We start from the raw sequence: 72089 nt of genomic DNA, 5'->3' as shown, positions 1-72089 counted from the left end.
TCACTCATTATCACTGCTGTAGTTAAATGTGCTGTGAAGAACCAAGGCAAATCCATTTGGGAGTACACACCTGACCTCCTCAACACTTCCCTGAAATACACATAAAGGGACAAATATGTTCATTGGGTCTGCCCTGCTACATGCCTCAGGTAATGTTAACATCATCTAAGTGACCCTCCCATCCAATTCTCCTTTTGTGCATTCTTTCATGAAATGACTTGACAAGCTTAATTTTCCCTGACCCATAACTTCTATAATGCAATTCTGTTACATTCTGGGATTTCAAAAACTATATCCATGCTTTCAATTTAAAGGTCATATCTCAAAGAGTCCAAATGTTTGATTTAATAAATCAAAGAGTATTTGTCATGTCTCATATCAAAAGTTTAGCTTTTGATAACACCACAGAGTGTACAAAGTGTACATTTAGCACTTAGTGTGTGGACAACCCAGAGATACAAATAACTCAAGATTAAGGAAAAAAATGAAAAGCACTTAAAATGGCTTTATTATGCAACTGAACATATAATAAGACAGAAAAGATGAAGTTGGTGTACTGTGTAGTTTTTATTTTCTTCATAAAAAATAATGCTAGAGCCCTTACTTTTTTAACAGCATATTCAATTCCCTTTCCTTCCATCAGAAACATAGGCTTTCAAAGAATCTTCACATAAAGATAGCTTGCAGAATACTGTTTATATGCCTCTACGTATTTTATCAATATTGGTAATAAGGGGAGAATTGCATGATGAAGTATCAAAGCGAAAGAAAGACAAAAGGAAGCTCATTTAAATTATAGATTAACAAAAACCATCATGAGTGATCTAAGAGTGAGCTTAGTAATGTGTCATTAGTATAAATGATTACAAAATATCCTCTATTTCCAAAGGCACAACTGGGAATTGAACTTACAAGGAAGTTTCCAGACCAGCCCAAATTACTTGCACAGGGCAATTATCCACAAGGAATTTCTCCTTTCATGTCTCCCCTTTCCCTTCTACTGTTCACTAATAAGGAGAATTTGCCTAGAGAAAAGCTATTCCTTAAGACAAAAACCTGGTAAGCCAGCCTTGCTTCCCATGCCTTCTGGGATATACTCTTGTCCACCAACATGAAAATCAAAGGTTTTCAAATACAAAAGCATAAAGCATTTGAAAAATTAAAGTTTTTTTTAAATTTGTATTGGTACATGTTCAGCAGCACATGACTGTGATATCAACATGTAGGAGGTAGAGGCAGGAGGATTTGTGAATTTAATGCAAGCCTGACACCATAATAAGACCCTGTATCAATTAATGTCCACCACCACCACCACCACCACCACCACCACCATCACCACCAGACATCTTACATTTGGAAAGCAATCTAGTTATTAGTCACTGAATGCTTAATATATGAGAGAAGATAAAATTCTAGAAAAACCTAAGGTGATCTTATTTTTATAATTTTGGCTTCTTTCTCAAAAATCAGGTGTCCATAGGTGTATAGATTCATGTCTGTATCTTTGATTCAATTTCATTGATCCACGTGTCTGTTCTTATGCCAAAATCATGTATTTTTATTACTATAGCTCTGTAGTAGAGCTTGAAATCAGGGATGGTGATACCTCCAGAAGTTCTTTTATTGTATAAGATCATTTTAGGTAGCCTGGGTTTTTGTTTTTCCATATGAAGTTGAGTAAGTTTCTTCCCAGGCCTGTAAATTGTTTTGAGATTTTAGTGGGAATTACATTCACTCTATAGATTGCTTTTGGTAAGATGGCCAGTTTTTTCTATGTTAATCCTACTGATCCATGAGCATGGGAAATCTTTCCATCTTCTGATATCTTCTCCAATTTCTTTCTGCAAAGCCTTCAAGTTCTTGTCATATGGGTCATTCCCTTGCTTTGTTAGAGTTACCCTGAAATATTTTACATTATTTGAGGCTATTGGAAATAGAGTGCAAACGTGTACAGTCACTTTGGAAGTCAGTGTGGCGGTTTCTCAGAAAAGTAGGAATCAATATATCACAAGACCCAGCTATACCATGTTTGGGCACATACCCTAAGGATGCTCAATCATACCACAAGGTCACTTGCTCAACTATCTTCATAGCAGCTTTATTTGTAATAGCCAGACCCTGGAAACAACCTAGCTGTTCCTCAGCCAAGGAATGGATCAAGAAAATGTGGCACATTTACACAATGGAGTATCACTCAGCTGCTAAAACAGGACACTAGAAAATTGGAAGGCAAGTGGACAGAACTAGAAAAAAAATCATCCTAAGTCAGGCAACCCTGACTAAGAAAGAAAAGCACGGTATGTACTCACTCTTAAGTACGGTATTAGTTGTGAAGTAAATGATAACTATTCTACAATGCACAGACCCAGAATGACTAGGTAGCAAGTAGGGTTCATGGGGCGGGGGTGGGGTGCCCAGATGATCCAGGGAAGGGGAAATAGGAGAGATTTTGGGAGGGGACTGAGGAAGGGTGGGGATGAACATGATTAATCAAGTTGGTGGAGAACAGAAGGGAAGAGTACTGGAAGACACTGCTGGGGGAGGGGTGCACTTCAGGGTCCGGCAAAAATCTAGTGCAAGGTAATCTCCCTGGAAGCTACAAGGATGAGCCCAGCTAAGACTCCTGGCAATAGCAGATATGGATAGCCTGAACTAGCCATCTCCTGTGACTATGCAAGACTTCAAGTGGAGGGAGTAGGAAACCAACTCAGCCACATATCCTTCGATCTGCAATTCATCCTGCCTATGGGATATGCTGGGATTGGTGCCTAGCCTAATTTTTATCAGAGAAGCTTCATCCAGCAACTAATGGAAACAGATGTAGACCCACAGCCAAACATTAAGTAGAGCTTGCGGAATCCTACAGAAGAGGGGTATAGAGGATTGTAGGAGCCAGAGGGGTCAAGGATAGCACAAGAAAAATCACAGCATTAGCTAATCTGGGTTCATAGTGGCTCACAATCTGAAACGACAACCAGGGAGACTGCATGGGATTGACCTAGGCACCCTGCATATATGTTAAGAGTTGTGTAGTTTGGTCCTCTTGTGGGACTCCTTTCACTGGGAACAGGGGCTATCGCCAACTCTTTTACTGGCTATTGGAGCCCTACTCCTCATACTGGGTCACTTTGCCCAGCCTTAATACATGGGGAAGTACTTAGTCTTACTGAAACTTGTTAGGCCATGTTTTGCTGATATTCATGGGAGACCTGACCTTTCCTAAACAGAAATGAAGGAGGAGTGGATTGGGGGGTGGGAACAGAGGGAGTTGGTAGGAGGGACTGGAGGAGAGGAGAGAGGGTAAACTGAGATAGGGGTATAAAATAAATAAATAAATTTAAATTTAAGAAGAAAAAAACCTTACTGTTGTATCACATTATTTGTATTTTCACCCCTCCTTTTTGCAAACTTATTTTTCAGATATATCAATGAGGCTAACTGTGAATAACCTGAGACAAATGCAATAATGGTTGTTCCAAATGTCTCAAATCAGAGCACATAATCCAGTTCTGATGAAGCTACTTGCCTATTGTTCTAGAATTCATTTGTGTGACCCCACATTTAGTACTTTATGGCAAAGCAGCCTATTAGTAACTGAGTAGAACTTCATATTGGCTGGTGCCTCAAATTCAATCCATTTTATTGCCTACAAGTGCCCAGGGTTACACCCTTGAGAGATGGAATCTTTTCAAGCAAGTAACATATTTGCTTTCAGTGGTGACCAGACTGTCTCTTAAAGTAGTTAAGAACTGTAAGCTTTTGTTACAGAGCTAAATGAAAAAGATGATTAAGATCTGTGGCTCAAATATGGGTACTCTGAAATGTTTCAGTGTGGCTTTAAACTATATTTATTTTATAAGATTTTTGGGACTTCTTTCATTTTTTCTTTCTTTTTTTGTAAGGATCACATGTAGCCAAGGTTGGTCTCAAACTCCCTATATAGTAGACGCTGACCTAGAACTGACCCCCTTGCTTCTTCCACATCCCCAGTACCAGGATAATAGGTGTGCATCATCTTGACTGCTTTATTAAGATGCTAGACATTAAACCAGAGCTTCCTATGTGCTAGGCAGGCATTATTATAACTGAATCACACCCCTTCCCTGGTTAGTAGGATTTCTTTTCCTTTTAACATTATACTCCAGAGAGCTCTAAGTACTAAGTGGCAGGCTGATTTAAATACTGTCAGGCTGTGATAAGAAAACAAATGGTCATGGTAGAACCTGTCTAGTTTCAGAACAAAAAAGGTTCATGGCTTTTTCTTCTGATGTCTTTGGAATTTGCAAGTAGAAAGGCAAAACTGTCCTTTTCAATCTGCTGACACTGACTTCTGGAATACCCAGTATTCTTGCAGACCCATACATCACAGTGACACTACTACTGGCCCATCTTTCTCACCTGCAACTCAAACTCCACATGAAGGGGAGAAACTCCACCCCAAAGTGTCCCCTTGTTCTTTCAAGATCCTTCATGGTTAAGGGCATGAATTCAAAGAACTCTCAATGGTTTTGCTTTTTTGGTTTGTTTTGGTTTGGTTTGGTTTGGTTTTTTTTTTTTTTTTCTAGTTTTCACATGAGAGTCACAGGTACATTGTTTAGCCTTTCTCTAGCATTGCACTTTCCTTTTGAAAGACTGATCATAACATAATTCCCTTCACTAAACTGTTGTCAGAAATCAGAGAAGTTCTTAAGTTGCTTAATACAGTTCTTGGAAGTATCCATAAATTTGATGAATATCACTTAGGAAGACCTAGGATTTTTATTTCAAGGCCAAATAAAACAAATCCATGTATTTGGTTTCTACAACCAATCTCAAATTCAACAAAATCATAGGTAGTAGGATCAGATTAAAATATAGACTTTATGCTCAATGCTTTAGAGTTTATATCTTTTCTGTTGCCTCATTGACTTTCTTCACTTGTAACTTACTTTTTTTCTTCTCAACAACCCATCTTGCAGTTTCAATCTTTCTCTCCCATTGACATGGTAGTCTCAACTCACAACTCCTGCCTCTTATATTTTTTCCCCACCCATACAATGAAGAACATCCAGACTGTCTCATCTGCTAATTAGGGAATACCAGGAAAAAATAAAATCTAGTCCTTTTAATATTTTGTCTCAAGTCCCACAGGTTCTAATTATCTGTAATATCACCATCCTGAAGCTCATATAAGAATCCATGTTCATTCTCTTTGAAATACCAGGTACTAAAACAAAGCTCTTTTTAAAGCTTATACTCAGGTGGGTTATTTATGAAAGTTCTATGGAATGCCAGCAAGCATTGATCAATTAAAGCTATTGATTATACCAGACACTTTTCATATACTGACCTCTTACAAACACATTTTCCTGGCTCTTATTAAGTAAACACATACACATGAAAGCATAAAAACACAGGACAACTTCACAAAGATGCTTGTTAGTATAGAAGGTAGAGGACACCATCACCTGCTCACACAACACATTACAATGTAAAATGTGTTCTAAAATTCATTCACTTGGAAAATTTATTAAGCTTCTACTAGTTTTCCACTTTCTGCATGTCATTCTCTAAAAACAATTCCAACCAAAAAAAAAAACTTTCATCTTTGAGTTTTACTGCCAAAGAAATATATCTAAACAAGAAGAAATCTGAAATGCACTGTATTATGTATCCTTTTCTACGCATTCTCTCTTCCTCTTCCTAACTCAATATGCTTTTATTACTACATTATTTTGCATATGGATGTTATGGTTAAAATGTGGCTTTCAGAGAACAACTTGTGAGAGTCAGTTCAATTCTTTCCTTCTACCATGTGGATTTTGGGAATCAAACTCAGATCATCAGATCTTGGCAAGAGGCATCATTTACTCAGGTCCTCTTCACAGTTCCAACCTCCTTTACAACCCATATAAAGGACTTAAGAACTGGAACCATGAGCACTGCTGTATTCTGTCTGTCTCTCCATGCATCTACTTGTTAGGACAGAGCAGATACCCCAACACTCTTGTACCTCTGGGTCTCTTGCCAGGAATTAGAGTTAGAAACACTGAGCAATTACAGGTTTTATACTGCACAAAGTTGCAGTTACAAATGCAACTTTATTTAGTGATTACAACATATATTTTTAGATTAGATAATATTTTTTCCTTTGGAATGTGTATAATAAAGGCATATTTATAGGCAAGAGGAATACATTTTCTGATTCCCCTTAAATCAGTCTCTCCTTTAATATCAGAGGCAAGCTAAGATATTGAGTTGTTCAAGTAATTTGTAGGTTAGGAAAAAAGTAAATGCATGTTTTTATTCCAAGTAAAGCATTTGTCATTACCTCAGCTGCTACCTAGATTATAAAATAATGAATCTACATTTTCCCCCATTAGAATTGATTAGACGGTTTCTAACAATGTGAACAGTATTTTCAAAATGTAATTGATCTTCCCTTTGACAAAAATAAATTACACAGAGGTAAAAACATGTTCAGTAATGCTAATGACCACCTCATCTGCTCAGCAGAAAGCAATACGATAACCAGGTATTTGCAGGACATTGCAGTTAACGATCAAGAAAATTAACCACACAATTCAAGCACAAGCAACATAAACAATACTTTGACCTGAAGAACCTAGCAGTTGATTCTGTCTTTAATGAATCACTTTTCATTAGGGGAAAAACCATATGGCTACAATTGTTACAAATACTTATATATATATATACATACATATACATATACATATATACATATATACATATATATACACATATATATAGTGTGTGTGTGTCTGTGTCTCTGTGTGTGTGTGTATTAATTTCATTCCTAATTTATTTATTTTTTTTTACTTTTTCCACTCCAATTTAATTTTACTGATTTTACTAAAACCCATACACCCACAGGAACATCTCTACTCTAACACACACACACACACATACAAGCCTAGGGTCAGCTAATTCAGAAAAAAATGACACCAGTTCAGACTTGGTGACCGATGCCTGTGAAGTCTGTAGTCCTAGCACTCAGGAATCAGAAGCAAGAGAATTAAGAGTTCAACATTAGCCTGATTTAGTCAAGAAGATCCTGGCTCCATAACAAAACAAAACAAAGTTGTTTCTAATGTGAGAGTTGCAAGGATCCGCTGTAAACTTGATAAACACTCGTGTGTGTGTGTGTGTGTGTGTGTGCGTGTGTGTGTGTGTGTGTGTGTGTGCGTGTGTGTGTGTGTGTGTGTGTGTATCCAACTGCTTTACTGATTGCTCTTCCTGCCATGGCTTCAGAGCATGGAATCTATCTTCCTGGCTTCTCTGTGAATCTTGGCATGTCGGTTACTTTTATCAGTAGTATACTAACAGAAGTAACAACGTACCAGTGCCAAGTATATGCTGTGTGAAATCTGATGTGTTTCCACTCATTGTTTCTTCCTCTACCACTATGATACGGAAAGCATGGCCCTGATGTCCTGCTGTTTCAAGAGCCAGAAGATATATGCGATGTCTCTTCCCCAGGTGCTGTTCAAATCTTCATTGAGAAGCCGAGTCACTTCAAACCACTTAAAGTGGTCTGACCACAAGCAAATCTTCTTCAGTCCCAGAGCAGCAAGCTTGATTCCACCTGAGCATTAATGAATGATCACTTAGTGTTAGTTAAATCACTGTGTTTTACAGATTTGTTCTATAGCAAAAGTGAGCTGAAATAATGGAAAATAAATTACTGCCTTACAGCCTTACTTACAAAACTTTTAACCCTCTTCCCATAGCTCTGAGAGATTCATGCTCTTTATTATGTCCATTTATTTAATGATTTTATAGTGTCATTAAGTGTCATGCACTGTACTATGTACTGAGGAAAGATTAATAAATAATATTAGCAGTGGCCATGTAACTTAATGAGAAATAGTTATAATAGAGTTTGGTAAACACTGAAGACAGGCATATAATTTCTATGAGATCATTGTATGTGCTGGCTAATTTTATCTCAGTTTGACACAGGCTAGAGTCATTTGAAAGGAGACAATTGAGAAATTGCTTCTATAAAATCTGGCTATAGGATATTTTCTTAATTAATAATTGATGTGGGAAATGACAGCCCACAGTGGTTGATGTCATCTTCTATCTGTGGGCTGGTGGTCCTCAATTCTATGAGAAAGCTATGAAGTATATGTAGTCAGAAGGTTTCTCTGACTGGCCCACAGTCCCACAGCCACTTATAAAGTAATGACTCAGAGTCTTATATTAATTATCAATTGCATGACATATGGCAGGCTTCTTGCTAGCTAGCTCTTACTACTTAAATTAACCCATTTCTATTCATTTATGTTTTGTCATGTGTTCTGTGTCTTACCAGTCTGCTGGCATGTTGTTTGTTGGGCAGGAGGCTGGCATCTCTCTGTCTCTCCTTTCTCTTCCTGTCTATCTGCTTGGATTTCCACCTGCCTCTAAGCAGCCTTGCCATAGACCAATGCAACTCTATGTATCAACCAATCAGAGCAACACATATTCACAGCATACAGGAAAAACATCCCACAGCACTTCCCCTTTTCTGTCTAATAAAAAGGAAGGTTTTAACTTTAACATAGTAAAATTACATATAATATAATGGTTATCAAGTAAGAATTACATTTACAATATCTAGTCTTTGTATTTAGCAAAATTAAGAAAAATATTCTATCATCTACCTTATCTCTGTGAGTCTAAATTTTCATATCTAATTTATCTTTATTATAACTAAGGAAAATTATAATTATAACTATCTAGTCTTCAACTATATCAAAGATCTCAGAAGGATATAAAATTACCTAAGTAAACAGGAAGTGCATTGTAAGCAATTTCCAAAAATCTAGAATGACAGAGACATCTGGCTGCCTAGACAGTCACCCAAAGTTCCTCTGCAATGTTGGGGCATCCATTTGTACCCTAAAGGCTTAGAAATTTTTAGTCATTTTTTTTCTATTTTCTGTAGAATGTCTGGCAGTTTCTTCTGCAAAGCAGGAACCTGAGTGACCATGTCACTTTGCAAAGTTCAGTTGTCACTTTTCAATGGGTCCTGCATGTCCAGTCAATACATTTTCTCAAGCAGTCTAGGAAAGAACAGATTCTTGTCCAAATGGCTAACTTTTGCCTTAAGGAAAGCAAACTCCATAAGGAGTTTCTTCAATGCCTATCATTGGTGCTGCCAGGAGAAGATGTGTCTCACTGTCCAGAAAGTCTAAGTTTTTAAAACATTTTAAATGCCATATTCTATAGGTCTTTGAAGTGTTTGAAGATTATTTACCTAATTGAAATATATGTATGTGTACCTAAAAGACAACTAATTTGATTATAAGTTTGATTATCATAGATGGTTAACTATTAATCTGTATTTCTTAATTATACATTACAAGTTCAAATGAGCTCCATAAACATACCTTAAAAGTAGAAACACACATACAATATAACAAAATCAACTTTCAACTTGTATCAATAAACAAAATCCATAGCAATGTAAAACATTTTAAGCAAGTTGTTGTTCTTTAAAGGCTCATCCAATAATTTGTCCTTTCATCCTATCATATCTATGTTATATCCCCCTTTTTTCCTTTAGAACGAGATTGCATTTATAATCAATCACCATGAAGTACAAACAAACATTTATAAACAATATTTGGGGAATTTGGGCATAGCCTTTCACACTATTCCCTGCTGGTTGAGGGCACTGGCAGTCTTAGGGGGATCCTGAGAAAATTAAGAATTATGGTCAAGTCTTGACTGGTGTATGCTATGAGGCTGCATTGTCTCAGCCAGTTGCTTTGAAGCTGATTTTGGATGTTGGATCATCTGGGCCGTAGTGCCATTGGAAACCTTTCAGGGGGTGTTGGCTGATCAAACTATTTGCCTGGAAGTAATCCACAGGTTCTCATCTTCTGTGGAAACAAAAGCAGAAATTCTTTTCCAAAGCATCAAATCCTTAGACACAAATTTTGAAGTCATGATACCTTTAAAATACATATTGATTTAACTCAGCACCCTTCATAATCAAATGTCTTTCTACAGTTAAAGATCCCAAAGACATAGCCAGGTGGTGATGATGCACATCTTTAATTCCAACACTACAAGAAAGCAACACTTCTCCATGGTCTTTGCATCAACTCATGCCTCCAAAAATATTTTAGTGGTGTCAGGTGTTTAGTGGTATCAAGATCAGGACAATTATAGTTTCCTCTCTGACATTCTGGAAACAGTGATCTTGGGTTCAGTTAAAACTCTCATTAACAGCATGCTCCAACTAGTTCTTGGTTTACTGGGCTTTAAGGCAAGAGTACAGAAATAAACAAATGAACATGCTTAACATTGGCACTGCCAAATTCCTGTGACTCTGAGCAAAGATTCTACATAATTTCACACTCATGACAGATGTGTTAAGTGCATGGAGAAACTGGGTTTTAGAAAGACATAGCTGCCACCTCAACCCATCATTTATGTCTTGTTCTTTGGACACATACTACAGAATACATACTTTGATCTCATACTTTCAGGTAGCTGCATCTCATGATTTGATACTAAGAACACTGCGAGTTCTGTAGCACCTGTTGAATTCCACTTATTGTGACTTAATGAGGTAAACTTAAAGGAATTCATTGAGCTAAACTTACGTGACAATGTGAATATGAGAAAAATCTCACTGTCAAGGCGTTTAAAGGTAGGATTACAGGGCCAGTAATAGCCCTTTCCAGTCAGAAGATGGTTTATGGTGGAAAAGTAAGGAAGCATGCTTCAAGATAGAGAGTGGGGAGATAAACAGAAGGAAAAGTGAGTTTGAAATCATTAATGGAGAAGATTGTTACCATTACCCAGAGGAAAACAAGTTCAGTATAGACAAATGGGCAAGGTTTAGGGGTGATGTACTGTGGGAATGGTAGGATTAATAAACAGAAATAAGCTACAAGCATACAAGAAATGATACCAGATTTTATTTTTTAGTCTGATTATTTAAAATTACATGCTTGATGAGCTTTAAATATGTACTACATATTTAATAATTCAATGTACATGCATATATACTTGGATAATTTACTTTAGAAAGAGTTCTTTTTTCTGGAATATGGCAGAGGAAAAGATGTTTGCAAAAACTATACATAATATTAGTGAGCAAGGCATTGTATGGTTCAGAAAAGAAAAAAATAGAAATTAACCTTAGATTGAATGAGGATTGATGGAAATAGCAGTGTTTATAGATTAGAAGAAAAATACATTATGAACCTTTTGGTGATCAATACACAAGGGGAGATCTGTTGGATATATTGGAATAAATAACATTAAACTTGAATTTCTGGTTTGTTTGTTCCTTAACTGGAATCACTGTTTTTTTCCATTGGCTCACATGTGGAGAATCAAGAAGAAAATGAGTTCCAACTTGCAACCTGTTTATCCAGTTTCTTGAGAATACTCAAATAGAAATAATACATAGACTATTAGCTAGATAAGAATTGCTGAGAGGTCAAATAAAATTAAAGCTTAAATAAAAAAAAAATCCCTATGCATCTATTAATGATATTTCATTGTTGTTGATGAAGCCAAAGCCAGATTCTAGGAATTGAGATGTGACAGGCACATGAGACATAAAGACCAAATGTATGTCATATCACCCATCTGTCTGTAACAGAAAAGCATGTGATATAAATGATGAGAACGTTGTCATTTCCAGCCATTTGATAATGGCATTCTTTTGCACAAGGACAAAGAAGAAATTTTCTGGTCAATTAAACATGAAATCTAAAAGATTCATTCTGAATAATGACATACATCAGAGAAATCTTTTTATCAATGTTTAATTGTTCCAGATGCTCTATATTTAACCCTTAAGCCCCCTAGGGTAGTGTTAGTAATCAAATATTGGGCACACTCAAAATCCAGTTTTCAGAGGGCCTGATCCAGCTGGGGGCTCCACAGGTTTGGTTCATAATTCATGCGCTTCCATTCGTTTGGGTATTTGTCCCTGTGCCTCTCCAATCTTGGTCTCAACAATTCACGCTCTTACAGTCCTTCTTCTTTCTCGAAAATTGGACTCCTGGAACTCCAAGGGCCTGGCTGAGGATCTCTGCATCCACTTCCATCAGTTATTGGATGAGAGTTCCAGCACAACCTTTAGGGTGTTTGGCCATCTGATCACCAGATTAGGTCAGATCAGGCTTTCTCTTGACCATAGCAAGTGAGACAATTGAATACCTTGAACTGCTTTGGAAACATCCAGGCTATGGGACTGGGACCTGTCCTTAGTGCATGAGCTGGCTATTTGGAACCTTGGGCTTACACAGGGACACTTTGCTCAGCCTGGAAAGAGGGGACTGGACCTGCCTGTACTGAATCCATCAGGTTTAAATGAATCCCCAGGGGAGTCTTGGCCCTGGAGGAGATGGGAAAGGAGGGGAAGGGATGGGGGTAAGGTTGGGGCAGGGGAGGGAGGGGGTAGGACAGGGGAACCAATGGCTGATGTATAAAATTAAAACACAAATATAATTTTTTTAAAAAGTTTTAAAAAATCCAGTTTTCATGAAAGAACTCCCAGTTTTCTTATCAGATGTAAATATATTTTGTTTTAAAATATTTGATACAGGGGCTAGAGAGAAGGCTCAGTGACTAAGAGTGGCTGCTACTCTTATAGAAGACTTGAGTTTGGTTCCCAGCACCCACATCAGGGGGCTCACCATCACCTGTAACTGGAGCTCTAGAGAAGCCAATACATTCTTCTGGCCTCTCCAGGCATACAAACATACACACACACACACACACACACACACACACACACACACACAGACAGACAGACAGACAGACAGATAGATAGATAGATAGATATAGATAGATAGATAGATAGATAAATGGCATTTTAAAATTTAAAGTTGTATTACTACTTATTCTTTCTTTAGAAATAGAAAACTAAACAGTTTTATTCAGACCCTTCATCATGTAGTGCCTTTTGCATTGTCCTTTAGCTCATTGTTTTAGACTCCAGTTAATCAAGGATCTATTGCTTATATTCTGACAATTACAAGAATTGGATTTCCTAATATATTGGGTATCAATAGCTAGGGCATGGGTTGCAATGCAGTATAATTGTCTTTCAGCCATTCCAAATGCCATCAAGTTTCTCAAAAAGTATTGTGCTGAATTAAAATCCTTCCAGAAACAGACTCTGGTCATCACCCTTCTGTCTTCCCCCATCAGCATTCTCCACACCATCTGCTGCTTTGCCACCAATTATTCCATCTGCTCCACGGCTGTGGTTATCCTTTATAGATCATTTCCACACGCTGCCTCCCACTCTGCTTCTCCGAGGAGCATGTCACTTGAAGTCCATCCCTTCGATTTTTCCCCTTGGGTCTGTCACCAACACAGTCACTATTTAAGGAAAGTAAAGAATAAATTAGTCCTCAGGACCACGTCATTTTGCTTACTTGTTCTTTAAAACTCTGTAAATCAATGTCTTATGTGAGAATAAGGAAAAATGTTTATATAGCGGTCCTTGGTTGATGGTAATTTCCTATAGACTTTGTAAAGTGATTGATTAAATCTTCCTTAGTTGTAAGAGTAGTTCATGAGCATCAAAAAAGATAATCCATCACAGCATATAATTTTAATTAAATATATTGTTTTAATTAAATATATCTTTTTTCCTATTCATTTTTAATTCTGAGAATAAATTACCCTTACCCCTTTTAATTCTTCCCATATTTAGCACACATTTTTATTTATTCTTCTCTCATACTCTGCATTCCAACCACAGCCTCTCCTCTCTCGACTCCTCCAAGTCCCTTCCCTATACCTCCTCTCTACTCCAGATCCACTCCTCCTCTATTTCCCTTCAGGAAACAGCAGGCCTCCCAGAAATACCAACAGAACACAGCATCACAAGTTACAATAAGACAAGGCACATATCATCATATCAAGGCTGGACATGGCAACCTAGTAGGAGGAAAAGGGTTCCAAAAGCAGTCAAAAGAGTTAGAGATATTCCCCAGTCCCACTGTTATGAGTCCCACAAGAACACCAAACTAACAACCATACCATGTATGCAGAGGACCTAGCTCAAACTCATACAGGATCTCTGATTGTCACTTTAGTCTCCAGAGAAGACTCCCAGTAATGGAGGACACAGAGCCTGAACTGACTACCTTCTGTAATAAGGCAAGGTTTTTAGTGGTGGAACAGGGACATCAAATCAAGCACAAAACAATGTGTCCTCCCTTCAAGATGTGCTAGGGAAATGGTGGCACAAGACATGTTGGAGTGGCCAACCAATGACTGGTCCAACTTGAGCCCACACAAGGATAAGGAGCTTATTTAAAAATAAAATCTGCCAGGTGGTGGTGGCACACACCTTTAATCCCAGCACTCAGGAGGCAGAGATAGGCGATCTCTGTGAGTTTGAGGCCAGCCTGGGCTACAGAGTGGGTTCTGAGAAAGGCCCCAAAACTATACAGAGAAGACCTGTCTCAAAAAATAAAAATAAAAATAAACTAAGGGGATGTTAAAATGACTTAGTGTGTGAAAGCACTTTGCATAGAAGTGTGTGTCCATAGTCCCCAGGAACCACATAAAAGCTACCCACAAAATGCAAGGTTCTGTAGTTCTAGGGCTGCTCTGCAGAGATGTGAGGCAAAAACAGGAGAATCCCTAAGGGTTAGCAAGCCTGGTCTTCCCAGTAGAAAACCAGCCAAGATATCCTTTCTCAGACAATGTGAGAAGTTAGCACTGACATCCAAAGTTGCCCTGTGAACTCTACATATATGGCATACCAATATCTACATTCACACATGAACATGGATAGACACAAACACACATATGCACCATACACACATACACATGCAATAAAAATAAAGTAAAACTGTAGATGTAACCGGCTTGTTAAATAAGAAACACAGAACCAATTGCAGAGTTAAAAACCACAAGGTCAGAGCAAGAGCGGAAAACCTTACCCTTCACTGCTTCTGCTGTTCTTCCTCTCCGCAAGAGACCTACTTCTGTGCATCCTGTCTATTTAAAGACTTTCTGTTCTATTTTCTCATTGGTTGTAAACCCAGCCACATGACCTCCTCGTCACTGCCTGTTCGTACAGACCTCCAGGTCTTCTATGGTTGGTATTGAGATTAAAGGCGTGTGTCTGCCATGCTGGCTGTGTCCTTGAACACAGAGATCTACCTAGCTCTGCCTCCCAAGTGCTGGGATTAAAGGCATGCCCCACTACTGCTCAGCTTCTGCTCTGGCTTGCTCTGACCTCATGGCAACTTTATTGACATACAAATAAAATCACATTTCAATACAAATAAAATATCACTATATAAAACAATAAAATTTAGTGTTTAGTCAGGACTTTCTCTTCCCATTATGAAAATGGTGTCAGTCCATGTAAGTGACTTGAGAATCATTTTTCTGCTTGTGCTGAGTTCATACTCCTCTTAGTTTACTTTTCTGAGGTTGCCATAAGAAGGTTCTCTAGTTTGAAAGGTCTAAATGACAGAAATATATTTTTTCACAGTTCTTAGGATAAAAAGACAAAGTTCAATGCTGGTTCCTTTCTGGCATTCAGTAATATTCAACCTTCAAGTATGATCCTGTTTAAGATTTTGTCCTAGATTCCTCTTATTATAAGAACATATTCATCTTAAATTATAGACTATCCCAGTGATCTCATGCAACTTATTACCCCTTTAAATACTTTGTCTCCAAGTAGAGTCCTATCTCAAGGTACTTTAGATTCATATTTTACTGTATGAATTTTAGAGATGAATTCAGTCCCATTATTACCAATTGATACTGCTACTACAAATTCAACTGATTTATTTAGGAAATTTTCTAGGGGCAAACTATTGAGGTCAACATATTGTTTCATAAAACTGTACTCATTCTGAGATGATCTAATAAACATTTTATTTTAATACTTGGTGTGTTTGTTAATTATTATGAGCATATTATTACTGAAATTATGTTCTCAGTTGAGTCTTTTGGATATGATGTCCAAAGACTTTTAGAAAGACATTGTTAAATATATTAGCTTTATATGAAACAATTCTCTTAAAGTTGATTTGTATCCACTTCCATCAGTTATTGGATGAGAGTTCTAGCATGACAGTTAGGGTGTTTGGTCATCTGATCACCAGACTAGGTCAGTTTGGAACTTCACTCGACCATTGCCAGTAGTCTACAGTGGCTATATCATTGTGGATTTCTGGGGGCCTCTCAAGCATTTTGCTTCTTCCTGTTCTCATGTGGTCATCATTTATAATGGTCTGTTATTCCTTGTTCTCCCTTTCTGTTCTTGATCCAGCTGAAATCTCCTGCTCCCCTAAGCTCTCTTTCCCTCAAACCTTGCCCTTCATTACCCCCACTCATGTCCAGGTTGTTCATGTAGATCTCATCCATTTCTCTGTCACTGGGCGATCCATGTGTCTTTCTTAGGGTACTGTTTTTTAGGTAGCCTCCCTGGAGTTGTGAGTAGCAGTCTAATCATCTTTGCTTTACATCTAGTATTCTTCTATGAGTGAGTAAATACCATATTTGTCCTTCTGAGTCTGGGTTACCTCACTCAGGATGATTTTTTCTAGACCCATCCATTTGCCTGCAAACCTCATGATGTCATTGTTTTTCTCTGCTGAGTAGTACTCCATTGTGTATATGTACCACATTTTCTTTATCCATTCTTCAGTTGAAGGGCATCTAGGTTCTTTCCAGGTTCTCGGCCAGGGCCCAGATGGAGCTCCAGGAGTCCAATTGGCAAGAAAGAGAAGGGACTATATGAGCGAGAATTGTTGAGACCAAATTGGAAAAAGCACAGGGACAAATAGCCAAACTAGTGGAAACACATGAATTATGAACCAAAAGCTGTGGAGCCCCAAACTGGATCAGGCCTTGTGGATAAGTGAGACAACTGAATAGCTTGAACTGTTTGGAAAACACCCAGGGAGTGGGACCGGGACCTGTCCTTAGTGCATGAGCTGGCTATTTGGAACCTGGGGCGTATGTGGGGACACTTTGCTCAGCCTGGAAGGAGGGTTCTGGACTTGCCTGTACTGAATCTACCAGGTTGAGCTGAATTCCCAGGGGAATCTTTACCCTAGAGGAGATGGGAATGGGGGAGAGGGAGTAGGGGGAAAGGCAGAGGGGGGAGGGGGGAGGACAGGGGAACCCATGGCTGATATATAAAATTAAAACACAGATATCCATATAAAAAAAATAAAATTTGAAATAAAATTTAAAAAAATAAAAAATAATAAAATGCAAAAAAAATGATGTGAAGATGTTCACTGTCTTACTTGTTAAGGCAAAGACACAAATATTCATATAATTATATTAACTGGATAAATTTAAGTTGACAATTTGTTAGTTCCATACATTTTTTGCAATGACTCCCTGTGATGGTTCTTTGATAACAATGAATGAATTTGAGAGGCAGAAGAGATAACTCAGCAGTTAAGAGCACTTGCTGTTCTTCCATAGGACCTGAGTTCAGTTTTCATCACCCACATCATCTGGTTCAAAACAACCTGTAACACAAAACTTATAACTCTATCTCCACGGGACCTGATATACTCTTATGACCTCTACAGGCACTTGAATATTTGTGGCATATAAACAGGAACACACACATATACATTAAGTATTTCTTAAGTACACATTCTAATGAACCCAAGTTAATTAATCAAAGAAAAGCTAATTTAAATTTTGGGTTATATTATTGAAAAATAATTTTATATATCTTGAATAACTCATTCACCTTACCCTAAAAAGTGTGTTTCTTAAATGAAAATGGCTTTAATTTGTAATCTGGATACTGCCAAATGGGACAACCCACTTCTTTCACAGCATGGAATAGTAAGATGGCATGGTACATGTTTTTGTTGCTGTTATAAATTTTATTGTTATAAATTTTATCATTGACTCTTGGAATAATGAGGAAATCTGCACACCATCAAACATTGAGCTGAAATTAGTGACTAGCTGAAACTTGGAGGATATATCCTTCTTGACTAGGATATGTTTGCAAGACTAAAAAAAATGCAGTAAAATAATTAATTTACCTACATTAGCTGAAGAACGAACAATGAGAATGATGGCTAGTTATTTAGAAATAGCAGCATTAAGTCTTTAATTCCATTACAAAGCATTCTTCCTGAGCATACCAATGGTCAGCTTGTTCAGCCTTTCACGTGGTGGTATTTTATTTGTGCTCTAACAAATAAATCTTGTCTGGAGATCAGAGGAAAAACTCAGCCAATATATTAAACATAGAGGCCAGGCAGTGGTAGCATATGCTTTAATCCTAGCATTCAGGAGGCAGAAATTCAGCCATATCTCTGTGAGTTTAAGGCTGCACTGGGAACAGAACCAGTAATGGTGGCACATGTCATAATCCCAGCACTAGTGAACCATAGAAGTCTGGAGGTCTGTACAGACAGACAGGAAGTGATAGAGCTGGGCAGAAAGAGAAAATTGATGTAGCTGGGCAGAGAGAGGAAGTATGATGATAGGGCACAGAAAAGTATATAGGCATGAGTATACAGGAAGTAGCTCTCTTTTGGGGTGAGGATTTCATAGAGGTAAGACATAGCTGGTTTGCTCTCTGATCTTTCAGCTTTCACCCCAATGTCTGGCTCTGGGATGTTTTTGTTTTTGTTTTTGTTTTCGTTTTTTATTAATAAGACCATTTAGCAATTCATGTTACTTCCATATAACTAAAAAGGAAATACAATATAAGGGTGGCCACTGTGTCACAAGACAAAGACATAATAAAGATTTTCATCCTGACATAGGAACTACAAAGGTATTAAAAGTTAAACATAATGTCTCTTTCTTTTTTTTTATTCAAAAATATGGTTGCAACAACCATGGTATTATAGCTACCAGACGAGCTTTAGTATGAAGCTATTTGTTGGCATTGAGAAACAAAACAGAAGCAACCAGGACCTATACACACTATATGAACAAAATAGTTAGCCATTGGTTTTCTAATATATCATCCTTCCTTGTGTAGAATTACATATTTGTCCTATTCCCTTCATGCTGTTTTTCCCTTTGCTTGTTGGTGAATTACATTCTTACTGATATATAATCCAGTGATAAATATAGAGCCATAGTTCTTTAAGCTCTCTAAATTTTAGTTTTTGAAATTCATATTAATGTATTCTCTTATATATACATAATGATGGTTATCTGTACTGGCTGGTTTTGTGTGTCAACTTACCACAAGCTAAAGTAACCAAAGAGAAAGGAGACTCAGTTGAGGAAATACCTCTATGAGGTCCAGATGTAAGACATTTTCTCAGTTAGTGATCAATGGGGGAAGGCCTATCCCATGATGGTTGGTGCCATTCCTGGGCTGGTGGTCCTGGGTTCTAAAGAAAGCAGGCTGAGCAAGCCAGTAAGCAGTACCCCTCCATGACCTCTGTATCAGCTTCTGCCTCCAGAATCTTGCCTTGTTTGACTTTCTGTATTGATGTCCTTCAGTGATGAGCAGCAATGTAGAAGTGTAAACCAAATAAACCCTTACCTCCCCATATTCCTCTTTGGTTATGGTGTTTCATCACAGCAATCAAAACCCTAACTGAGATAGTATCTATTTTACTATTATGGTGAGAAAATGAGAAAATGAACAGAAGAACTTGCCTATGTTAGTTATATATTGCAGAGTAACAGCAGCCATAACACTTTACAACTTAAAAATCATAGAGAACTTTATGGTCTCATACAATGAATGTGAGCTGAGAATTTGGTCATGACCTAGCTTGGAACTTCCAGCTCAGACTGTTCAGTCATGTGCTCAGTGGAGCTGACCTTGGCTAAGACAAGAGGATCAGCTCTGAGCAGATACATTTTCGTGGCCTACAAGCCACCCCCAGCTACTGGCAAGAGGTCTTAGTTTCACTACACAGGGAACTCCCTAAAACTATTTGACTTCCTTCAAACATAGTGGCCCTTGTTTCCAAAGTAAACAATCTAAGAGAGAACCAGATAGAAGCTAGTACCTATTCTTGAAGGACACATGGCCTCACTTCTACTACATTCCTTTCATATGCAGCAAGTAAAAAAGTCAAGCTCACAGGAAGATAAAAGGAACATAACATATCCAAGAATTTATAGAAGTATTTTTACAATAACCATATTTGACAGACATGTCTGTAAATATTCTCCTATCTCCAACACATGTAAACATACATATACCCATGCATATGTGCACACACACACACACACACACACACACACACACACACACACATGCCACACCCCAATTTCTTTGTCCTCAGGGAATAAGACTCACTTGCATGTAGGAAGTTTCTTTTCTTATTGTTACAGAGAGATTTTAGGTAAGATGAAGTCTTATTTATATATATATATATAAAGAAGGCAGCTTCCAGCTCTCTAGAGAATTCATTATTAGGCCGTGGTAAAATGTCAGCAAAGGCTATGGCTTGTTATTATAAAAATTACAGCATGCTTTGGCTCAAATCAAATTCTTTGAAATGTAGCATCTACAGCAGTAAGAGGTAGATATACTGGGGTTAGCATATGGCAAGCACTTCCCTGACCCCTGATTCTGCAGCTAAATGATATGTGACTGGAGCAGAAAGAGGCCAATTTCCATAAGTTTCATGTGAGGAGCGGTTTCTTTACAGTCTCACCATCTGCTGCTAGTTAAAATTTTTGTGCCTTCAAAATGGTATTTTTACTTCCCACCCTCTACCCCTTCAAATGCTGTAATGAACAAGAAGAATTATTGAAAATGAGAAGAAGTATCTGCCTACATCTTTCAAAGCACTCATTAATGGCAACAGTACCAATTTCATTTTTGAAAGTGTATTTTAGTTTCCAAAGCACTTGGAAATCTTTTACTGATTATGAATTATAACATCATGTTAAAAATGGTTTTCAATGCTTTATGGTGCTGAAAAGATCACATTTCTAGGCTTTAATGATTAGGCACGGGCTTCACAGAAATCTCTACATGTTCTCATGCAATAATTTGGGGAGGGTTGGAGACTTAGCTCAGTGGTAGAGCACTTGCCTAGCAAGCACAAGGCCCTGGGTTCAATCCTCAGCTCAAAAAAAAAAAACCAGCAATAATTTGGGGATAAATCTAGTTAATGTCCATTATTTAAGGGTTTTCCAGTCTTCAGATCATGTAGAGTGACTTAAACATGTACATGGAAACACATGTAAAACTCAGGGCTTAGCCTCTACTGCAATCTGAGGAACGTAATTAAACTGTTTGCACCTAGTGATTGAAAACTCCATAGCTATCCTGAACATTATCTCTATTTACTCATACAGCATTTCAACAGATTATTCCATACTTTTGAATTAAGCAATATTATACCTTACCCTTAATAATAAATAACCGTTTATACTACATTCAAATAATTAAGAAAGATTCACTAAAATGGATATACTCTGATACTGGACTTCACCTTGTGCTATGTTCCTTATAAAATAAATGAATAGAATCTATGTCTAAATAAGCTATGTGTAGCAAACAACCAGTAGCCCCAAGAATCCTTAATGAAATAATACTAAAAATGCATTCTGTCATTGGGTTGGTAAGTTATCTGGGTTGGCTCTATCCCATGCATGTATACATTCAATTTCAAGGAAATCCTCTTCAAAAATTAGCAGACAGGTAAATACCTGAGCCTATTGCACAGAACATGGTAAATCTCTGTTTGATCTTTTTAAATCTGTGCAAAATAAGTAGTAGCCACTGTCAAAGTTAGGAGGCAGGGAAGTACACTCATATCCTGATGATACACAAAGATGAGGCAAATACTGTTGAAAATAATTTAACTTACAATACTCCGATGTATAAATTATGCTTTTACTATACCAAGCCTGCAAAATAGGCAACATTATGAACCATCCTTTTTGGTACAGTATGTATTTGTGAATATGTGTGTGTGTGTGTGTGTGTGTGTGTGTGTGTGTGTGTGTGTGTGCATGCCTGTGTGAGTTTCTTTGGCAGCATGTAGCTGCTAGAGGCCTAAAGAAGGCATCCTATTCTCTGGAACTACAGTTCCAGATGATTGTGAACCATGCTTTTTGCGACTAACAAACAAATTCTCAAGGCTTGGATGGCCTTGCTGCAAAATATCATTAGAAAAATGATAATTTTCTAATATCATTAGAAAAATGTGATCAGGAAGAGCTTCTAAGGAATGTGCACGTGCCTGGTATCTAAGTCAACAGCATCTATGGGAATATTTTAGATGGTAGAAATTATAGTAGCCTATGTGGATGGCTAGAAGCCAAATGCATGCAACAGTTAAACATCCTGAAGAATAAGATCTGATGCTTGGGCATGGTGGTGGAAACTCCTACTTAAATTCACAAAGAAAAGGATAGTTGAAGTGATCTAACTCTGAAGGTCACTGCTGATGTCACAAAAGACTGATAGTCTGTTGGAAACCCACCAAAAGAAGTATTCCAGTGACAGGCAGGGGATTTCTTTCTGGTTCCTCCTTTGGTCTTTATCTGTCACATTGTTAGTATAGTTAACTTGCATGGGTATCATTACATCCTCCACTCTCTCATCCAGGGGTTTCATATCCACAAAAGGAGTGCTTGTTTTCTTTTGGCATGTCCAAAATTGGCATACTGAGTGTAATTCTATAGAAATATGGCTAGCTTTCCTCTCCTAAATCAATGGTAGATATAGGATATATTAAAAACCCCAGGATGAAACCAGTGGAAATCACTTCATACATTGATGTTGACTTTGATGTTCTTTGACACACAACCATGACTGCTACACTATTAACGTATTGTTGGAAAAAAAACTTGATTGCTGCAAGTTAAAATTAAAAAAATAAATAACCAAGCAAACAAAAACATTAATCCTCATAATTATTAGAGAATATTTTTGAGATGTAAGCTTTTCTATCACAAAACAGATGTCCAAACCTCTTTGAACAATTTATTTCCTGTCCAGATGTTTCTTCTGCTGTGTAGCCATAAGTACCAAGAAAGATGTAATGTCTCCATGCTAAGACCTAAGAACTAGCTGCCAAATTTAGAGGCTAAGATATTTCTTAACTGTAGATATTTTAGCAAATTTGGAATGTGATGTAAAAACCTTTCCTTCATGGGGAAGACAAGTATAGACAAAGCTTAAATCCTTTATATTTCCAAGTACTTCTATTATTGTGAGAGTAAATGCTGAAGAACATTGACACTTCAGGAGAGTGTACCAACAGACCAGCAGATGACAGAAAGAAAATCTATGTGTACACTCACTCTGTCCAAAAAGGAGTCAGCTTTCAGTACTGGTCTACTTAGGCACGCTCAGCCCTTTATACTTAATTTAGTCCCTGTCCCCCACACCACACAGCTTTAGCTCCTGTGACACAAGTTGATGCACAAAAGGTGATGAATTTCCAAACACATTTTAGAAAAATATCAATCATTTTTGCAAAATCCACAAGTGAAAATATAGTATAGTCAATTTCTATTGTTCAGCTTTCAAAATCGCTCAAAGAAAAAGAAATGGAGAGACACAGAAAAGATGTCAGAGGTATTCCTTTGGAGTGAAACAGCCATCTGACTGATTGTGAAGTGTTATGGTTTTGTATTATTGTCTAGTACTATGACTGGATAACAGCTGTTCTAAATTTGTTTATAGAATAGGAAGAAATAAGCAAAGAAAGAAGGAAGGAAGTATAGGAGGGAGATATGAAGCATTCAAGCAGTGGAAGAGAAGGCATATCACTAGCATTGTCTAAAAGTCTCCACTGACAACACAGAACACTGACAGTGTCCTGGAAACCCAAGGAAACCTGTTATTTCTGGTGACAGAAAGGGAATTCTTTGGTCTTTGGCTGTCCCATTATTATCAAGGCTGACTTCCAGTGGGTGCCATTATATCCTCTATGCCACCACTCAATGAATGGGATAGAATGGTAGTGGAAGGAAGAAGGAGGAAAAACAAGGAAGTTGAAAAGAAATGGACTGAGAGGAGAATGAATGCAAAGGAGAGGAAAGAGGGAGAGAGAAGGAAGAAATGAGGGGAAGAGAGGGAAGTAAAGGGAAGAGGAGAAAGGAAGGGTAAAGGAAGCCACTGCAAAGTGTGCTCTAAAATCCACTGTTTTGCCTACCCAATACCCATTGTCTCTCTGAGGAACACCTTTTTCTCTCTCAGTATCAGTCCATATGGTTTGGGATCTGGATTGGGTTCAATTGCACTACTCTGCCACAACCAGAGGTGGGAATCACAACGAAATACAATCCTTCAGTGTGTGTAACCTTAAATGGAATGACTGCTGCCATATATGTATGTGACATGACATCATCTGAAGACAATAAGCCATGAGACATTTGATAGCAGGATAAGAAATTACAAGCTCTTTCCTGCATGCATACAGATAAGTCAGCAAATCTGAAGCTAGACTTAGTACCACTTTGCACTTAGCTGGATCAAGTATGAAGTCCACCAGAAGGAAGCCAAGAACTATGATAGAAATGGAGAATCACAGACAGCACACTATCTTTTCTATTATTTTTCATCAAATCTTCTATAGTGTCTTACTTAAGTAATAGAATTGTCATAATGATATTTGATAATTGTAGTGTAGAGAAGGCACATTATGTTTCTTTGTTCTCACGCAAAAATCCCTGAATCTCTGGTTTATCCTTCCTATGATGCTCCCATATTTCTATGTACAACCGCCCTCACAGTGTTCCACTATTAGTTCATAATCTCTTGAAATAAGACAAACATACTAACCATTATTTTCTTAACTTTGCAGAGAACTTTCCACACAAATGTTGCTGAAATATTATTGAAAGAATTATTGAAAGGAACTGCATGTAGCCTCCTGTTTGGAAGGTCCAGTTATTTAATTCAACTACACTCTTACCATATTATGAAGTATTTTTGGAAATGAGTGTGGGAAATGAAATAATTATGAAAATATCTTGAAAATTGCTTCATATTTTATAGCTTACTTCGATGTTTCCTACAATTATCACAGTGGGGAAGAATCCTCTGGCACCAGAAAGAGCCACAAAATATAATGAATAGCAATTTGTGTTTAGTTTATGTTTGTTTCACTCCTCATAATGATTGCCTTGACACTATTTTCAATTATTATGGATGTTGAAATGCATTTAATAGCTATCACAGTACCAAATATACTCCATAGCCATTTAATAAGTATCTAAATTTACAGTTATTATAGCTTGTTTTCCTGAACCTATTGAAATAGATAGCTATGTTACTTTATATCTTTCTTAGGGAGTGGACTACAACCAGAAGTGGACTATGAAAGTCAGCACTGCGCTCTCTCTCTCTCTCTCTCTCTCTCTCTCTCTTTCTATATCTATCTATATCTATATATGTGTGTGTGTATATATATATATATATATATATATATGTGTGTGTATGTATGTATGTATGTATATATTTCTGGAACAGTGACACTCTATAGCCCAAGTTGCCTTCAAACTCACGTGAATCCTCCTGTGTCAGCCTCCTGGATGTTAGAACCACATGTGTAAGACACCATGCCCAACTCTGCTGATATGTATAAGTCAGAATTGGACAGACAACAGCATAGCACCAGGCACCAGTCACTATGTGACTTTCTCAAACTAATCCATGCAGTCATAAATAACAAATGAAAAGTCATTTGACAAATTAAAAATAATCCAACCTCAGAATTCACCCTTGTTGCACACCCTATGCCTCAGCATAGTCCTGTAAGTCCTCCATAGCCCAGCCTACCTACTCCATACCCAATCTCCAGACTTAGCCTGGCTCATACATTGTGTGCTGGCCCAGTCGGGTTAGCCCCTGCATCCTAGCCTGACAGCACCATCTCCATCCTCTAGGCTTGGCCCCAGTTGTGCTTCCTATGTAGTTTCCTTCCCCTGGATTCTCATCGACTCCTGTCATTCTCCAAATCTAGGCTTAACTCCAGTTGCACATCCAATTGCTGGAACAGTCTGAGAAGTCCCAGATCTTCACCCACCTATGCCACCTTAAACCTGCAAACTTGGTCCACCATTGTAGCCTTGTTTGTGCCCAAGGTCCCAGCTTCCCACACCATACTGACATTACAAGGTATAGCTTGGATAGTGTTGCTTGCATAAGAAGACACAGATAATTGTTCTGTTTTTATGCTTCCTTGGTTCCTGCTGAATTCAAATTCAATCACCCTGTGCCTCTAATCCAAACTCAACACTGAGTATTTGAATGACTGAACTACTAAGCCCACATACATTATCAACCAAGCTTAGGCAACAACAAGAAGCCAAATTTGCACTCATGAGTGATAGTCTAAGGTCTCACATCAGACACAGAACCAATGAAAGAAGTCGATATGCCTAAGTCATATTGCAAAAACACAAATGATATGAAAGTCCAAAACACCATGTTCTTCATATTCACTGGGCCTATAGAAATATTCATCAATAGAATTATCTAGCTGAATTCCAGACACATAATTTAAAATAACAATGAGAAATTTGATCAAAGAATTCAAGGGCTCTAAAGAAGACACAAACAACTCAATGAATTGAAAGAGGGAAGCAATAAATGCTTTAGTAATGTCCCAGAACACACAAAGATATGGTCGGACGAAATGACAAAGACAATTCAAGAATTGAAATTTTGACTAAGAGATAGAAACACTGAAAAGAACTCTAACTTAAATGAGTAAAAGAATTGAAAAACTGAATAACTCAATAAGAAAATTAGTGGAAAGCCTTACAAGTAGAAAGGACTAAGTAGAATATAGAATATAAGACTGAAAGCAGAGAAATTAGAACACTATAACATATATATGTATATATACATATATGTGTGTGTGTGTGTGCATATATACATATTCAATATGAATATATATTGAAGACTTATCCTGAACTGGCCATCCTTTGTGATCAGATTGGTGACTACCCCAATTGAGAGCCTTTATCCAATAACTGATAGACACAGAGACTCACAGCCAAACATTAGGCAATCTCCAGGAATACTGTTGAGGGAGGAAGGATTGTAGGAACCAGAGAGGTCAAGAATATCACAAGAAAACCTACAGAAACAACTTGTCTGGCTAATAGGAACTCACAGTCTGAACCAACAACCAGGGAACCTACATGAAACTTACCTAAGTCCTCTCCACACTTAAAACAGTTGTGTAGCTTGGTCTATTTGTAGAAATCCTAACAGTGGGAGCAGAGGCTGACCCTAATGTTTTGGCTGGCTCTTTGGAACCTATTCCTCACATTATGCTGCTTTGTCCAGCCTTAATACAAGGTGAGATAATTAGTCTTACTGCAACTTGATATGCCAAGCTTTGCTGATACACCTGGGAGGCCTGCCCATTTTTGAACAGAAACAGAGGAGGAGTGGATTGAGGGAAGAAGTGAGGTGGAAGGAGGGAATGGGAAGAGAAGAGGGAGGGGAAACTGCAGTTGAGATGTAAAACAAATAATTAAATTAAAAAAAATAATTTTAAAAAGTAAAATGGAAAAAAGATCTGGGTGTGGTGGTATATCCCTTTAATCATAACAAGGGCAAGTGAGTCTTTCTGAGTTCAAGGATAACCTGATCTACATAGTGTATTCCAGTTCATCTGGGACTACATAGTGAGACCTATCTAACACAAAGGAAAAAAATAAGGAACATGCTGAAACTTTAAGACACAGGAAACACAAAATATTTGAATTATATGAATAAAGAGGAATTCTCTATTGATGGCATAAATCAGATCTTCAACAGATCTTAGACGAAAACATTCCCAAATCAATAGATATGCCCCTACAGATATAAGCATACATAACACAAATAAAATGATCCAGGAAAAAAATCTTCCCACAGCATATTGTAGTTAAATATGCAGAACAAAGAGAAGGTGCTAGAGCAAAACAAGTCCCATATAAATGAAAACCCACCCCCCAAAAAACCCAGCTAATTTCTTACTGAAAACTTTAAAAGCCAGGAGAGCAATATACTTCAAGTTTCAAAAGATTACAGATGCCAATCTAGACTACTGTGTACAACAAAACTATTTCTCATAGTTGGAGAAGAAAGGAAAACTTTCCATGATGTCAAGTGGCTGAAAGAATTTGTGTCCTCCAGATCAGCTCTGCAGTAGTATTGAAAGCAATACTTAGGACACAGGGAAGATAAGATGAGAGACACAGCCAGTCTAAAATGCAACAACACCCTAAAAGCAGTCCTTCTTTGAGCTTCCCAGTATGTCAGATCTCAGAATTGCTCTTGATATTCTTCCCCATTGCTCCTGGTCTGCGCATAGAAGACTGTTTTTCTTCCTGTGTTTGTGATATGTGTTCACTAATTTTGCTTGAGAATCTCCCTGTAAAATAAGAAGTGCTGGACCAAGGTTCTTTTCCAAAGTGCCAACAGAGATATGAGACACAAGTTTCTCTGCCATCTTCCCTCCCTGTACTCAGATCACTTCCTCTCCTGTTCTGCTATCCAAGTCTTCATGAAACAACTCCTACAGAGAAGGAAAGGAAAGATGTCCTATACTTACTTTCGCCTCTTAAATCTATCTACAAAGGGCAGAGCAAGCAGCTTAACAAACAAGGTGTGGATATGGGGCCAGCAGGATGATTCAACAAGCAAAGGTACTGCCTGCTATGTCTGACAACATGAGTTTGATTATAGGACCCAAAAGAAGAAAGAACTGACTCTTCCAAGTTATCCTGTCATATACATATTGTGGTCTGCAAGAATACAAAAGATGCATGCACATGAAATTAAATAGATAAATGTTAAACTATTTCATGAGGGTTATAAACTATGTAGTAATAGTCTGTAATGTGTGATATATAATCAAAATATATTTGTATTGGTCAATGACACTATTTTGAAATACCAGAAGCAATTTACTTATGAAAAGAAAAGATATATTTGGCTCTCATACCTCTACAGGTTCCATTCAAATCTCATGGTGTTTTTCTTTAATTCCCATATTAGGACATATCACAGTGACTAAAGAGCTTTAGTAGGCCCCAATTTTTTAACCTATGCTGTCTGTAGTAGTGTGACCTTGGGAACCAAGGCACATAAACTCATTTCAGAGCCATCTGACCAGTAATTATAACAACTTTTATATTTATTTTAAAATATACCATAGTAATTCACCTCTATTTAGTGTTTCTTACATTTTAATTATACTTGATATCTGGAATTAATTTCTAAAAATAACCATCCACCCATACTGTCCAGAACACGAAAACAACAACAAAACAGGTACCTCTCAAAAATTAGTGGACAAAAATAAAAATGCCTAACCATTCTTATACACATAAAGCTTGGATTCAAGTTTCAGAGTCAATGAACTAGGAATGTAGACAAGCAGAGAAAGAAAGGATTAACTTAGTGAAAAAATAATGTGATGGTTGATCTTGTGCATACATGTGATAGGGCCACATAGCACCTAGAATAATTGTTCTGAGCACGCCAACAAGGAGGCTTCCAGTTATTTGTGAACTCCATAGATAGTCTTACCCAGTGTGAAGACTGATATCCAACCCACAGAGAGTTAGTGAGTACCAAGCAGAGGAGCCAGAAGGAATCTTCTTTTTGTCTTTCCTTTTCTTCTTTTTTCCTCTTGCTAGAACATGACATCTCATCTTATCTCTTGCCCCCCAGACAGAACCTATCAGTTATGTTTCTCTGGAGACTCATAGTACAACAAAACCACAGACTTTTCAGAGAAAACCAATCTTCCAAACTCTTGTAAACTATTATATTCAAAAGTAAAAACAGAAAAAGAAAATGATGTGCATGACAAACAGTGGTGAGCAAATGTATGTAAATAACTAGACATTCACAAAAAAGCATTGGATTGTGGAACAAAAGCAAATCTTAGAAAATCTATTCTGTATGAAGCCCAGGATGTGGGAGGGGGAACTGTTCAAAAAGATGAATAAAAAACTATGAATAATGGCCGGACATGCTTGAATCCCAGCACTCAGGAGGCAGAGCCAGGCAGATCTCTATGAGTTCGAGGCCAGCCTGGGCTACCAAGTGAGTTCCATGAAAGGCGCAAAGCTACACAGAGAAACCCTGTCTCGAAAAACAAAACAAAATAAAAATATATGAATAAAAACCATTTGGAAATCTTGAGGGATTTGTAAGCATCCTCTACTGATAAAGCTTATCATCCTTAAACTTCATATGCTTTACTGAAATCTGTCAGTAATTCTAATAATCCTTCATGAGGATAAAGGCAAAACACCAGTAGACTAAAAGATATATCATGTTGTCACACATTGAATTAGAGGGAGGGTAGAGGATGACTTGGAGTCTCCAGATACCTCATGTTATATTTTCATGTAATTATATATTTGATAATGAGTTTTATATACATGTGGGGTTTTTTTTTCAAATTAAGTTACAAGGGATTGTGTCAAATCCTATAGGATTTCTTTCAAACTACAAAGGAAACTAAAGTAGCCATCTCCCTAAACTGACTATTATATACTGACTGACTGTTAAAAACCCATAGGTAAAGAATTGATGTTTCCTTAAGACCTGAATTCAAATAGCACTCACAGGCCTGGTGCACCTGTGTGTCCAATAAAGTGGAGAGTAGAGGCAGAAAGTTCTCACCTCCTTCTGGCTGGCAGACCAGCTCCAGGTTGAGAGACAGTATTTCAAGGGAATAATGCAAAGAGTAATAAAGCAAAACACCTACCATCCTTTTTTAGAGTCCACAGGTATACTATAGGTGCACATGCCCACACACATAGGTGCACATATAAAACACATCCACAACAACAACAAAGAAGGGTAAATGTAAATAAGAAATAAAAAATATTACTTACTTATGAACCAAGGCAAAACAAACATTACAGGAAACATAACAAATACACAGTAGTTTTTCATAAATCAATTCATTTCCTTTATAATATTATGAATCAAAATTGACCCATATATAAATAGAATATGCCATAACAAGTGTAAATTATAGACCAATAAAATCTTTAAGACCCTATAAGGACTATAATTTTCAGATGAGATTGGTGTCATTCAAGATTTCATGGCCATAGATGGGACTGTAATTTTCAAAGACAAAGAATGTTTGATTTTGAAAGGTCATTTTGAAATCAAAATTTGGTGTCAGTGTTATGCAAGTTATAGGTTTAGATTTCCTCAGAACTTTCTACTCTTAGAACAACTTTATCTTTTCCTGGTAGACCAGATAAGGTAAAAAAAAAAATCTTCCTTATATTTTCTTTTTTAAATAATTCTTAATTGTATTTTTTCATTCAATACATCCCAACTACAGCCTCCTCTCCCACTCCTTTTCCTAGCCCACCACCTCCCTTCTTCCCCAGATCCACTGTTCTTCCATTTCTTTCAGAAAAGAGCAGGCCTCCTAGGGATATCAACTGAACTCAGCATGACAAGATTCAATAAGACTAGGCATATACTCTCATATCAAAGTTGGATGAGGCCACCTAGTAGGAGGAAAAGATCCCATGAGCAGACAAAAGGGTCAGAGAAACCCCAACTCCCAATGTTAGGAGTCCAACAAAAACCCCAAGTTAAAGAACCACAGCATGGACACAGAGGCCTGGTGTTAACCCATACAGGCTCTTTGGTTACAACTTCAGTCTCTGTGAGCCCCTATGAGCCCTGCTTAGTTGATTTTGTGGTCCATGTTTTCCTGGTGTCCTCAATCCCTCTGGAGTGTATGTCAGACAAAGGAAATTTTTAAACATTCAAAGATAGTATTCAAATAATACAGAAAAAATTGTTTGTGTTTAATTTAATAATAAATTTCACTAACAGGTAGTTGACAGAAAAGGAAGTATATATAAAACACATAAAGACATAAAAAGGTTATGAATTTGTTAAAAAAAAAGAAGTCCAAATAAAAAGAAGTTACATATTTTGCAGATATTAAAAACTGTTTCTAAATACATATAACATAAATTTTGCCAGTTTGGTGGTAACAAATGTATCTGCAATGTTGTATGACCATCACCATTATCTATGCCCTAAACATCCTATCTTGCAAACTGAAAATTCTATAGCATGAGACAATAACTTCTCATTGTGCCTTTCTTCTAGTCACTGATCACCATACATTGGTGTCTCTACATCCTGTGTATGTAGACTCACACAGCCTTTGCCCTTTAGAGGCTGGAGCATGATGTACCCCCAATAGGTAATGTTATTCATTTATTTGTCAATATATGCCTGAATTGTGTTAAAATTTTACTCATTAGTTGTGAATAAGCACTTGAATTTTTTTCTATATGACAGTTAACATTAGCGCAATGCTATAAACATAGATATCAAGAATCTTTACAAGATGTGATTTCCATTATTTTGCATATATACAACTTCAATCATAATCATTGTTTATTAAATATCTGAGTAATTGCTATACTACATTTTTTAGAGGAGCATTAGTATTTCACATCAGCATCAAAATACCCAAGGGATGTAACATCATCAAACTTCACTAATGCTTTAAATTAACTAATTGTTTCAAAAAATAGTCTTCTGCCAGGCTGTGGTGACACACAGTTTTAATACCAGCACTCCACTCAGAGCTAGGTGGATCTCTGTGAGTTCAAAGCCATCCTAGTCTACTGGGCGAGATCCAGGCACCAAAACTACACAGAGAAACCCTGTCTTGAAACAAAACAAGTCTTCCTACAGGGTATTAGGTTGTATCTCATTGCAGGTTGGGTTTGCATGTTTCAAATGATTAGGAACACAGAATGTCTTTTTATGTGTTGACCGACAATTGTACATCTTTGGAGAAATGTCTGTTCAATTCTACCACCTATTTTTAAATTGATTATTGGGAATTTTTATGGAGGCAGGTCTTTTTGAGTCCTATATTCTGAGAAATTAATCCCTCAACAAATATGTAATTTTAAAGTATTTTCTTCCATTCTGTGAATTGCCTTTTGCTTTACAACAGCTAATATTAATAACATTATTAATAATATTAGTGTGGATACAGTGCTGTTCAAAGGGCATAAAGTTTCAATCATTCAAGTAAAAGAATTTCTGTATCTACAGTACTATTGTGAACACTAAAATCTCTGTTAAGATAATAGATACCATAAATGTTTGCCATAGTAAATAGGGAAAGTCACAAATATATAATATAACACACACACACACACACACACACACACACACACACACACACACATACACAAACAAAGACACATGCACACTGTATGTTCTGTGCTGGTTATGGTGGCACATTCCTGTAATTCTTGTCTTCAGGGAGCTGAAGCGAGGCTTGAAGATTTTTCTTTCTGATAAAAAAGTTCATTAGTGGCCTAGGTATTTTTATGTAGGTCATCTTCATTGTTTTATTTTGAAGATGACTTGAAAATAAAAGTCAAGAAAGTATATGAAGGACCAAAAGGCTGCCACAATCATTGAGATTCATACACCATATAAGAATCTCTATTAATCATAATTTTGTTCATTGTATATTTTCAAGAATATGTCTTAGTATAATAGGCAAGAATATGACTAAAGTAAAACTGAAGTAGAAAACAAATCGTTTTAAGGAATATTTGTTCATATATAATTAGAATATCTCTATTCTCTACTTCTCAGGATACATCAGTATGTGTGAGAAATAATTTAAATTTCTGAAAGAAAGGAAGCATCTTGTTGCTAACAGAGTATTCTAACTTTATTTTTTAATGTAATACTTTATTAGTTCTATGAAAATGTCTTACAATATGTTTTGATCAAATTCATCCCCAGTCCTTCCCCACAATTTCTCCCAGATCCATCCACCTCTATCTCTCCTCCTATCTTAGTCTTCTATTTTTAAAAAAATAACCCATTGAGCCTTATTTGTGCTGCCCCTACACTTACTGTGTTCACTCATTACCCTGCTCATTACACTACACCACCTCCCAGGGGTTATGCCCTCAATGAACACTGACTCATCTCCAAAAACCAATAGCTCCTCAAGTAGCAGTAGGAGCTCACAAGACCTTCACACTATGTGTTACAGTATTGACTGTCTTCGTCTTGAGCAGGTCCTGTTCAGGCAACTGGAGATGATGTGATTTCATGCATGCAGTGATCCTGTTATGTCCAAAAGACACAATTTCAGTCCAGTTCTCCCTGTTGCCTGGCTCTTACAATCTTCCTGTAACCTCTTATGCCATGATCTCTGAGCCTCAGTATAGGGTTGAAATTGATGTCCCATCAATAGCTCAGCACTCCAATAACATCTATTCTCTAGACTTTGAGCAGTTTTAGGTTTCTATATTAACAACCATGAACTGCACAAAGAAACGTCTTTAAAGAAGTCTAAGAGCTTTCTATGGGTATAGAGATAAAGATGTAGTGGGAAGTATGACATTTACATTTTGCATAATAGTAGTAGGTTTATTCTGTGACCAGTCAGCTTCCCAACCATTTTTTCTTGGATAAATTTATATTACCAGGCATTCATTTTCTCCTGTGTAATGGGTCTTAAAGCTAAGAGGAAAATGGTTGGTTACCCCCATAACATTTGTGACACTACTGCATCTATAAGCATTATCTTACTATGTCAGTCATCACTATCATTACAGGGTTAAAGCTGAGTAAGACCATTGATGGAACCCCCACTCCCAACAGCCTGCATAGCACCTTCCAATACTATGAAAACATCCAGCTAAGACACCTATTGTTCAGAAACAACTTGATATGTCCATCCCCTGTTACCAGTGAATATGTTATCTCCACCAACAGAGTCTTATATCAAGCTGTGGTGGGCAATAAAAAACAATAACAATAACTTCTATTGCTTTGGAGGTCTTGAGGATACCACTGAGCAGCAAATTGACGGGAAGTATCCCATATGAGGCAACTGATTTTTACTTACTGGTAACCTGTGGTTTCTGAAAGGAGCACTATTCCCCATGAATGGTACTATAACTCTACTTAATTTTTTTTATGAATGTTTTTTTTTCTTGTGTGTGTGTGTGTGTGTGTGTGTGTGTGTGTGTGTGTGTGTGTGTGTGTTTAGGAAGCTTATAAAATAACAGGTTTCCATTTGGGTTTCTCAAGCACTTCAGCAATAGCATAAAAGTTCAAAATTACATGTTAATATTTGTTCAGAAATGTCTATTTCACTTTAACAGTAAGAGGAAGACACAGATCATTATGGAGAAGTGAGTACTGGGAGACACCGCCCATTCTAAAGTTTCTTATATGAAAGACCCCTTCCTATCTGAACCTGTGCATAACTCACTCAAGCTAGAGCTTCATCACTAATTAGAAATCAAGCAATCAAGACAGATGTTTTAGTCACTTCCAACAAATGACACTTCATATAAATCTCTCCCAGTAATTGATTTGGTATTTTGCTACCCCACTTCTCTGAATTAAGCTATTCAACAGTTCTACTTCACATCATGAGAGAACTTTTATGTACACAAGCTTTGTGTAGAACAATATGGAAATTAGCAGTTCTACCACTTTAAATAGAGTTTTACTATACATGGCATAAATCATATCAGGATAGAAAAGACACTGAGAAACATTTAAGTTTAATATTAATGAACAAAATACCAAGTACTGTTTTGTATTGCTCAGCTGAAAATATATGACTCATTTAGACTTTTTGGAAACCTATGAGCATGCTAAAAGCTAGAATACTTTCTTCTAGGATATATGAGTTTCTATTATAAACTTACTCCTCTACCATGGAGAACTTTGTGGCTGACTCAGAGAGCTTAAAATACTGTAAATTCACCATACTTGACCACACCTGATGGTTCCTGCATGTAGATGGTACAGGATGCTTCTATAAGTCCGTGTTTGATGGATAATGAAAATTTCAAAAAAGAACAGCAAATATATTGGATGATAATCCTGAGATCCAATAAAGGCTCCCTATAAAGGAGATTGATCATAAGGTCAAGCAGTATAAATTATGAGATAAGCTGAAGCCCACGAATTACTAGAAAGTGAAGGCAGAGTAGCAATTAAAATGTAGAAGGCAGAGCACAGAGAAACTGAACAATGGCAAACAAGCATGTACAGAGAAGTAGAGAGAAGGGTTTTCTGAATCTCTCCATGTTGCAGTGGGGAGATCTGAATGCCTACTTTACAGACAATCTGTCTTTCTGAGACAGAGGGCATTCTCCTCTGCTCAACAGCCTTTCTTCACAGCCCCTGAAGTACATCCCTGATACCTTTGACATCTCAATGTGGTAAGTATTGAGTAATACTAATTTCCTCATTGTGTTCTTCGAAGATCAAAAGAATATATTACACTACTGAAATTTTCAAATATTTTGAAAAATGTCAACCAGTCAGAGACACCTAGTCACCTGAACTAATCAGGAAAACAACTTAATACTATTATTAGAATTTATTTCCAGAATTATTAGCAGATCACAAGCTTTCCCATTTTCCACAATTTCTACCACTCCCTATGAAACACTATTTGTCATTATACAGACATTACATATACATGACATTAATGTCATTAATCATTTATTTATTCTTAGAACTAAGAGGAAAATAAATCGAGATTGGGAAGGATCTAACATTTAGGAAATTAGGAAAGTGAAATACTGGTGGCATGTGTGATACTTACATGACAACGTGTGTGTGTGTGTGTGTGTGTGTGTGTGTGTGTGTGTGTGTGTGTGTACAAAATGTTCCAGGGTTTGAGAGATGTCTCATCAGGTGAGTGCATGTGTCTTCAATCCTAATCACCTGAATCGCATCCTCTGGATCAAATGGTAGAGAGAACCAACTGCAATTGTTTTCTGCCGATCTCTAAACATATATACATGTGTCCCTCCCCTCTTACAAAGTCACACAATAACTAAAATGATGGGGAAAAAGAGATAGGGGAGGTAGGAGAAGGAAGTAAGGAATGAGAGAGAAAGAAAGAGAGAAGAGAAGAGAAGAGAAGGGAAGGGAAGGGAAGGGAAGGGAAGGGAAGGGAAGGGAAGGGAAGGGAAGAGAAGAGAAGAGAAGAGAAGAGAAGAGAAGAGAAGAGAAGAGAAGAGAAGAGAAGGGAAGAGTAAATATTCCATAAGGAAACATTTTAAGCCATCTTCTCTCAAGTTTCAGGCACCTGGATTTTTAAAACTGCCCTAATACAGAATTCTTCCTTGTTAAGCAGGGTCATTTGTTTCCTCAGTATTTTTTTATGGGTAGCTATTCTCCCAACTCCCTGTATAAAAGTGCACTGAGTGTTTTAGAAGAATCAAGAAAAGTTTTCCTAACACATTAGTTTACAGATGCTATCAACCTATTTGGAATACAAAAGAAAATGTAAAAATGATTATTCTCAAAACATTGCTTCAGGTAGTAAATACCAAGATTTGGCATTTATTGAGAAATAACTATATGGGAGTATACATATATGCAGTTTTTGAGTGACTCTTCCCAGGAAGACATGAACAAATGATCATTTTTCCCAGATAAGGAACCTAGGGCATTAAACAGTAATCATGACATCTAAGCCCAGCAAGGTGAACCAAGGAGTTTATTGAGCTTCCTTAAAGGAGCATGGGTGAAAGGATGCTTGAACAGTGTGGGCGACTCAAAAACAGAGGCACCGCTGAGAAGTCCCACTCATTACTGCTGATGACTTTCTAGAAGTCACTGTGTCACCTTGAGTTAAGTATCCATTTCTGAAATACCTTAGCACTTCCCAAGCCTACCCCAGAACATCTGAGGAGAAAGAGACAGAGGCATTAGTGGAATCGCAGTTAAGGGAAGCTCTTTGCTCTTCTCCTAGAGACCATTAATGGCTCTACTACGGCCACTGTGGGCCTAGCTCCATAGTACTGCTCCACTTATTTCACTGTTATGACTACAGGCCCACGTTATCTCTGATCCTTACTGGAGATGAGTGGCCATTAAAATGTAAAGCAGAACATTCTACTCTGTTCATAATTTAGGTCTTGTAAAGTGGCAATTTTACCCTAATTTTAAAAATGAAATATCTGGTGTTACAAAGGTTAAATGATTGGCCAAATTATAATATTATTAATAAATGGTAGATAGAATTTGAACAGTCTGTTTGGCTCAAAATCCCATGCTATATCCAATATACCATTTTTCCATACTTAAAATATATTTTTCTGGCAAAGTTTTATCTATTGATATTTATATCTTTTGATATCACAAGAAAGTCTGGCCCCTTATCAAGATGAAATATATTAGGAAGTAAGATAAAATGTTAGAATTAAATTGCTTGGAGACTTCCAAATTCCCACTGCTATGAAAATCGTTTTGCACAAAGCAAATATGTTAACTGGCTTAGGCTCAAATTTTTCTAGATTAAATTCCTTTCTTTTTCTCCATAGAGTACTACTTATTTACTTTTTCACTGTTCATCCATGGTAAATCTCTTTATTTCCTTCATGGTATTTATGTAAATAATTGGCTTCCTAAACAAGAGTATAGTTATAATGGGACAAATATTCTACAGCACACATATAGAATAAGAGGGAGACAGAGCAAAAGACACACACAAAGAAAATGATTTTAGTACTCACACAAGCTTCTACTCCAATGTCATTAAAGAAAATTATCATACTTTATTTAGTTCTTACTTTATTTTCCCATCTCTCCTGATATAGAATCTTAATCCATTTGCTTTAGAGATTTTACCATCATTTATGATAATGTGACATCTCCACCAACTACTACTAATAATTAATACAACACTTGGTTATTAGAAGAAATGTTCTGATTTTACATTATATAAAAAGAGATACAAATTAGTGACTGCCTATCAGAGAATTCCCTGTTTTGCCAATTGAAATTTTATTTAATAAGTTATTTGCATAATCAAGAAGTGATATAGTTTAGAGTCTTTCTCAGATGTAACTTCATTAGCCATAATCCACTTTATACCACCTCTATCCCATTCATTACATCACAAATCTGATTACAATGGGAGAAACATTCAAAGTACAAGTTGAAGGATTTTCTGGTTGAGGGATGAGAGTAGGCTGTGACCTACTCTAAGTTACTTCATATTTTATGAAACGATGGCTATCAGCTGTGCCTTACCCTAGATGATCCTATCTTCAAAAACATTACATTTAAGAATTTTCTATATTTATCATATATATTGTATTTACATCATTTTTACATCCTCTTCCACCCTCAAAGCCTCCCATAACACCCCCAACTCCATCTCAAATTCATGACCTATTTCTCAATTATTTTGTGTGTGTGTATATATATATATATATATATATATATATATATATATTCCTCAGTTTTTACCATATGTATACATGTAAATATACATTATATATATATAAATTTTGATAACTTGTGACATCTCTCTCAACAACTAATAATAATTACTACTCTTCTTGGTTGTTAGGAGAAATGCCCTGATTTTAAACTATATAAAAAGAGATACTAATTAGTAACTGTCTATCAAAGAAAATCTTAAATACAAGTTATGTCATTAAAGTCTTCATTCATTAGATAAATGATAGAAAGAAAGATAGATAGATAGATATATACATACATATATAAATACATACATACAAAGATATATAGACTGGTAGAAAGATAGATGTATATGTGTGTGTGGTGTAGGTATATACATAGATATGTATGTATATACATATATCTCACCTGTTGAGTGCATTTAGTGTAACTTGAATGTACATGCATTTAGGGCTGACCACTTGGTCAGGGGCTCATCCCTAGAGAAGACATTCTCTTTCTCTCAGTAAACATTAATAATTAATGGCCTATAGCTCTTTGTCTAGTGCTAGGGCCTCGTAAGATCCCCATTTGCATTTTATATTTATGGGTTTCATTTTGACTGGAAATCCAGCAGCAGGGTGCCTCTTCAACTTTGAATGTAAACCTAAGACCTGTCCATCACCACCTAAGAGACATAGACTTGATAAATGACTTACTCTAGAAGTGAAATGGAATCATCAATAAACTTACATATGCATATTAAAATAATATCAGAAAAAAACTGGGCTTACCTAAGGCCTAATTAAGACACCAGACAGAAAAGGGTTTCAAAACGCTCATCAAAAGCCTATAAGAAAGGAGACACAAACATTAGCTTTGTGATAGTCCCATCAACCTGTCCTCTGATCACCTGATATGTGTGTCAAGGGATCAACAAGCCCAGAACTTGTGAATGTCTTCAGGGTTTCAGCTCTGCTTGACCGCACTTCCAGCATAGTCTACTTGAATAAACTTCTTGCTGTCCATTTGCCCATCCTTATGAACCAAGGCCAACACTAGCACTGCACTTCAATCCAGAAACCCTCAACTCCTTAAACTATTATAGTGATAGGGACTCCCTCTACATCACTCCTCCTTGAAATCTCTGAACCCTGCTACAAGCTTTGTAACACTTTGTAGTATCCACCTCTCTTTCAATCTCTCTCTCTCTCTCTGTCTGTCTCTGTCTCTCTCTCTCTCTCTCTCACACACACACACACACACACACACACACACACACACACACACACTTTCACCAAGACTCCTAAAATGTTCATTTTGTACTGCCATGTGTACACTATATAGCTGGATCTGCCATGAGCCCTGATGTGGGTACTGTGTATGAGTACTGAATGTACTTAGAGGACAAGATGCTTTATTTTTTTTCTTTATGGAAGAGTACAGTATTGTTCAACAATGATTTGGCTGTATCTGTGACATTCAAAACCTAAGAAACAATTCATTAAAATAAAAAGGACATGATCAGAAGGCAGAACTACTTTTCAAAAGGAGATATTGGCAGATGTGTATACCTCAACCACACCTTGACAGACAAGACAACCGAGGCTGAAATTACACCAAAATTGCTGAAACAAATACTAGTTTGAATTCTTTAAGAGCCACATTAACTATGAATATACTCATTCTCTGCTCTCACAGTATACAATTATATTAGTGAATAAGTGCTTAAAATTTCCAAATTGTTTTGCACTAGTAGATAAAGGACTAAACTGAAAATTTGGGAGATGATTTCCAGTGTCTATGGTGATCAAATATAGTATCATCTAAGATCAATATTAGATTTCACCCCTACATTTTTCATTGAGAATAGAAATATGAAATTTCCAGATGCTCCAATTTTTATTTCTTTAAGTGCATCCAGGTTGTTGAGGTTTCTTAACTTTCTTCCAAAGAAATGTGGTACTTACAACATTTCTGCCTTTTAATATCACCCAGGGAGATATAAAGAGCAGCAGAAAACTGTTTTCTGTCAAAATTACACCGGGCCTGCATATTTTAGCAATTTCTACTGCATTATGTAGTCAGATCAAGCTAGTCATTGACCACTTGCTCACCCCTATCAATTGCATTAGCATTTAACTTGTCGCTTTAAATTACTAAGGTAACAAAAGTTTAAGAAGGTTACAAAAGATTCAATCCCCAACTAAAAAGAAAAAGAATACTACTGAATTACACAGAGAGGTTATCTGCTCCTTCCGTGTCATTTTAGTGATGATATATAGAAGATTTTCTTCTAGAAATCTGAGGTTCAAGATGATTAAAATAAGTGGATGCAGAGATCCTCGGCCAGGCCCCAGGTGGAGCCCCAAGAGTCCAATCAGCAAGAAAGAGGAGGGATTGTATGAGCGAGAATTGTTGAGACCATGATTGGAAAAAGCACAGGGACAAATAGCCAAACTAGTGGAAACACATGAATTATGAACCAAAAGCTGAGGAGCCCCCAACTGGATCAGGCCCTCTGGATAAGTGAGACAGTTGATTAGCTTGAACTGCTTAGGAGGCCCACAGGCAGTGGGACCGGGACCTGTCCTTAGTCCATGAGCTGGCTGGCTGTTTGGAACTTGGGGCTTATGCAGGGACACTTTGCTCAGCCTGTGTGAAGGGAGGAGGGGACTGGACCTGCCTAGATTGAATCTACCAGGCTGGGCTGAATCCCCAGGAGATGGAAATGGGGGGGTGTATTGGGGGAGGGAGAGGGGTGGGAGGAGGGAGGACAGGGGAATCTGTGGCTAATATGTAAAATTAGATTAAATTATAATATATATGTATAAATACACACACACACACACACACACACACACACACACACATATATATATATTCAAAGAACATGCAAGAATCTATAGATTTGGCATTGTCTGTGAAAAGAAAATCTTTGCAGATAACTGTGGGATCTTCTTGGGTCAAGGGAGAGTAAATGAGTGGCATGTGTCACAAAATCATTTGAAGCTACAGTGTCACAGATTGCCTTATAGAGACAAGACCAATGTAGAAGAAGGTTGTAGGAGAAAGTATCAGAACTCTATAGAACACCACACAGATGTATAGACATCTGTGGGATTAGAAATAAGCAGAGTTCACAAGTTCAAGAATAATACCTTAGCCACTTAATGAACCAGACATGAACCCAGTCTCCTGGTGTCTGGAAAGATGACCCTCACCAGCAATACCCTTCTGCTATAACCTAGAATTGGAACTGTCCCCCTGAAGACCACTGACAAAGGCTTGATTGTTAAGCTATTATACTATTGGGAAGAGGCAAAATCTTAAAATCTGGGCACTTGATGGAAGAAATTTTTCATTGTGGATATGTCCCTAAAAGAAATATTCATAACCTATTTCCTTTATCTATTTCTACTCATTTTATGGCCACCATTAGGTAGCTGGGCCCTCCTGTACCATACCTTTCCCCAGCGATGTGAGAGGATGCCACAGGCCAGGAAAAAAAAAATCTAAAAAGCACAAAACAAAACCAAAACAGGGCCAAACAACTATGGATTGAAATCACTAACCCCAAGAGCAAAAGTAAGTCTGTCTTCCTTTGAAGCAGACCATCTCCAGTTTTGCTATCAGTTGATGTGCTAACCCATTATCTAAACTAAAAAGATTATGGGTAGAGTATTTGCCTCCAAAAGCCTCTTTCTCCTACTTTGAGTGTTACTTGACCAGTCTCAGTGGCCAAGGCAATCACATACTTATTTTATTAAAAAAAAAATAGTTACTTGATAAGTTTTCCCTTTGAACTAAATGGCTATTTTGTCAAATGCAGTCAGTGCTGGCAGGTAGGCTGACCTGTAATTATGCTGTGTTCAGAAAGTTCTGGGCTAAGTTTGTCCCTGTATGAACACAGTGCTCAGCGGAGATAAATAATATACTGTTGGGTTAAGAGCTTCATCAAGTGCAGGGGAGGGTGTGAATAAAACACACAATGTGAAAACATGAACTCATGCATATATAATTGAGTGGTAGGTAGAAAATAAGTGCTGGAAGGAATATGTTAGCAGAAAACAAAAACTGCAGTGTTCGAGACAAGAATATATTATCATGGAGATGCATTAACAGTAGATTACCAAATACTTTTGTGTTTGCAAAGGAGAATTACCTGAAGGCATCAGCTTTATTTTTTACATGCTATCTCCTTGTTCTGCGGCTGGCAGAGTCACATTGCTCTACCGATAATGACAGCTGTAAAAATTTACCAACCACCCCCCTCAGGTATCAGAAGTTGTTTGTTCCTTACCATGTAGCAGATACAAGTTATACCAAATAGTCATTTAGACTCCAAGGGCACAAAGCCCACTATTACCTGCTGTGGTCCCCAGTGAGTGTGGTACACTGTCCTCAGCATCCTACAACTTGTTTTCCATGGACAGGAATTGTTAAGAGACTAAGCTGATTTTCCCACAGTGCTCTTGTTCTAAGGAAAAAAAAGATGACTTTGAAATTAGAGAAAACAGTTTGTTTTTTTTAAAGGTACTGAGGCTGGATTGTTAGAACTGTCAAGCTTCGAAATTAAAACATCCTTGTGGGATTCAGACGAATGACTTATCTTACAGCTTCTACCTATTGTGTTATATAATGAAGTACACAATACAAATGTAAAAAATTCACATAAAATGCAAAGGCAAACGTACAAATGTATACTCATTTTAGTCACTAAAAAAGAATCTTTTAGATGTAAATATTTCACTATGAAAAAGTATAATATGCAAATGAATGGGGACCCCAAACAGAGCAAATGTGAAAGAAGCATTTTCTTTTGGAATAGGCAGACTTGTTTACTGGAAATAATTATAAATTATTCAAAGAAAGAAAAATAATGAATCACAATTCAAATGTCCTAATCATAAATAACTGAACACACATATTCTATGAGCCTAACTGAAATGAAACCCCACATGTGCATGTGTATGCATGCCCACACAAACATGTCAGAGGAGTCCTTTCTATCTGGCACTTGAAATCTGAAGAACTAAGGTTAATGAGATACTTAATGTTCAAAAAGTGTTCAATATCTCATATGCAATCCCCAGTTCTCTTTTGAGCCAAATTTTTTTCATTAGATCCTGTCTTATTCTGCCAAAATTTAAAAGCTTCTCAAAAAAATTGCACATAAAACCAGCAATAAGTGGAAAAGATAAAACAAAGACTATTGATGCAAAAATAAAGCCATGAGTAGTTTTGTTTGAAAGTGTCAAGTATATTTATTTGTAAGGAAGTGAAAATGGGCATTAAATCATATTAAAAGTATGTACCTCATAAACTCTTAGAGAACACATACAATATACTCACATAGTGCCCAGTATGTAGTGAATACTCAGAAATCTCAACTCTCACTCCATATCACATTTCCATACCCTACAGGAAAGCCTAGTAAGGGATAGCAGCTAAACATTGTGTCATGAATGTCTGCTTGCTTGCTACAGATTTGAGGTCTCTGCCTATGCAGATGCTCCCAACTACATCATCCTTCACTCCCCTAATGGGAATGCTCTTGAAACATCCTAGCATAGACAGATCATCTCCTGGCAATCAACATATGGTGATTCACATTTTACAGCATAGGCAATTTCAGTCATGATAATGGGTGCAGTAATTGTGATAGTAAACCAGAACATAAATGAACCCATGCTATTCATGGGCTCTGGGAAAGATTTTTCTTCTTTTGGTAGTAAAACTCTGAAAGTGGAGACATAAAGGCATTCTGAGTAATGGTGTCATTATTTGAATGAATATAGAATTTTTCAAAAGGAAAGCATTACATTTTTTTATTACATCCATTTATTTTGTTTGTGCCTCTGCATTCATGGTTGTGGGTGCAGGCGTGCCATATATGCACATGTGTGGAGATCAGAGGAACTTGAAGGACTTTCATCCACTGAGCTATCTGCTGGCTCCAAGGACAGCTTTAAGATAGATAGATAGATAGATAGATAGATAGATAGATAGATAGATAGATAGATATGATAGATGACTAGATAGATAGATAGATAGATAGATAGATAGATAGATAGATAGTAGATAGATGATAGATGATAGATAGTAGATAGATAGTAGATAGATGATAGATAGTAGATAGATGATAGATAGGTAGATAGATAGATAGATAGATAGATAGATAGATAGATAGATAGATGATAGATAGATAGTAGATAGATGATAGATAGATAGATAGATAGATAGATAGATAGATAGATAGTAGATAGATGATAGATAGATACATCATCCCATATATATCTATATGATCTGTGACTTTCTCTGAATATGTCACTCTCAGAAGCATTTTCTATTCTTTTACAAAGCAGAATACAGGATCTAGACTCTCTTTCCCCAGCAATTTGCTACTGGGACTACTGATGGACAGTGATTGAATGCCAGAATTTTTGCAGCTCCCACTGGGAATAGGTAGGGTGGCTGAGTTTGTTGCTGTTCATCATTTATAGTTTAGCCTCAAATGTCCTCCCTACACTCATGTTTTGCATCCTTGGTCCCCAGTGTTGGCACTATTTGAAGAGGTTGTAGAATCTTTAGGAGGTAAGGCCTAGGTAGAGTGAGTCACTGAAAGCAGGTATTAGGACAAACCTTATTCATATCTGTCGGTCTCTCCCTCCTCCATACCCCCATCCTGTTTGCCATGATGTTAGTGTCACAAGTTCCTGCTGTCATGATGGTCTACCCAAGCACATGGAACCAAGCAGTCATAAATTAAACCCTCTGAAATAGTGAGTCAAAATAAGTGTTTTATCCAAACTACGTCATTTAAAAGTAGTTTGGTTAGGACAATACACAAGAAAACATACAATCTATGTTACATCTTGTCTCCTTTTCATTTTCTAAGTGTTTACATTGTCTGGTTTGCCAAACCTCTGTATTTATTTGCATTGCATATTTATGGTGTTCTCTATATCAGGGCTATGTCCTGACTGACACATGTCTGACGTGTTTGTTTCTGCAACATCAGATGTATTGTTTTGTAATCATGCAGTAAGCTAGCACTTCAAAATATTGACAGATGGTTCAGTCATACAACATGTTCACGTTTTAGTGGTTTCTAAAAATAGGATTTTAAGGAAACAATTTTGCTCATTTGTTTTCACTAGGGTTTCCCTCTGTTGTTCTGGCTCTCCCGAAACTCAGTATCCTCCTGTCTCAGCCTTCTTTGGAGACAGAATTAGAGACACTCATCATCATTCAGACTTGAGAAAGCAAAATGAAAATTACTATTGAACTAACACACTGCTGGGGTATAGCTCAGTAGTGATGTATCTATTTTTCTCAAGTCACTCTTTGGCCTCATATCCAAGGCCCCAAATTGTCATGTACAAAAATCAGAGATTTAAGAGTTGGGGCTTACATGAATTAATGATTGTACTTTCAAATGAGCTGTGCAAATCCAAGGTATAGGAAGCATAACTGCTAGGTACAAAATAAAACTATAAATCTATAAAAATCTAAATACCCATATAGAATGGCAAGCATGATGGTGCATGTCTTTAATCTCAGCACTCACCTGGCAGAGGCAGAGACAGGTGGATTTCTATGATTTCAATGCAAATTTGTCTACACAGAAAGTTCCAGACCAGCTAGAGCTACATAAAAAAAAAAAACTCTATTTAATAAATAAGCAAATGATAAGTAAATAAAAGATATTTTTTAAAGAAGAAACAATTGCTCACAAATAAGGAGAAAGACCACTCAATGACTCTTTACTGCTGACAGGTTGGTCCATAAAACCTTACATACATTTTTAAGTCAAAATAGCTACTGGAAAAAATTATCATTCTGTAGTTATGTATGAAAATATTATGGCAGACATGCTAAAGGAGAGGAGTATGAGTATGTTTGCCTCCCAGGATATTAATGGCTTTTCTTTGTTTATGTTTCTTTCATTAATTATAGAGTATTAAATAAAGATCATAACAACTTCATCCAATGCAGTAGATTGTGGTGCTTTCATGTCCTCGGTGATTGTGGTGTTTGGTCATATTATACCCCTTTGACAGGTTCTATGTTGTAGGTGAGGAAGCTGATGTTGACTAAAGATAGAAGATGCTCTTGCTCCATGATGCTAACTTAGTCTCATTATATACCATATCATTACTTCATTGAGAAAATCAGATTTGACTTTTCACTTTGAATTATGTCACAATTTCTATCACGGTGTCACAAGAGCTGAATCTACCTAAGTGACATCAATTCTAGCCTACTTTTCAGACCAAGAGGTAAAGAAAGAGGTGAAAAGCTGCTAAGTTTCTGAGTGGTAGGACTTATATATATATACCAAATGGCATTCAAAAATATATGAATCTTCCAAAAATATACTTCTCTGTTTCCTTTCTTCCTCTTTTAACCCATCCCATTCATTCATTTCCCTCTTCTTTTCTTCAACACTATCTATTTTCCTTCATAGATTTTTAAATTCATGGAAGAAACACTGCTGTGGATATTGCTCTGTGTAAATAAAGTTCTGATTGGCCAGTGGCCAGGCAGGAAGTATAGGCGGGACAAGAAAGAAGAGAATTCTGGGAAGTAGAAGGCTGGAGGAGACACCGCCACCTGCTGCCATGAAAAGCAACATGTAAAGACACTGGTAAGCCACAAGCCATGTGGCAAGATATAGACTAACAGAAATGGGTTAATTTAAGATAAAAGAAGTAGATAACAAGAAGCCTGCCATGGCCATACAGTTTCTAAACAATATAAGTTTCTGTGTGCTTTCTTGGTTGGGTCTGAGCAACTGTGGGACTGGCAGGTAAGAAAGATTTGTCCTGACTGGGCCAGGCAGGAAAACTCTAACTACAAATGGCGCCCAACGTGTTGGTAAGAGTTTCCACCTAAAACCTGAGAAAAAAAGATTCTAAAACAGAGCTAAAAACAGCTTCCTAGTTGTCTCTCTCAAGTTAGTGGCAGCCTGCCGGTTTGAGCTACTGTGGCGGGTTCCTGGCGTGTGCATCTGACCTGCAGTGTGACAGGAATGAGGCGTCTACAAGCGGCACTTTACTCTGCTGCATGGTAGACTTAGCCTTTGCTAGTTAAAAAAAAAAAAAAAAAAAAGTTTCTGGGCTACCCGCTGCTTTGATAGAACTGCTTCTGATAGTTTATGGTACACATGGCTCCAGACCCAGAGCTGGCGCTAAACTATACCACCACCATGTTGGGAAGCTGAGGTAGGCAGAGCCAGCAGCCACAGTGGTGTTTCAGTCTTACAAAGATGGATATTACACAGATAATCTGGTTTGTGTTGTCTTTGGGATTTTTTAACTGCAGAAAAAGATTTGATCGTAAAAGCTATTGACTTAAAAAAATATGTAAATTTTAAAGGTTCCTTGACTTCAAAATTTGGATATAAGGATATGTTGCTTTGAAAAAGAGTCTCTGCTTTTGTTTCCACAGAAAGCCAGAGGCTATGGATTTGTTCCAGACTAAGATACATCAGGTTTGATCAGCCAAGACCACCTGAAAGTTCTCCTATGACCCAATGGCACAGATGATCTGACATCCAGAATGGTTTCAAGGCAACTGGCTCAGAGGTTTACCCTCATGGACTACTCCATAATCCTAAAATTTTCTTTGTGTCCCCATAAGATACAGCACCCCCCTCCAGCAGGAAGTAATAAGAAAAACTACGCCCAAATTCCCAGCTGGCTTTGGAGATGGAATTGGCTCACTCCTTCTCTAAACCCAAGCACATTGTTAAAAGGAAAGGTTAAGAGATTCTTGTGTCCCAAATAAGAAGAGCCCTCTGGTGTGGGACAGAGAAAAACCAATATTTTATTTAAAACAGATTGATTATAAATGTAATCTATTTCTGAAGATAAAAAGGGGATATGATATAGATATGATAGGATGAAAGAGTAGACTAAGAAACTTACTTCTAAAGAGCAACAACTTGCTTAAAATGTTTTATATTGGTTTAGATTTTAGTCTATTGATACAAACTTAGTTAATTTTGTTATATTGTGTGTATATTTCTACTCTTGTTTAAGATATTATGTTTGTACAGCTCATTTAAAATTATAATGGATAATTAAAAATAGATTAATAACTGGTCATCTATGATAATCATACTCATAGCCATGTTAGTTAAGTTTTCTAGGTATACACAGAGATATTTCAGATAGACAGGTAATCTTCAAACACTCCAAAGGTCTACAGAATATGGCATTTAAAATATTTTTAAAATTTAGACTTTCTGGACAGTGAGACATGTCTGCTCCTGGCAGCACCAATTTACTTCAGAGAGGAAGATGGGCATTAAAGACACTTCATGTGGAGTTTATCTTCATCTTGGCAAAAATAGCCATTTGGGCAAGAAACTGTTCTTTCCTGGACTGCTTGATCGACTGGACATGCAGGACCCACAGAAAGGTGACCACTAAACATTGCTTGACAAAATGGTCCTTCAGGTTCCTGCTTTGCAGAGAAAACTGCCAGACATTCTACAGCACACTGAGAGAAGTGACCTAGAGACTCTAGCCCTGTGGGCTAAAGAAAAATGCCCCAACTCTACAAAGGAACATTAGGTGACTGTCCAGGCTGCCAGCTGTCTCTGTCTACTCTTGCAAGACTCCCGAAAAATGCTTGCATCCTTCTCCCGGTTCTCAGGTAATATTATATCCTTCTGAGGTCTTTGATGTGGTTGAAGGCTAGATAGTTATAATTTCCTCAGTTATGATAAAAGATAAGTTAGATATAAAACCTTAGACTCACAAATATAAGATAGATAGGATATCTTCTTTAATATTGTAACTGTAATTCTTGCTTGATAATTGTTTTGTTATATGTAATTGTACTATGTAAAAGTTAAAACCTTCCTTAAAAAAAAAAAGAAAAGGGGAAGTGCTGTGTATATTGCTCTGTGTAAATAAAGTTCAGATTGGCCAGTGGCCAGGCAGGAAGTATAGGCGGGACAAGAAAGAAGAGAATTCTGGGAAGTAGAAGACTGGAGGAGACACCGCCACCTGCTGCCATGAAAAGCAACATGTAAAGACACTGGTAAGCCACAAGCCATGTGGCAAGATATAGACTAACAGAAATGGGTTAATTTAAGATAAAAGAAGTAGATAACAAGAAGCCTGCCATGGCCATACAGTTTCTAAACAATATAAGTTTCTGTGTGCTTTCTTGGTTGGGTCTGAGCGACTGTGGGACTGGCGGGTAAGAGAGATTTGTCCTGACTGGGCCAGGCAGAAAAACTCTTAACTACAAAACACCAATACTATATGCATACATATCTAGTATATACATATCTAGTATATGCATGTATCTGGCTTCTCTTGCAATATTTCCTCATATTATTTTTTGAGAACCACTGTTTGGGAATGAAATTATTACACTATCATTTACTTTGTATATTTTCCTGAAGAAATATTCTAGCTCTTTGATATTTAGTAAAACTGTTTAAATGTTTTTAGAAAATATAACCATGAATTATAGCTAGACATTTAAAAGTACACCTTATATCTGTAAGCAAACTATATAGGCTAGATATACTTGGATTCTGAGTCTTAATGGAAAATTTTATTCCCTGATGTTTTATTTGGGCAAATTAATTAAACAACAACAAAAAATGGAGGCAAATTTTGTCTATAATAAAATTAACCAATTTGTGTGTTGAGTTTGAACAAGTATATTTTGCATGTAGTGGCTTACATATAGATAAATGCATCATAAATTGAAGCTATCATAGGGTGAAAATGCACTACTTACACCTAGCCAACCAAACACCTACCTGAATGATCAGGACACAGCAATGTCATTTGGTTTCCCCATGGCTGGGGTTCATTAAGAGTTGCAGCTGCCTTCTTGTGGACTGTACTGCATGTTACAAACCCAGGAAAAGGTCAACATACTAAGTATAACACGTACTAAAAAAATTGCTCTTTTATCCCAATAAAGTGGAAAAAAGGAAAAAAAAAACTCCATTAAATATAACTTTGTATAAATTTATTTTTGGACTTATTAATTTTATGTGTATAGGTGTTTTGCCTTCATATATGTATGTCATGTCTGTATGTGCACCATATGCATGCCAGGTACTTGAGGAGTCAGAGAAAGGCATGGGTCCACTGAAACTGGAGTCACAGACTTGTGAGCCACCGTGTCAGTGATGAGAACCAAACATGGTCCTCTACAAGAGCCACAATTGATCTTAATCACTGAGCCAACTCTCTAGAACCCAAATGTAATTTTCTTCAGGGTTTAGTTTTAAAATTACCCAGCAACTAATATGGGTACTTGAATTCTTACAAAATCAGAAAACTCTTTTCAAATATATGGAAATGTAATATTAATAAAATATTAAAATACTGAAACAATGACAATGACTGAAGTACTCTGTATATAATGTTTGACAATACACATTGTTGGCCAACTAATTCATACATTTGTGTAACACAATTTTCATTTCTCTACCTCCCATTCCTTTGTCTCATCTTCCTCCCTCTTCCCCCATCTACTCTCATGCCTTCTCCTGAGTGTGACCCACTGAGTCTCATTAGAGTCGCTTGTTCAGTCATGGTTGGGAGGTTATTAACGGGAGGATGGTCAGCTTATGATAGCTATACCATTGAAGAAAATGCCATTCTTTCCTTCTGACAACTATTATTCATTTCATATTCAGAAAATTCTGATTGCTTCAGATGATTTGCTTAAGACAGCAATTGAAGATTAGTGTGGCTGTTACATTAGTAAGCTATTTCAAAATATAAACATTATGACAGATATTTACTTAAATCTTCATAATAGATCCATAGAAGATATTATTATCTGAGAGAAACTAAAGTTTGTGAAATATGAATTGCTGCTCTAAATTTCACAGTAGCTCAGCTTGAACTTGATATCAATGCTGTCTCTAATAATGTTTTCTTTTATATCAAGAAACTTTCTTTTAGTTATTATAAAATAACACATTACCCTTTTGTGATTAGTCTAAAACAAATGCACCTGTTTGTGAAAAGAACTTCATATATGCAAATAGATAATTCTTATTTTATTTCATGTGGTGATTTTTTTCATTCAACAAATACAAACTGAAAAAAAAATAATCCAAATGGGAGTTTTGGCTTATACATTTCCTATGTAACATGTAATTGCCTTTGGTAGCTGTGTGGCCAGTCATATGGCTGATAAAATTCATTTGTGAAGGAGCAACTGACAATGATGCAGGCCAAGATGTGACAGGGCAGCATCAAGAAGGAACTACTAGGTGATCATCAAGAAGCTCTCTAGAGGGCAGGGCTGTGGGTGGGGGAGATGGTCAACATTCTGATTTGTAGTTATAGTCTGTGCTCATGGTTCCATTATTCCCATTATGGCCTATCCCAGTCAACAACATGACGGTATTTAACATAGAGTTGAAATCCAGTACAAGTAATACACTAGCTGGTCTGGTGCAGTACCTGGTAAAAACTGAATATATAAATACATAATGAATATAACCTAAACAACTAAATAGCCGCAGGGCCAATCATTACAGAACAATAAACTTTGGTTTATATGGATCATAATCATTCTTTAGCATTATACTTCATAAACTGTAATGTTAAATGCATCATTTCCTCAAATCTCAAAATTCAAAACAAGCTTATTCACTTGTAAATTCTGCCTAAGATAGTTTTTATAATTAGCCTACAAAACAATGAGTACCTGGTTGGCACAAATGTCAGCATCACCACAAGGAATCCTGGATCTGAGTTAGTTTTCCTTTCCTTTTACTTTTTACAAGGACTTACTATTGGCATTTGCCAGTAGAAGAAAGGAGAGGAGTTGGCAAGTGAGACTTCAAGTAGTCATCAGTTTAATCCACACAAACAACTATTCATTCAGACAGAGTATGCTTAATGGAGTCTAAATGACCTAGTTCTTCCCAGTTGGAAATGTGTTATAAAGCAGGATATGGAAAGTGATATTTGAGTCTAAATATATAATGTACAAAACTCTGAAAAATTGTAGCATGTACTCACAAATCTGAAACTTTGGACAAGCCTAATCTCATGGCATCGTGGGGGAAAAAAGGTCAGTGTTCTCCACATTTGTTAACAAAAAGACAAGATGAGTAGTGGAGGAAGGTTAGTAAGAAAGCATCTTACACACAGGAGCCTAATTCCTTTGGGAAGAGCTCAACTTCTTTGCAAGCTTCCAGCATTTGTATTCTTTCATTTGAACCGACCTCCAAGGGATGGTCTGGATTCCCACTCTTTATGGACCTACAGGGAACCCAACTCTAACCCAATTAGACAAAAATAGCCACCCCTCTGTTTCAAGAGGACCCTTGTGATTGAGAAACAATGTTCACTTTAGTCACTTTAAAATCCTTCAGGGAGCCAACACAGTGCCCAGCTTCCCACTGTGTGCTCTGTAACTTCAGCTATAGAATAATGAAAAAGAAGTGAGTGTCTGGCAACATTGGTTGTAACAGAGAAGCTCCTCTGTCTTTGTCCTGACAGAATATTATTGTTTTTTCCATGAAAAATCATCAGGTAAAAAGTAATAATTCAAAGACACTTCGTGGCAAACAGGTGCAGAGAGAGAGGGAGGAAGAAAACAGCAATGGCCTCACTCTACAAATCTGGTAAACAAACTCCAGCCTCCATTTCCATTGTCTATCCATGGGGAGAAGTTTGTCTTTATACCACTGTAGGACAGAAGCCTGCTCTAATAGGCTGGCTGCTTGTACAAAAACTCATCTTCTTTTTAAGAGATGGAAGTGGAGACCTTGAGCTTGTTGAGAAGCACTTAAACTCAGTCTAAATTGCTAACTCTTGTGAAGGCAGTCGGGGATTATTGTGTCTAAGAATGCTTTCCGAAAAGCACTTTAGTGCTGTTGCTGTGCCTTCATCCCTTCTTCATTGGGTGCTTGGTCATCACTATTGAAAATAATAAAAACGTGACAGTGAACTCTCTCTCTCTCTCTCTCTCTCTCTCTCTCTCTCTCTCTCTCTCACACTCTCACACACACACACACACACACACACACACACACACACACCCTGAAAACCAAGTGTGATTTCAGAATTCATGATGTATTAACTCTGTAGTCATAAACAAGACATACAAAGCTGTTTTGTACTGTGCAAAATGGGGAAAATACATGTTATCGAACCACTGGGATCTTTCCATAAATCCCATGAAGTAATGAAATTGAAAAACTAAACAAAAATTTTCTGTGTAGTGTGAAAGTTTAGTAAGGCCTACCAATCCTAACACATCCTATATAGAACTGGATTTAGTGTTTGAGGTATATGGAACATAGCAGGATGCAATAATGACCCTTTTTTCCCCAATTATATCCACACACATGCACACACTTTGCTTGTGAGCTATAGATTCATTATAATCTTCCCAAGAACAATGTGTTCAGAATTCTATTCTTCACAAAGAGTTTAATGAGTATTTGTTGAAAGAACTTATTAAAGTTAAAGGAACTTATTATTTTTTTGAGATAAAGAATGTGGCAAAATTCTCTTTGGACTTAATTAAGAGAAGAATTTTGCTTCATCAAGCCATATGAGGTTAGAAGAGTAAGTTAATTTGGTACAATAGATGATGGATTAAAAAATTCTGCATAATAAGAATCTAGTTTGCATAGTATTAAAACTATTTCACTTCTTAGTTTTTGGAAATGTGTCCAAATTTAATTCAATGTGGTTATGTACATAAGTTAGTTCACTGGATCCTGTGATTAATAAAGATTAGCTTACTTTCCAAGGTGCAAATAGTCAAAAGTTAGAAAATACCACACTAATTCATCAATAATTCCCTCTCTCTCTCTCTCTCTCTCTCTCTCTCTCTCTCTCTGTGTGTGTGTGTGTGTGTGTGTGTGTGTGTGTGTGTGTGTGTATGTGTGCTGCATGGTAGATTTAGCCTTTGCTAGTTTAAAAAAAAGAAAAAAAGTTTCTGGGCTATGCACTGCTTTGATAGAACTGCTTCTGATAGTTGATGGTACACATGGCTCCAGACTCTGAGCTGTTGGTAAACTGTACCACCGCCATGTTGGGAAGCTGAGGTGGGCAAAACCAGCAGCCACAGAGGCGTTTCAATCTTACAAAGATGGATATTACACAGAGAATCTTGTTTGTCTTGTCTTTGGGACTTTTAACTGCAGAAAAATATTTGATCATAAAAGCTGTTGAGTTAAATAAATATGCAAATTTTAAAGGTAACTTGACTTCAAAATTTGGATATAAGGATATGTTGCTTTGGAAAAGAGTCTCTGCTTTTGTTTCCACAGAAAGCCAGAGGCTGTGGATTTGTTCCAGATTAAGATACATCAGGTTTGATCAGCCAAGACCACCTGAAAGGTTTCCGAGGACACCATGTCCCAGATGATCCGACATCCAAAATGGTTTCAAGGCAACTGGGTCAGAGGTTCACCCTCACAGACTACTCCATAATCCTAAAATTTTCTTTCTGTCCCCATAAGATACAGCACCCCCCTCCAGCAGGAAGTAGTAAGAGAAACTACGCCCACATTCCCAAAATTATCAAGCTGGCTTTGGAGATGGAATTGGCTCACTCCTTCTCTAAACCCAGACATATTGCTAAAAGGAAAGGTTAAGAGATTCTTGTGTCCCAAATCAGAAGAGCCCTCTGGTGTGGGACAGACAAAAAACAGTATTTTTCTTTAAAGCAGGTTGATTATAAATGAGATCTCTTTCTAAAGAAGAAAGGGGGATATGATATAGATATAATAGGATGAAAGGGTAGATTAGGGAACTTACTTCTAAAGAACAACAACTTGTTTAAAATGTTTTACATTGGTTTAGATTTTAGTCTATTGATACAAACTTAGTTAATTTTGTTATATTGTGTGTATATTTCTACTCTTGTTTAAGTTATTATGTTTGTATAGCTCATTTTAAATTGAAATAGATAATTAAAAATAGATTAATAATTAATCATCTGTGATAATCATACTCATAGCCATGTTAGTTAAGTCTTCTGGGTATACATAGAGATATTTCATATAGAGAGGTAATCTTCAAATACTTCAAAGACCTTCAGGATATGGCATTTAAAATATTTTTAAAATTTAGACTTTCTGGACAGTGAGACATGTCTGTTCCTGGCAACACCAATTTACTTCAGAGAGGAGGATGGGCATTGAAGACACTTCATATGGAGTTTATCTTCACCTTGGCAAAAATAGCCATTTGGGCAAGAAACTGTTCTTGCCTGGACTGCTCGATCAACTGGACATACAGGACCCATAGAAAGGTGACCACTGAACTTTGCTTGACAAAATGGTCCTCAGGCTCCTGCTTCACAGAGGAAACTGACAGACATTCTACAAGACACTGAGAGAAGTGACCGAGAGACTCTAGCCCTGTAGGCTTAAGACAAATGCCCCAACATTACAAAGGAACATTAGGTGACTGTTCAGGCTGCCAGCTGTCTCTGTCTACCCTGCAAGACTCCTGAAAGTTGCTTGCATCCTTCTCCCAGTTCTCAGGTAATATTAAATCCTTCTGATGACTTTGATATGGTTGAAGACTAGATAGTTATAATTTCCTCAGTTATGATACAAGATAAGTTAGATATAAAACCTTAGACTCACAAATATAAGATAGATAGGATATCTTCTTTAATATTGTAACTGTAATTCTTGCTTGATAATTGTTTTGTTATATGTAATTGTACTATGTAAAAGTTAAAACCTTCCTTAAAAAAAAAAAAGAAAAGGGGAAGTGCTGTGGATATCGCTCTGTGTAAATAAAGTTCTGATTGGCCAGTGGCCAGGCAGGAAGTATAGGCGGGACAAAAGAGTAGAGAATGCTGGGATGTAGAAGGCTGGGGAGAGACACCGCCAGCCGCTGCCATGAGAAGCAACATGTAAAGACACTGGTAAGCCACACGCCATGTGGCAAAGTATAGATTAACAGAAATGGGTTAATTTAAGATAGAAGAAGTAGATAACAAGCAGCCTGCCATGGCCATACAGTTTATAAGCAATATAAGTTTCTATGTGCTTTCTTGGTTGGGTCTGAGGGACTGTGGGACTGGTGGGTAAGAGAGATTTGTCCTGACTGGGCCAGGCAAGAAAACTCTAACTACATATGTGTGTGTATATATGTGTGTGTATATGTGAGTGTGTGTGTGTTGTATGTTCTTAATGTGTACATGTGTAGGAACATGCCTCTGTGTTCATATGTGTATGGAAAACAGAGGTTGACATCAGGTGTCTTTCATTGTTCACACTTCACATTTATTTTTTAAGACAGAATTTCTCAGTGAACCTGAAGTATATGGATACCCCTGGACCAGCAAGACAATGTACTTAGGAATCTGTCTATCTCCATCACTTCCATGCTGGTGTTGGGATTATAGACACAAGCTATAGTGACCAGCTTTTTACATGGATTCTGGGAATCTAACCAGGTCCTTATGCTTATATAGCATTAACCAAATATACCATTTCCCACATTCCTGGAAAGATATTCTTAAGATGACATCTGGTTTTGATATTAACATACCACTGCCAATACAGATGCTGAATTTTCAGAATTTAAAGCCTCTTACGATCAAGGCATAATATGATTTTGTCCATACAAGGAATTGTTTTAATAGTAATAGTAAAATAAGATAAAATAAAAAGTAATGCATTGGTCTTAAAAAAAAAAAAAAAGAAAGAAAGAAAAGAGCCCAAGAGAAGGGATATGAAAAAGAGACCTGCTTGTTCATGCAGTCATGATTCCAATAAAAACACGCATCTGGATGCCATAATATATGAGTAAAACACCTGATACCATGGCATCCATAGTCAGGAAGCAACAGGAAATTAAGCCAAATGGTAAAACTTCAAACCACTCCCACCCTACCCATGATTCTCCTCCTTCACTGAGGTTCTTTGACTTTTCCAAACAGCTCCAAGAGCTGGGCATCAAGTTTGCAAATGCATGGGCCTGGGAAAGAATTTTTAGATTCAAGTCACAAAGGGAGATTTAGAATAAGAATACAGTGATGTTTCAAGGACTTGGGAATGGACTACAATAAGTAGAAACAAGATTATTTTAAAGAATAACATTTGTGCACTGTTTTTTCTTTGTTTCTATGTTTATTTGTTTGGTTTTGTTTTTTTGCAAATATAGTTGTGTCTTTTTCTTAAAATACAGCTAGGTAGCTTTTTCTACCATGGATGGTCATAGGTCAGATGCACAAAATAAGAAAAAGTAAACTGAGCTCCCATCTGCTCAGGAATTCCCATCTGGAACAGAGATTGCAGGCAGACCCTGCAGTCTCCACACCCTGCCACCACACCCATTTGCTGGAGACACCAGCCACTTCTTGAGACTCAGAGACCAGCCCCCAGCTCCCATTTGGACCAGAGGTGAGTGCCTGGGGTTATAGTCAGAGAGGCAACTGCCCCTGGGTACCACCCCTGGGCACCATCCTGGGAAGACCTGCCCAACTTGGCCCCAGATTCCGGCCAATTGGCGGGCCCTGTGGGAAGGCTCCCCTTTAGCCAAGACCACAGGCAGACCCTGCAGTGTCCACACCCCACCCCAAAACCATTTACCCAAGAAACCAGCCACTTCCTAAGACTCAGACACTAGCCCCCAGCTACCATCCACCCCAGAACTCCCATCTGGACCAGAAAGACTTTCTGGTGGACACTACAACCTCAACACCTTGCCCCCACACCCAACTGCTGGAGACCCCAGCCACTTCTGGAGACTTACAGACCAGTGTCCAGCATTCTATCCTGCCCTGGAACTCCCATCTGGACCAGAGAGCCGCCAGCTCCCATCTGCCCCAGAACTCCCATCTGACCCAGAGCTTCCATCCTGTCCCAGAACTCCCATCTGGACAAGATAAGGAGAACTCAGGGACTTCCTGAGACTCAGAGTCCAGCCCCCCAGCTCCTTTCCGGCCAGCACTCTCATATGGACCAGAGCTCCCATCCAGCCCAGAGCTTCCATCTGGATCAGGGAGAGGCTCCCTAAATCTGTCAGTTCTGTCTGGACCAAGTACACTGATAAGACCAAGAACGAATCCACACGGAGATGGGCAGACATCAAGGAAGAAGTACATACAACAAAATAAAGAGCAATACAGCATCACCAGAACCTAGCCTTCAACCTTCTTCAACAGCTAGACATGGACATAACAGAATGGAAGAAGAAGAAGAAGAAGAAGAAGAAGAAGAAGAAGAAGAAGAAGAAGAAGAAAAAGAAGAAGAAGAAGAAAACAACCTTATAAGTAACATCATGAAGAGGCTAGAGCCTTATACAGAAGAAATCAAAAATAAAGTGGAGGAACAGACAAACAAAATGCTGTAAAAAACTAGAGGAAAGGACAATTAAAGCAGAAGAAAACAATAAGTCCCTGAAAGAAAATCATGAAAAAGCAAGGGAAACAGTCCAAGACCTGAAGAGGGAAATAGAAAAAATGAAGAAGACACTAGCAGAAGGAATGCTGGAAATAGAAAATCTGAGTAAACAAACAGGAACTTCAGATGCAAAGATAACCAACAGAATGCAAGAGATGGAAGAGAGGATCTCTGGTGTTGAAGATACGGTAGAAGAAATAGGTTCATCAGTCAAAGAAAACACTAAAACCAACAAAGTCGTGACCCAAAATGTCCAAGAAATTTGGGACACCATGAAAAGACCAAACCTATGAATAATAGGGATAGAGGAAGGAGAAGAATAGCAACTCAAAGACACAGAAAATATATTTAACAAGATCACAGAAGAAAACTTTCCCGACTTAAAGAACGAAATGCCTATGAAGATACAAGAATCCTATAGAACACCGAACAGACTAGAACCCCCAAAAATGTCCCCTCACCACATAATAATTAAACAACTAAACGTACAGAATAAAGAAAGAATATTAAGGGCAGCAAAGGAAAAAGGCCAAGTGACTTATAAAGGCAAACCCATCAGAATAACACCAGATTTCTCGATGGAGACTTTGAAAGCCAGAAGGACCTGGACAGATATAATGCAGACACTAAGAGACCATGGATGCCAGCCTAGACCTATATACCCAGCAAAACTTTCAATGATCATAGATGGAGTGAACAAGACTTTCCAAGAAAAAAAACAGATTTAAACAATACTTATCCACAAACCCAGCCCTATAGAAAGCACTAGAAGGAAAATGCTAACCTAAGGAAGGCAGATACACCCATGAAAACACAGGCAATAGATAACACCACAGCAGTAAACCCCAAAGAAGAGAAGTACACACACATTACCACAAAAACATAAAAATAATGACAGGAACAAACAATCACTAGTCATTAATATCCCTTAATATCAATGGACTTAATTCACCTATAAACAGACACAGACTAACAGAATGGATATGAAAATGGGACCCATCTTTCTGCTACATACAAGAAACAAACCTCAAATTCAAAGACAGACACCTCCTAAGAATAAAAGGCTGGGAAAAGAATTTCCAACCAAATGGTCTTGAAAAGCAAGCTGGTGTAGCCATCCTAATATCCAGCAAAGTAGACTTCAAACTAAAATCAATCAAAAGACATGATGAAGGACATTACATACTCATTGCAGGAAAGATCCACCAAGATGAAGTCTCAATTCTGAATATTTGTGCCCCAAACACAAGGGTACCCACACATGTAAAAGAAACATTACTAAAGCTTAAATCACATATAAAACCACACACATTAATAGTGGGAGACTTCAACACCCCACATTCACCTCTGGACAGATAGGCCAAATTGAAACTTCACAGAGACATAATAGTCTTAACTGATGTTATGGCTCAAATGGACTTAATCAATATCTACAGAACATTCCGCCCAAACAAAAAAGAATATACCTTCTTCTCAGCACCCCATGGAACCTTCTCTAAAATCGACCACACACTTGGCCACAAAGCAAATCTCAACAGATACAAAACAATTGGAATAACCTCCTGTGTTCTATCAGACCACCATGGTTTAAAGTTAGATTTCAACAACAGAAAAAACTACAGAAATCCTACAATCTCATGGAAACTGAATAAAGCTCAACTGAATCACCAGTGGGTTAAGGAAGAAATAAAGAAAGAAATTAAAGACTTCCTAGAGATCAATGAAAATGAATACACCACATACCCAAACTTATGGGAAACTATGATAGCAGTGTTAAGAGGGAAATTCATAGCACTGAATGCCCACATAAAGAAGCTGGAGAAATCTCATGCAAGTGACTTGACAGCACACCTAAAAGCCCTTGAACAGGAAGAAGCAAAGTTTCCCAGGAGGAACAGATGCCAGGAAATTATCAAAGTGAGAGCTGAAATCAAGAAAATAGAAATAAAGAGAAAAATACAAAGGATTAATGAAACAAAGAGTTTGTTCTATGAGAAGATCAAGAAGATAGACAAGCCCTTCTCCAAACTAACCAAAAGACAGAGAGAGAGCATTCAAATTAACAAAATCAGAAATGAGAAGGGGGACATAACAACAGACAATGAGGAAATCTAAAGAATCATCAGGTCATACTTCAAAAACCTCTACTCCACAAAACTGGAAAATCTAAAAGAAATGGATAATTTTCTGGATAGGTACCACATACCTAAATTAAATCAGGACTAGATATACCATTTAAATGGACAATAACCCCTAAGGAAATATAATCAATCATTAAAAGTCTCCCAACCAAAAAAAAAAAAAAAAAAAAAAGCCCAGGACCAGAGGGTTTCAATGCAGAATTCTACCAGAACTTCAAAGAAGATTTAATACCAATACTCTTTAAATTGTTCCACACAATAGAAGCAGAAGGAACATTACCAAACTCCTTCTATGAGGCTACAATTACCCTGATTCCTAAACCAAACAAAGATGCAACAAAGAAAGAGAACTACAGACCGATTTCCCTCATGAACATTGATGCAAAAATACTCAATAAAATACTGGCAAACAGACTCCAAGAACACATCAAAACAATTATCCACCATGATCAAGTAGGCTTCATCCCAGGGATGCAATGTAATATACCATATAAACAAACTCAAAGAAAAAAAACCACATGATCATCTCACTAGATGAAGAAAAGGCATTTGACAAAATCCAACACCCCTTCATGATAAAGGTCTTGGAGTGATCAGGAATACAGGGAACATACCTAAACATAATAAAGGCAATCTACAGCAAGCCAACAGCCAACATCAAATTAAATAGAGAGAAACTCAAAGCAATACCACTAAAATCAGGAACAAGGTAAGGCTATCCCCTCTCCCCATACTTATTCAATATAGTACTTGAAGTTCTAGCCAGAGCTATAAGACAACATAAGGAGATTAAGGGGATACAAATTGGAAAGGAAGAAGTCAAGCTTTCTATTTTTGCAGATGACATTATAGTATACATGAGTAACTCCAAAAATTCAACCAAAGATCAGATACAGCTGATAAAAACCGTCAGCAACATAGCAGGATACAAGATCAACACCAAAAAAAAAAAAAAAAAAAAAAATCAGTAACCCTCCTATATACAATATACAAACAGGCTGAGAAGGAAATCAGAGATACATCACCCTTTACAATAGCCACAAATGATATAAAATACCTTGGGGTTACTCTAACTAAGCATGTGAAGGACCTATATGACAAGAACTTTAAGTCCCTGAAAAAAGAAATTGAAGAAGATGTCAGAAAATGGAAAGACCTCCCATGCTCATGGATAGGCAGGATTAACATAGTAAAAATGGCGATCTTACCAAAAGCAATCTACAGATTCAACGCAATCCCATCAAATTACCAACACAATTCTTCACAGATCTGGAAAAATCATACTCAACTTCATATGGAAAAACAAAAAACCCAGGATAGCCAAAAGAATCCTGTACAATGAAACAACCTCTGGAGGCATCACAATTCCGGACCTCAAGCTATACTATAGAGCTACCGTAATAAAAACAGCTTGGTACTGGCATGAAAACTGACATGTGGACCAATGGAATCGAATTGAAGACCCTGACATTAACCTGCACACCTATGAACATATAATTTTTGACCAAGAAGACAAAACTCTACAATGGAAAAAAGAAAGCATCTTCAACAAATGGTGCTGGCATAACTGGATGTCAATGTGTAGAAGGCTGCAAATAGATCCATATCTGTCACCATGCACAAAACTTAAATCCATGTAGATCAAAGACCTCTACATAAATCCAGTTACTCTGAACCTGATAGAAGAGAAAGTAGGAAGTACTCTTGAATGCATTGGCACCAGAGATCACTTTCTAAATATAACACCAGTAGCACAGACACTGAGAGAAACAATCAATCAATGGGACCTGTTGAAACTGAGAAGCTTTTGTAGAGCAAAGGACACGGTCAACAAGACAAAGCGACAGCCTACAGAATGGGAAAAGATCTTCACCATCCCCACATCTGACAGAGGGCTGATATCCAGAATATATAAAGAACTCAAGAAATTAGACATTAAAATGGCCAGCGGTCCAATTAAGAAATGGGCTATAGAACTAAACAGAGAATTCTCCACAGAGGAAATTCAAATGGCTGAAAGACATTTAAGGAATTGCTCAATATCTCTAATTATCCGGGAAATGGAAATCAAAACGACACTGTTACACCTATCAGAGTTACTAAGGTCAAAAACACAGAAGACAGCTTATGCTTGAGAGGATGTGGAGCAAGGGGAACTCTCCTCCACTGCTGGTGGGAGTGCAAGCTTGTATAGCCACTTTGGAAATCAATTTGGTGCATTCTTAGAAAACTGGGAATCAATCTCCCCCAGGTGTCCAATAGTTGAGAAAGAGGAGGGACTGTAAGAGCATGAATTGTTGAGCTCAAGATTGGTAAAAGCATAGGGACAAATAGCCAAACGAATGAAAGCACATGAATTATGAACCAAAGGCTGTGGTGGGGCGGGGTCCTGAGTGGGGAGGACAGGGGAACCCATGGCTGATGTGTAAAATTATAACACAAATATAATAATAATAATAATTATTATTATTATTATTATTATTATTATAATAATATAAGAAAAAGAAAACTTTAAAACGTTGTCCACTGAAATTATAGGCACTGTATGGCTGACTTGCTTGCATCAGTTGCAATACTCCACAATTTTCAGTAGCTATGTAAATTGGGTGGGGCTGAGGGCAGTTCCATTAAAAAAAAAAAAAAAACCACTGGTGGATTTAATACAAGTAACAGCAATGGAATGTCTGAAAAGTATGAGGTTAGCAGAACTGGTATGCTTGGATTTTTTTAATTGAACCAAACTTCACAACAAAATGAAAACTTCATAGCCAGCTAAGTAATCAAAAATGTCTTTTGACTTCCATTTCCATTGCCAATATTGAATATATATCACACAGAATTTACTTTATACTTACTTGCTGTATTTCATATATTTTCATATGTCCTTTGACAGATTGGCTGTAATTCAAAGCAATTCATACTTGGTATCCACAATAGCACCTGTTGGCAAATCCAAGGCTAAGCTTCTCACTAACCTGGTGGGTGTGTGTGTGTGTGTGTGTGTGTGTGTGTGTGTGTGTTTCTGACATTGAACCAAGGACCTTGCACATGCCCAGAACTCGTTTTACTACTGAGATATACACTAGTATTCCAACAATTCTGCAATGGCAGAAGTTAGTCTCAGTGATTCTACTAACTGGGATTGCACACAACGATAATTAGATCCATTTGATCAAAGAAGACTAATGGAGAACAAACTTTCTCATAGTTTCCAATATGTAACAAGCTAAAGATAAGTAATACTTCAGCCAACATGTTGTTGTTTTAGAAAAGACGCAATGGCTTCATGTTCAACTACAATTTTCTTGAAGCCAACAGATGTTTTGGGGACCCTAAAGATACAAATAATACCTATTTTATTGATAAATATAAAGGATGTTTGTGCGTCATTATTTCAACAGATTCCAGTTATGGTAATGTTTTCAAATAAATGGTGCATGACAAGGCTAACAAGTTGGAATATGTTTTCTCTGACAGTTCACTTTAGTATCTAAAACTGTTATTTTTATTACTGTTTTGCTTCTAAAAACCTAAGGTATTTTGTTAGTATTTTGCATTTTCAAGTATTTAAATTTATAAACAAATTGCACTAAGATGTTTAGTCTTTTACTGCAAGGACTGAGACTAAGAAGAAGGTTTTATATAGTAGTTATAACATATTTTTATCATTGCAATTCACCACAGAAATACGCAATGCTTTTGTTTTTTGTTTTTTTGGTTTTTTGGTTTTTTTTACTATATGCTAGATTCTGAGCTATTTATTACATAACTTCATTTTAATCTATCTAAATAAGTGAGTGCTTGGGGATTAAATTTAAATGAATCTCAACTATTATCAATGAATTGTAACATTGTTGCTTTCAGGACTCCCACATTCAGCATATTGGCACTTCAAAGTTTTAACCTTGTCTTGTACATATTAGGAAGCTGTGCCAAAAAATTATGCCCTAAAGTAGACAAACAAATTTTAGACGAACTTTCTTCTATTTCCTCTTTCCTTCCAGAAGTGGCAAATCTGCATACAACAATGCTGTTGATTGCCCATGTGTCATGAAAGTTTATCTGTTTTGAAAAGGAATGTGGTATTGGGGTGGGGACACAGAATGGTTATATATAGTCTCTCCAGAACCCTCCATCCTTAAGCTAATGATATGATTTTTGGGTTTTTTTGTTTGTTTGTTTGGGTTTGTTGTTGTTTTGTTTTTTGTTGTTGTTTATTTATTTATTTATTTATTTATTTATTTATTTATTTATTTGGTTTTTCGAGACAGGTTTTCCCTCTGTAGCTTTGTGCCTTTCCTGGAACTCACTTGGTAGCCCAGGCTGGCCTTGAACTCACAGAGGTCCACCTGGCTCTGCCTTCCAAGTGCTGGCATTAAAGGCGTGTGCCACCACTGCCCAGCTATGATAAGATTTTTAAATGCAGAAACTGAGAAGAATTGTTGGTGTAATAATCTTCCACTGTAGATCCTTTGACTTGTTCTCTGGTGTTAGATTTCCTAAAACAGCTTTTTATCTTCATTTCCAGGATGACATTTTCATAAACAGAAACATGAATATATTTCCTTCCAGCCCTTCAACTCTGAAATACTAGTGCTGATGGTTAAGTAAGCATTAAAAATGCAAATGATTTCAGGCAGAATGTTCACAAGTGAAATTCCACTTGAAAACATATTACCTTTTTGGCTTAACTGAGTTATTTAACAGGTTCCATGCAAGTTTTGTGAAAATTATAATAAAACTCCTTATAAAGTTGGAATGTCTGAAATAATGATGTGAAGAGCTTGTCACTTGTGCATATGTATTTAATATTTTAATATAATTTGTGCTGTTCTCATGACCAAGAGTTTAGGATTTCCTGAAAAACCAAATCAAATGAACACAACACTGTCTCAGGGCTTAGGCCCCTTTGACTAGGAAATGTCTCCATCAGATTCACGGAAACAAATCCCATGGTTTATAAAACTATATGTGTATCCACTGTGGAGCAGTATGAACAAAAATGCATACAAACAAAAACATGTGATTCTGCAGCACCAATATCCAAAACAAGGCAATCATAAAAGCTGTACAGGGGCCAGCCAGGAATATAGCACAGAGGTCTTGCCTAGCTTTTGTAAGCCCCTTAGTCTGGGCATGGTGGAGCATCCATTTACCTCTAGCACTTGGGAGGCAGAGAAAAGTGAGACTCTGTGGTTCAAGGCCAGCCTAGTCTACTAAGCAAGTACCAGAATAGTTAAGGTTGCATAGAGAGATCACGTCTCAGAAGAAACAAACAACTAAATAAACAACAAACTTGTGTAAGCTCTGGTTCAAACTCCTAGAATCAAAACTAAAGTAAAACAAAACAACATACAGAAAAACTAGTATAGGATGCTGATGACCATTTTAACTTCTGAAAAATGTCATGTGGTCTATCTTCTAGTTTCTTTCTGGGTGCTGTGATAATACACTCTGACCAAAGGAACTTGAGGAAGGGGATTCTCTGTCTTACACTTCCAGATCATAGTCCATCATCGAGGGAAGTCAGGGCAGAATGATGAAGGGTGCACTGGCCCTCCTACATCAGTTAATAATTCATTCATACAAACCCTCACAGATATGCCCCCAGTTCCACTAGGCACTACTATCTGATAGACTCTAGTCTGTGTCAGGTTGACCATTAAGGCTGTCTAGGACAGACTATAAAGACTTCATGTTAGTGACAGTAGTCACCAGAAGATGAAAGGATAGTGTAGTCAGAGTGCTGAAGTACAAAACATTTGTTAGTCTAGAATTCTATTATTAATTGTGAGTTGGGCAAAAGAGAAGATATTATCAAAAAACAGATACTAAAAGAGTTACTATGCCTTTAGTGAATATTACAGAATTTACTTTGGCTATTAAAAAATACTGAATATGTAGAAAGCCATAGGCCACAAGAAATTCTAGTAAGCACAGAAAGAGAAGAAATTATATATATATACACATATATATACATATATATATACATATATATATATATATGGAAGAACATAAACACAGTTCCTTACCACCACAAATTATGTATTTTAATTTTTTATTTAATTTTTATTAAATTTTTCTTATCACATCCAGAGTGAAATAGGTAAACCTTGTCATATCTTTATAATCATAGTATTTCCCCTGCCAAGTAACTGCTGTGGATATCGCTCTGTATAAATAAAATGCTGTTTGGCCAGTGGCCAGGCAGGAAGTATAGGCAGAACAAGAGAGAAGAGAATTTTGGGAAGTGGAAGGCGGCGGGGAGCGGGGGTGTTGTAGACACTGCCAGCTGCTGCCATGAGAAGCAACATGTAAAGACACCAGTAAGGCACAAGCCATGTGACAAAGTATAGACTAACAGAAATGGGTTAATTTAAGATAGAAGTAGATAACATGAAGCCTGCCATGGCCATACAGTTTGTAAACAATATAAGTTTCTGTGTTTTTACTTGGTTGGGTCTGAGCGTCTATGGGCCTGGCAGGTGAGAGAGATTTGTCCTGACTGTGGGCCAGGCAGAAAAACTCCAACTACAAATGGCGCCCAATGTGTTGGCAAGAGTTTCCACCTAAAACCTGAGAAAAAAGTTTCTAAAACACTGAGGGAGGAAGCTGAAGACCCAGGATTGAGAGGAGAGGCCTCTTTTGGTTCTGGGACCCTGGACTCTGGAGGAAGACTGAGCAGAGTTCTCCAGAGAACACCACCAGACTATGCCATACATTTCCCAGACCCTGCAACCTATCCCTCCATTTGTAAGTTACCCCACAAAATAAACCTCCCTTTTACTACATGGAGTGGGCTTAATAATTTCACCAATATCTGGCACCCAATGTGGGGCAAGAGTTTCCACCTAAAACCTGAGAAAAAAGATTCTAAAATGGAACTAAAAACAGCTTCCTAGTTGTCTCTCTCACTTTAGCAGCAGCCTGCCAGTTTGAGCTACTATGGCGTGTACCTGGTGTGTGAGTCTGACCTGCAGTGTGGCAAGAATGAGGAGTCTACAAGAGGCACTTTACTCTGCTGCATGGTAGACTTAGCCTTTGCTAGTTAAAAAAAAAAAAAAAAAAAAAGTTTCTGGGCTATGCAGTACTTTGATAGAACTGCTTCTGATAATTGGTGGTACACATGGCTCCAGACCCAGAGCTGGCAGTAAATTGTACCACAGACACTTTGGGAAACTGAGGTGGGCGGAGCCAGCAGCCACTGTGTCATTTCAGTCTTACAAAGATGGATATTACACAGAGAATCTGGTTTATGTTGTCTTTGGGATATTTAACTACAGAAAAAGATTTGATCGTAAAAGCTGTTGACTTAAAAAATATGTAAATTTTAAAGGTACCTTGACTTCAAATTTGGATATAAGGATATGTTGCTTTGGAAAAGAGTCTCTGCTTTTGTTTCCACAGAAAGCCAGAGGCTGTGGATTTGTTCCAGACTAAGATACATCAGGTTTGATCAGCCAAGACCACCTGAAAGTTCTCCGATGACACCATGGCCCAGATGATCCAACATCCAAAATGGTTTCAAGGCAACTGGCTCAGAGGTTTATCCTCAAAGACTACTCCATATTCCTAAAATTTTCTTTGTATCCCCATAAGATACAGCACCCCCCTCCAGCAGGAAGTAGTAAGAAAAACTACGCCCACATTCCCAAAATTATCAAGCTGGCTTTGGAGATGGAATTGGCTCACTCCTTCTCTAAACCCGGACATATTGCTAAAAGGTTAAGAGATTCTTATGTCCCAAATCAAAAGAGCACTCTGGTGTGGGACAGAGGAAAACCAATATTTTTATTTAAATCAAGTTGATTACAAATGTGATCTCTTTCTAAAGAAAAAAAGGGGATATGATATAGGTATAATAGGATAAAAGAGCAGATTAATGAACTTACTTCTAAAGAACAACTTGTTTAAAATGTTTTACATTGGTATAGATTTTAGTCTATTGATACAAACTTAAAGTTAATTTTGTTATACTGTGTGTATATTTTTCTACTCTTGTTTAAGATATTATGTTTGTACAGCTCATTTAAAATTATAATGGATAATTAAAAATAGATTAATAATTAGTCATCTATGATAATCATACTTGTAGCCATGTTAGTTAAGTCTTCTAGGTATACATAGAGATATTTCAAATAGATAGGTAATCTCCAAATACTTCAAAGACCTACAGAATATGGCATTTAAAATATTTTTAAAATTTAGACTTTCTGGACAATGAGATATGTCTGCTCCTGACAACACTGATTTACTTCAGAGAGGAGGATGGGCATTGAAGACACTTCATATCTTATCTTCACTTTGGCAAAAATAGCCATTTGGGCAAGAAACTGTTCTTGCCTGGACTGCTTGATCGACTGGACATGCAGGACCCATAGAAAGGTGACCACTAAACTTTGTTTGACAAAATGGTCCTTCAGGTACCTGCTTCGCAGAGGAAACTGCCAGAAATTCTACAGGACACTGAGAAAAATAACCGAGAGACTCTAGCCCTGTGGGCTGAAGACAAATGCCTCAACTTTACAAAGGAACATTAGGTGACTGTCTAGGCTGCCAGCTGTCTCTGTCTACCCTGTAAGACTCCCAAAACTTACTTGCATCCTTCTCCCATTTCTTAGGTAATAATATATCCTTCTGAGGTCTTTGATGTGGTTGAAGACTAGATAGTTATACTTTTCTCAGTTGTGATAAAAGATAAGTTAGATATAAAAACCTTAGACTCACAAATATAGGGTAGATAAAATATTTTGTTTAATTTTGCCAAAACAAATAGATTAGCTATTGTAACTATAATTCTTGCTTGATAATTGTTTTGTTATATGTAATTTTATTATGCAAAAGTTAAAACCTTCCTTAAAAAAAAAAAAAGAAAAGGGGAAGTGCTGTGGATATCATTTTGTATAAATAAAATGCTGTTTGGCCAGTGTCCAGGCAGGACAAGAGAGAAGAGAATTCTGGGAAGTGGAAGGCTGTGGGGGAGACACTGCCAGCCGCTGCCAGGAGAAGCAACATGTAAAGACATTGGTAAGCCACAAGCCATGTGGCAAAGTATAGACTAAGAGAAATGGGTTAATTTAAGATAGAAGAAGTAGATAACAAGAAGCCCGCCATGACCATACAGTTTGTAAGCAATATAAGTTTCTGTGTGTTTACTTGGTTGGTTCTGAGCATCTATGGGCTTCACGGGTGAGAGAGATTTGACCTGACTGTGGGCCAGGCAGGAAATCTCTAACTACAGGTAAATATATAATTAAATTCTAAAAACAGCTACTGATTTTCTGAAATTGTCTATATCTAAACATTAACACAGAATCAAGCACAAATACAACCATGTGCGTACATTTGCTTTTCCTCTGTTCTTTTTTTGAACCTGTTTTTTTTTTTTTTTGACTCCTCTCTTCCCCAGGCAATGGCCCCAATCTTAAAAACTTCCAGTATTAGCTTTCCATACCTCCTATATCTAATCCATTAACATCAACTATAATATGTTGTTACAGGGACTTATACACTCTTAAGAAGCATTTTACTGGTTCCTGTATGTTGATTTCTAATTCTATATTCTATTTCTAATTTCTGTCTAATTCCCTACTTATTATTCTAAGGTTGGATTTCCCAGTCTTGGACATTATATTACTCAGTTTTCACTGCTGGAAAAAAAAAAAAAGGAAAGAAAAGAAAATCAGCTTCAAAAACAAAACATTCATTTTAGCTCATTCTATCGGAATTGTAAATTCCATTGCTTTGTGGCCTGAGATGGGGTAGAACAATGACTGTAGCAACACAGAGTAAAGGAGGCTACTCACCTCCTGACAGCCAATAGTGGAAAGACAGAGATAAAGAGATCAAGAAAAGGAACACTCTTCAAAACATGCAGGGCCATGACCTACATTCTCTAAAGTGGATCCACTACCTAGAAACACTTTCACCTTTGAAATTGCCAATAAAATAACCCATGAAGCAGATTAAAATGCTCATTATCTAATTGCACTTTATTTTATTTTTTTATTATACTTGTGTTTAATTTTACACATCAGCCATGGGTTCCCCTGTCCTCCCCGCTCCTGCCCCCGCTCCACCTTCCCCCCATCGCCTCCCCTCCATTCCTATCTCCTCCAGGCCAAGACTCCCCTGGGGATTCATTTAAACCTGATGGATTCAATACAGGCAGTTCCAGTACCCTCCTTCCAGGCTGAGCAAAGTGTCCCTGTGTAAGCCCAAGGTTTCAAACAGCCAGCTCATGCACTAAGGACAGGTCCTGGTCCCACAGCCTGGATGCCTCCGAAACAGTTCAATCTATTCAATTGTCTCACTTATTTAGAGGTCCTGATCCAGCTGGGGGCTCCACAGCCTTTAGTTCATAATTCATGTGCTTCCATTCATTTGGCTATTTGTCCCTGTGCTTTTCCAATCT

Source organism: Onychomys torridus, chromosome 3 (assembly GCF_903995425.1).
Source record: "Onychomys torridus chromosome 3, mOncTor1.1, whole genome shotgun sequence".
NCBI classification, from domain to species: Eukaryota; Metazoa; Chordata; class Mammalia; order Rodentia; family Cricetidae; genus Onychomys; species Onychomys torridus.
Note: the sequence above shows the minus strand (reverse complement) of the source record.